Source organism: Bactrocera tryoni, chromosome 5, assembly GCF_016617805.1.
Source record: "Bactrocera tryoni isolate S06 chromosome 5, CSIRO_BtryS06_freeze2, whole genome shotgun sequence".
Lineage (NCBI taxonomy): Eukaryota > Metazoa > Arthropoda > Insecta > Diptera > Tephritidae > Bactrocera > Bactrocera tryoni.
In genome coordinates this window covers 24,675,428-24,747,516 of record NC_052503.1, presented here as the reverse complement: position 1 = coordinate 24,747,516, position 72,089 = coordinate 24,675,428, and the positions used below count along the sequence as shown (strand labels likewise).

The window sequence follows — 72,089 nt, the reverse complement described above, 5'->3', positions numbered from 1 at the left end:
TCAGGATGACGAGTGTGACGTAAGAGGTTCAATTAAGGGTTAGGCCGGTCTAGAGCTCAATGAAAAGGCCTAACTTTGACCATTTGTTCAGGGTGGAAGGCATTACATTTTTTTCTTTCAGGTTTAATTAAATATTAGGTGCGCAACTAAGATTAAGCTGTTTGTAAATAGATGGCTCCAGTAGTTAGCGGTGATCGATTTTGATATATCCGATGGATTGCCGGCCAGCTATTCAAACGCGGTGGCTAAGAACTGGTAAGAAGCATGCGTCAGCTTATTTGTAGAATATGGTTGGACAAAGCATGCCCAATGATTGGAATTTAAGTGTGCTCTGCCCAATTCATAAAAAGGGAGACCCTACAATCTGCTCCAACTACCGTGGGATAAGCCTCCATAACAGCGCATATAACGAATCTTGGAAAAGACCCGTTAAAAGAGAATCGACACGCACCACCTCTTCGTAAATTTCAAAGCTGTTTTTGACAGCACGAAAAGGAGCTGCGTTTATTCCGCGATGCCTGAATTTGATATCCCCGCAAAACTAATACGGCTGTGTAAACTGACGTTGAGCAACACGAAAAGCTCCGTCAAGATCGGGAAAGACCTCTCCGAGCCGTTCCATACCAAACGAGGTTTCAGACAAGGCGACTACCTATCATGCGACTTCTTCAAACTGCTCTTGGAGAAAATAATTCGAATTGCAGAACTAAAAAGGAAAGTACCATCTTCTATAAGAGTGTACAGCTGCGCGTATCTTGGAACCAGAAACAATGTCAGCCTCGCCTATTCTCGCCTTGGGAAGCAGAGTAAGACCTCTACTCCATTGGAAATTTGGAGAAGGACCAGGTTTCGCTTGGAATCTCCAATTGGCGCCAATGATGATTTGTTTACGCCAATCAAGAAAAAGAAAAAAGAGTGTACCTTAAGGCAAAAAGTTTTTTTTTTAGATATAAGACTGACATAACCCCTTAAGTACCCTACAGCAATATATATTTATGTCATCGTTTAGCTTAAATTTTCCTACAAGGTTTATTCATAGATTAATTTTACATTTTTTAGTTTTACAAACTAGTTTCTTTGTTTTCTTTGTCATAGTTCCATAATTTTAATATAATCTTAATAATAACATATGTATATTTCTCTAATTTTACTACAATTTTTTTCTTCATATGTGTAACTTGAAATAATTTTTTTTCTTTTTTGAACTTTTGCAAGTAATTAACTCGCTTATGTGAATGTAAGCACAACAAAATCCCTTCAATTAAAAATTAAGTTTGCCGCTAAAAGGCAAGCAAAATTAATTTGATATTCTCGCAATGCAATTTCAACAGATCAAAGCCGCTTATGCTTACACGAACTTTTCTTCTTTCATTCCCTATTTAGTATAGCGAAATTAATTACCCTTTTATTAAATTGCACAATATAGGGCACGAAGGCAGTTTGACATTAGTAATAACGTAGGCAAATAAATAGATTGGTTTATACTCATTTATATCTGTATGTACTTTTATACAATACATAACCACATACGAGTACATAGCTGCTAGTTATATTTACACAAATTCAAGTAGACAAAAACCAAGGTATTTGTTATTATAAATTCACTTCCTTCGAGCTATACGAAACCCTTAAGTGTCCTAAAAAATAATATTCTGATGCAACAGCTTGCCGTAGAATAAAATAATTTTCCAATTTTAATAACACACATCAAAAGTTTTTCCAATAAAAGATTCATCTTCCATGCAGCCTTAATGAGATTTTCGAATTATAACCTCAATCACCTTTCTAATCGTTTCTCACTTGGGTAATAAGAGCGCAACCCTAATAACCAACCCAAATAGGTTAATAAACTCGACAGCTGCGCAAAGCATAGTTTGTTAAATAGTTATTTCCTCTTATACAAATCTATATATATACTTATGTATGTACTTCAAGGAAATCATATTATAGCGGAAAAGGTGTCTCTGTGAAATGCTTGCAAATAAATAAACGAAAGCTAGCAATTTATTTTTGGCATGTAAAGGGAAATTCGAGAAGGAATGATGTACCAAAGTCGAAGTCAGAGTAAAAAAATCCAGAAACATGCGTTGAATAATGGCAAATTGAAGTAGTTCCATGAAAAGTTTGGGTTCAAATAAAATGACAGCAAAAGTAAATAAGCATGACAGTTAACTGTTCTTTACCGCAATCGTACAATGGGAAATGACCGCTGGCATTGGCCCCCTTATTACGTTTGAAGGTCAAGTAAAAATATCCTAATGAATCATGTACTTATATGGGCATGAGCATAGAATGTAGCTAAATATAAATAGGTTGCAGTCTTACCCATTAGTCTGGATTTGTGTTATGTAAGTCATTGGGGAGATAAATTTGTCGCAAAATTGGGCTGAAGTTGAAATTTAGATGGTGTTTACTTCCATTCTAATTAAATAAATACTCGTCGCATAATGAAAGCAATTATATGCTTTGACGAATTTATGCTCACAACTTAAGTTTACTATTTAATATGAAGTTTTAATGGCAGTGTACTATATGTATTTTAATATTGTACTATATATTTAACAGGAGCGTGACTATTCTGTAAATTATGAAACACAGTTTTGGGGTATCGAGTTGCAATTTACATACATTTTTCTCACTAAAAAGTTTATTACGAAAATTATGGTCAACATAATCGGCCTACAGAGCGTACTATTCGCAACACCATCACCCATCTTGAGTCCCAGCATTCATTGTAGGATAATATTCAACCGAACAGTGAAGAAAACATAGCAGCCATGGCTAAGAGTATACACGAAGGCCATGGGGAGTCGATTCGGCGCCGTTCCCAGCAACTCGGACTGAGGATGGAACGACTTGGCACATTTTATGTCGAGTTCTTAAATTGAAAGCGTACAAAATACAGCTTGTGCAAGAACTGAAGTCGATCGACCTCCCCAAGCGACATCACTCGCTCTATGGGCTCTTAATAAGTTCTAAGAAGATCCGACGTTTTCGAGTCCAATTTTGTTGAGCGATGACTCAATGGGTATGTAAACAAGCAAAATCCAAACGGTACTACTTCCGACACATCGCATCAAATCAATGGATTTATGTGGGGATATAAAAAGTCTAAAGTCTCTCCGGACAATCCCGCTTCGATTGAAGCTTTAGAGCAAAGCATCACACGTCTCATTCGCCAGTTATCAGTAGAAATGCTAGAACGAGTCACGAAAATTGGACTCAACGGATGGACCATCTGAGACACATCCGTGGCCGACAAAGAGATATGTAATCTTCAAAAAATAAATGCCAAAGAATGTTCTTTCGAATGGTAATAAGCATTCCTCATTAAATTTTAAGTTTCTGTGTTTTCCTGTCCCTCCGTTCATTTGTGCAAGCGATAACTTAAAGAAAAAATTGAGTTATCTTAATGAAAGTTGGTATTATTATTACTATTATTATTTAGGCTCTGCACCAGCGAAACCAACCGTTGAAAAGTAGTTTGCTAAGTTTGAACAAATCAAAATGTGCTCCGAGGACGATGAAGGCACCGGACGCCTTAAAAAAGTTGTTATCAACGAAAACATCAAACAAGTCCACAAAATAAATACTTTGAAGATATCAAAGGGATACCAAAGGAATCTATTTGATGTGTTGTGAATAAATATTTAGCTGTGGGAAAGCTATTTGCAAAGTGGGTGCCGATCACACAATCCTTCAAAAATCGATCAGATCGAATTGATAATTCCGAGGAGTATTAGAAGCTGTTCCATTGTAATGAGACCGAATTTTTGCGTCGATATGTGACATTATATGAAACTTGACTGCATAATTTCACACCGAAGTTCAATTAACAGTCAGCCGAGCGGACTGCACGTGATGAACCGTCCGCAAAGCGTGGAAAAGCACAAAAGTCGGCTGACAAAATTATGGCATCAGTATTTGGGTATGCTCATAGTAAAATATACATCGGCGGTCATTAAAGGGAAAGACCATTAACAGCGACTATTACAATTCGTTATTGGAAGGACGAAATCGCCGAAAAACGGATTCTTTTGAAGAAGAAAAAAGAGCTGTTTCATCAACATAACGCACCGTTTCAAAAATGTCAAAAAAAAAAACTGGATTTCCGGCAGAGCTATTTAAAGACAAGAGAAGAGCATGCATTAGTTTCTTTGTAGAATATGATCGGCCGAAAGCATGCCCGACGATTGAAATTTAAGGGTGTTCTGCCAAATCCACAATACGGGAGACCCCACAATCTGCGCCAACTACCGTGGCATAAGCCTACTCAACACCACACATAAGGTTCTATCGAGCGTACTGTGTGAAAAATTAAATCCCACTGCCAACAAACTGATAGGACCTCATCAGATAATCATCATGCGCCAAAACTTGGAAATGACCCGTAAAAAGGTGATCGACACATACCACGCCTTCGTCGATTTCAAAGCTGCTTTTGACAGCACGAAAAAGAGCCGCCGTGACTCTTTACTTCTTTAAGGTACTTTTTCAATTTAATTAAGTTGGCCATTTAGCGATATATTGAAATTAAGCATATATATATGTATGTATGTATGTATATACATATCTCACTTCATATTTATCAATTGACGTTAACAATTACCGTGTCCTCATTTACTAAACATAAATAATAGACTTGGCCTATTTGCAAAAACTCAAACAAACAATTAAAACGGTTAGTTCGTGCCGAAAAGTGTGAAAATTTTAGGCAATGAAGGTCATAAGACGCCAATCTACTATCGTCTAGACAGCAATTTACTTTCATTGCGTTTTTATTTGCGAAAAAAATATGTGTCACCATAAAAATGCAATATACAGACACTCAGAAGCCTTTAGATAGAATTTTTACGATATAAATAATACGAAGGATCATTATACTATACTGACCGCAAGCACTGCCTTGGCTCAAATATTTCATACAGGCTTAGCAACTAATTCCTCTGGTTAGCACAACCAGCTTTAAAACATACAAAGATTAATTTTTGATTACATTGTTAACAAAGAAGAACTATTTATGCCAAGAAAAAACGTTGTTAATTTGTATATTACAGATTAAGCGTATTTTATATGTGACCGAAGCCTAAATTTATGGTAAATTGAGCAAAATTTATACAAAAATAATTCTAAAAGTGCTCTTTTGAGTCTTTAAAAAAACAAATTACCTCCAGTAATTGTATATACACACACATACACCTTTATTCATATGCATATATGCATTAACATATAATGAAACCTGTGCGTATGAGTAACATTATGCTTGATGTGCGGAATTTGAAATTACGCATACGCCATGGGACCCAAAATGTTTCGTGCAGATACGAGTATGTGAATGAAAAATGCGATTTTGGCTGCATAAAAAAATTCAGATTGATTTTGATGTGCTTCCGGAAAACCATTACACGCATACTTATTTGCATACGAATAGCGCCGACTCACTGCGCCTGCGAAACTGACGCACCCATTTCAATGTTTTTAAATAATAAGTACAATAAGTATGTGTACTGTTCATTCCAGAAAATCAACTCTTTACAGTTACAAGTTTAGTGAAGAATTTCGATGTAAGATACCTAGAGGTTGCTTATCACTGCAAACATTATCTGAGACGTTGCCACCCGCTTGAAAATTTGTAAACAAGAAATATGTTAGGATAAATTTGTACTAAAATATAAGTATCAAACTTAACAGCTGAAAGCTGGCAGTTAAAAAAAGTTTCTAATAGGGTTGCCACTTGTTTGCAAGTTTTAGATAAACAAAATTATAAAATAATGTAATACTACTATATGGGTGGAAGAACAAAGAAGATTAATAGTTATTTCCGAAACAAATTTTCTGCCACCAAATTTAGTTAAATAAAGTTTAAAAATAAAGTAACCCCATATTATTATTATAAAAATTCTCAGAGAAAGGTTATAGTAACACTATAATATGGGTGCCAAACTAAAGAGATTTAAGAAATTTTATTGCTAAAATAGTTTTCGAAAGAGGGTTGCTAACTTTTTTGTCAACTTTTGGACAAAGAAAATTATATGTAAGATAAATATAACGATTCCAAACAAAAATGTTTTCTAAGCAGATCTGCCACCTATTAGACATTTTTTGGAATAATAAGATTTTACGTCAAATTTAAGCGTTTTAAGGTGTTACATGGGTTTATGGCTTAAAAATATAAAATTTTTTATTGTCTTATTAAATTCGACAACATTTCTAGAATATGGTCCTAAATTTCTAGTTGATCCGAGTAGAAGAGTTTCGGAGATACAGCCTTGAGAACTTGTGCGCTCGAGGCTAGCTGGCGCTAAGGGCGCCGTTTTTTAACGCGTTTTTCTGGAAACTGTGTTTCTCGAGAACTAATCAACCGATCTTCATGATCATCATCTTACGCAGGTCTTTGAGATACAATTCTTAAAGACGTGGACAAAGAATTTTTTTTAGGTTACAACTACTTGAAAAAAATGTTTCGGAATTTTATTTTTTTTGTAAAAATGTCTGCCAAAAATCCATATTTCATTTTTTGCCTTCTTCCAAGTTAAGATTTTAACTAAAACACGTATTTTTTTCACTTTTAATGATCCGGCAAGGAGTTATCCTGCCAACGCGAGTGTATTTTCCGAGGGCTCACCGGAAATGGCGTTCCAATGGCCGAGTTTAAAATATATTTTTTTTAATTTCATAAATTCTTGGTTAATAGTATATGTTTGTAACAATAAAAAATTGTAATAAAATATTTCATGTTTTATATGAGAAAAAAATGTTGAAAAAAGATGTTTTTGAAGAGGGCTTTTACCTACTTCAAAACTTACACTACAAAACTTGATAAGAAATTCAATTTAATAAAATGGTCAATTTTATGTATAAAAATTAAACGCCTTTTTGTATGTCCGCGGATAACGCCCGAACCACTGCACGGAAAGAAGTGAAAATTTGCACATGTATTCCTTTAGTCCTGCAGAAGATCCTAACGGCGGCAAAATCACGCTCGATTTCGCAATTTATGTCTATATTTATAACTCAAGAACGGATAAACCAATTTAGCTGAAAATTGGCGATGAAGTAGCTTGGAACCTCGGGGCGGCCATAGGCTACTTTCTATCGTTCTATTTTAAAAGTCACAACAATTCATAAATAGAAAAAAATTAATTTAAATTAAAAAGTCTTACTATTTTTGCTCATAGTAGTGTATTACAATGCTGGAATGAAATAAAGTATATTTTCGAAAAATTTTATTTAATTAAATTCATCAATAATCATGTAATTTTTGGTTCAAAATGGGAACGGAAAAAGATGAATTAAACTCTTTTGCTCTAAAATATTTGATGGTACTTAAACACTTGATCCATTGATTGATTGCCACACGCTTCAGCCGCGGTGAGCAATCACGTGAAAAATCTCAAACTAAAAGCCCACCTGGTATTCGACTGAATCTCAGCACTTTTGGGATCATCAAAGTTTGAGATAATATCAAGGTATTTTCCAAAAAAAGTGGAGAAGTAAATAAACGACTGTCTTTTTTCGTCACTTTGTATTTACACTGCATGCATACAAATTAGTAAATGATGCATTGCCTGCTACCTACCGGCCGTCGTGTGATTGCGGAAGCTGAAATTGCATGCCTACTGATAATTGCTTGAAGCGAGTGCATGAAGTACGCGCAAGCGCTCAACGCCTACTCAAAGTTATTCTTTACAAATTCAGCGGTTCCATTCTGCCGCCGCTCAAAAAGATGCCTGCATTTTTTAAATTCATAATAAATACTTTTCCACCGCCTTCAGCCTTCACTTCGTCGGTTTGTGTCTAAAATGGCCAATAATTGCATTTCGCATTCCTTAAATGAATTACTTGCAATAAAAGAAAGCGAAATTACTTTAAAAATTATTATTCACTGCAGAATTCCAATGCATTGATTGCACAATAAATATTATTGTTTGCGTATGCTCACGCGTTTCGCGGCTATTCTTGGGCGGTTCAAGCAAACGCATGCTGCTGAATATTCCCATTTACATAATGCTTCGCATGAAGCAATGCATATCGGGCATTTGCATGCGGACGGCAGCGCATACTCGCAAAAGAAAAGAATATTAAAATCTTCGAAAATTGGATAAGTATGTTTCGTTACAAGCAGATGCAAATGGAATTTGGACTCTATAAATCGCAAACAATGCAACAAATATAAAAGAAATGAACATTAAATGTAGAAAATTCGTCTAGTGAGGTAATAAGTGATTCAAAATCGATTAAAAAATAGTTTTTAATATTTGTGCATTTTAGTTTTGGAAAAGGCATATGATGGGAAACAAGAAAAAACGTAAACTGCGATTGCACCAAATACAAAATATTCCTTAGAAGAATTTTGATCGGTCAATTTTGTATTAATTTGTAAAATTTAAATAAGACATCTCGTCAAATAAGAAACTTTTCTATATATAAACACTTGATTCTGATTCCAGTTTGTATGCCACCTATTGGTTCGTTCAAGTGATATCGTAGTTATTGTAACTTAAACACGATTTTTTATTGTTAAAAACATTTTATATATTCTCCATTTTGGTTCAATACCTTTTGCCATTTTTCGAGCAAGAGAAAGAATCCACTCTCATAAAATTGTCGATCCAATTAGGACAAAAACTAGTCCAAGTGGTTCTTGAAGTTTCGATTTGAGGTTAAAGTTCTTCCATCCAAAAATTTTGCAGATACCAGAACAGGTAATAATCCGAAGGTGCCAAGTCTAAACAATATGATGGGTGTGGTAGAACATTCCATTCACGAAGTAAAAGCTTTTGGCAAGTCACCAAACTTGTATGAGATTTCGGGTTATCCTGGAGGAATACTACACCTTTTCTATTCATCAATTCTGGTCACTTCTGTTTGAGTGCATCACTCAATTTGTCCAGCTGATCACAATTTACTTCATAATTAATAGTATTATGGTCGGACAAAAGCTCAAAATAAACGGTTCCTTTGAAATCCCATCGAACAGGCAACATAACTTTTTTTTTTTTTTAAAAAGTGGTTCAAAGTTTTTCATGGCAGCTATGGTATATTAGTGATTCCATCTGAACCATTTCTTCAGAGATTCCAGTTTGTCTGGTGATGAAAAAATGGAATAAAGGTGTTTGCTTGCAATTTTGTATTTCCAATGGAGTCACTGGCTATGAAATCGTTGAAAATGTGGCAGAAGTGTTTTGAGTAGTCTGGGAAGGTCGTGAAGTCATTGAAAACTTGCTTCATGCTATCGAAAAAGTTAATGAAACAGTGCTTGAAAATCGTCGAGTTGACATCAGTGATATATGAGAGGATCTCAACATCTCTTATGGATCAAATGACGACATTTTTGTTAATGCTTTGGGTATGAAGCGTTACAATGCTACACGGTCTCAAAAAAGATGCTAGACAATATTCATTTATTCATTCATTTAGGGCCAACAAACAGATTCTCGTTCTCTATGATCGCCAACAGCTTATGACTCCTCGTCCCCAATTCATAGATATCGTTACGACGGTTCACGGGAGAGGTCTTCATCGGCTCCGTCTTCATGGAATCTCATCATTCAGACTCTCCATCAAAAACGCTAGTTCAGAGCCCGCCTCATGTTCGACCCGTTCCACCACGCACAGCCGTCCAAGACGTTCATCGGCATATCTGATTAGCTTGGGAAAACCATGGTGCCATCCGACACTCTTACATTTTGGAAGAGGACTGGGACTCCCACCGACTACCTGCGCAAAGACAGCGAAGATGATCTTACATTCTTTTTGGGAGATGGCACGATCCACTCTGCAGCGGTCGAGCTCGTCATGTTCTATTGACTTCAGTGACTTTAGCGATTTCGCTGAAAGTTTGCGCAGCCGTTCACGGTCTTTTACCAAGGCAGGCTTCCCCCTTATGCTATCTGCCCTATAACAAAATTGCTGCAGCTGCAAGCTAGTAGGGAATAAGGAAACCTTTTTATATTTTCTCAGTGAATGCTCAGATCTAACATAAACCAGACACTGAATTCTTGAAACCTTTCGATCAGGTACCAAACGTTGAATGACTGTCTACAAAAAGCATAACGGATATAAGTAGTTTCATTAAGAGCACGAAATGGTTTGAGCGCTAAGAGTGAGACAGCAAATTTATAAAAGTCCTACATGAAAGTAGCGCATTCAGCACTAATTGAGCACAGAGAGGCAGTATTCCTATATACCTACCTCAGCGCTTTTAGTGCATTCAAAAATAAGAGTTTCTTATACACTCGCGTCTAGTCTCGCCCGGTCAATTTCGCATTCATTCAGCAGCTTCTTGGTCCACTCGAGTGTGTCAGTATGCTGTTAAGACACCTGCTCAACTTGCTTGTGTAGAGAAATCATATAAAATTAGGGCTTATATTGCCATTATAATTGATTCAGTTATTGAATTTAGAGCTACACATTCTTCAAATAGATGAAATATATGATCTTTTGAAATACTAGTACTGTTAAATTTAAATTCATTCTAGTAAAAACTCTGTATATTTAATAATAAGTCGACATTCAACTTAACCTTACATTTATTATAATCCTAAATGCTCGCTTTGAGCAATATAATGGCAGTAACCATGAATACTAATGCTCATTCTCAACAACCCGCATAAAATTCAAAAAATGTCTCTCTTTTCAACTGCTTTTGGTTACTCAACAAAGGAAATATTTCCAAGAAATTTTTGAGCTTCTTAGGAAAGCCGTGGAAATCAATTGTCTGTAAACTTTTTGACCAAGAGATAAAAGTTTAAGAATTAAACAATTAATCTTAAATCTCCTTTCTTCACTTCATAGAAATTTAAACTCATCCTTGGGACAATTATGACCTTTACGTTTAATATGTTTATGTATATTTGAAATTTTTATTTGCGCTTCGTCAACAATTTCAATTAATTAGTTTAAATAAATACGCAAACACTCAAATGTCGCAACAACATAAAAGGAACAGCGAAAACATGAAAAGGAAGTGAAATGAAGTGAACTGAAGTAGAGTGGAGTACCTAAACCACAAGCCACCGAATAGCTTGCTTGATATATGTATGTATGTATTTTGCCAAACCCGTCAAATTGCCTATACATATAACGACCAATGTCACATATACAGTTACATATTTATTGAATACAAATAAAATTTGCTGGGACATGCAAATACTCAAATTTCCACTTGCTGTTTTGTATACTAACACGTATGTATGTATATCCTAGTTTATAACACCATATATGTATGTTTGTGTTCGGCTGCTCTTTAACACAAATAAACAATTTCGAATATTTATTTTGGACTCACTCGTTTACTTTCGAACAGCTGTGCATCTATATTCATCGACAGACGCGTTTGCCCATCCGCATGCGCTTTTACTTTACCAAATTTGTTTGCCTATTAATGTAAACGCAGACATTTGCCGGCCGGTCTATCCTTGTTAACGGTTTCACTTTATTCTGTCATTTCAATTTTGGTTGCCTCTTTTATTGTAAAACTGTCCGGTCGTTGTATTTTTATGCCAAAAGCGACAAATTGGACACTCGTAAAATGCTGAAAGCTGTCAGAAGTCATGCACGAAGCAATCAGAACTGGAGATTTATTTGCATTGACATAAACATTTTTGTGCATGCAGACCGCGTGTGAAAAAAATTAGTTGATGAAATTAGTTTCTAAAATTCAAGAATTTATATTTTAAGTCAAAAGTTTTTTAAAACTACTAATGCTCTTTTGTATGGCTATGTTATTCCTGATCCTGGTGGATCAAGAATCTGCTTTTTTGCCTAAAAGAAGTTATCAACTTGTTAAATGATTTTGAAATTGCCCTGAAATCGACCTTAACAGCTGCCAAAAGTGCATAAGTGTTTAACTAGAGCTATTAGAGTCAAAGAAAAGTCACAACCAATTTTTCATCTCAGAAAATTTAGTCGGTATACCATATACGTAGTTAGCCCTTTATATTTCGGAATTCCAGAACAAAAACAAATTATAATCATCGAAAATCGCTTTATTGTTTTTCAAAATATTCTCCATTAAGACCCATACAATTATGCATGAGTTTGAACCGTTTGTCCAAGCACTTTTGCCACTCTGTTTGAGGTTAATCCAAAACATGCGTTCTGACCGTAACAACAGCCTTCAGGTGCCTTGACCTCATAGTTTATTTTTTCCGTATAGGAATGAAAAGAAGTGGTTCGGTGCCATGGCAGGACTATAAAAAGGATGATTCATCAAATGGATGTTTTGAGTACTCAAAAGGCTTTGGAGTAAGTCGATGTGTAAGAGTTTTCATTGTAGTGGTGAAAAGTGATCCGTTTTCGGCGATCTTGAAAGACAACTGCACTGTAGCACTCATAATTTACTGTTCTCCATTGTTCTAGTGGTGTGGCTGTGACATATCTAGTTTCTCCAAAAACCAGGCAACCATTTGTTTGGCAGTGCTTCGTGCGCGAACAACTTTTGTTGGAATCGGCTCATCTTGAAACACTCATACAGTTGACTGCTGTTTACTTTCGGCCACATACGCGTAAATCCACTATTCCTCACCTATCACGATGTCATAGACGCGTTTCGAAGAACGCCTATCGTATTTTGTTACCCTTACTCTCGACCAATCGATACGAGCCTTTTTTTGAGCGATTTACAAATTGTGTGGGATCCAATGTGAACAAATATTTTTTGCAGTCAAATGTTCATGAAAAATTTAATGTATGCTAGTTCCACTAATGCCCAAAACAATTGTCTCGATTGCATGATAGCTCACATGACGATCTTGGAAATATCAGTTTGCCAACAGTACCAATAGTTTCCGGAACAACAACTGATTTTGGACGAAGTTCACGAAATTTGTCTAGGAGTGATCTACGACCTCGATTGAGTTTATCATATCATCGATAAACACTGGTCCTTGATGGAGTTTCATCGACAAAAATTTAATTAAGTTCGTGGATGCACTGTTGCTGAGTTAATCCACGTCGAAAGTTGTAAAAATAATCGCGCGAAACTGTTGGCGTTTTAATTCCATTTTTTGGGCGAGATGAATATTTGAAATTACTGTAAGCAACACAAATAGCGTATATAATAGCCAAGGCACTCATCTAAAAGTGACAAAGAATAAAGCCAGTCTTTAAAATTTAGCAATCGAGATTTAAGTCCAATATAAAATCGGTGCAGAAATGGTCATCGAAAGAACAATTATTTGATAAAGCTATTCTATCAACTATGAATAAAAGACCCGATTTGTATAACTAAGGTTTCCAATTTAGTTACCAAAGCAGAACTTACCGTTTCTTATGCCGTTGCCATAATAGTGAAAATATCGCTTTAGCTGAACTCTTATTTTACTTCCCCATGCCGGCGTTGTCGGTTAACTTTGCTTTCAAGTAATTTAAGATAATTTTTTAAAATTCTCAAAAACAATTGTTCTCCCGTTTTTTAGAAGTTTTAAAGTTTCCTCTTTCGTTAAAGGCTTGAGATACAATCGCCTTCGATATCTTACACATAAAAACTCATAATCAAACATACATACATATGTTTATATAGACTGTTGAAATTCCCAGTAGAAACGATCACTTGCATTTTAACTACGTTTAAGCCCTAAATGAACTCGCTAGCTCTTCATAGAGATTATGGAAACACAACTTTCTTCAAAGCAGCAGAGTTTGAAGAGTTGCGAATCGAACAGACAACTGGTATAAATACAACAGACTGGTATAATCAAATTAGATTAGAGTAAGAAGCGACTATATCACTTGACTGTGTTAGTCACATATTTTCTTGTGTTGATCGATAACTTTTTGACAAAAGGACAGAACTCATAGCGAGTTGGATTTTTCGCGAACCAGCTCAGGCAAACAACTACATATTTTATGTAGACAGTTTTTATAGTTCCCTAAGGAAACAATGGTTACATCTATATTAAACAGGTACTTTATATACTAGCTGAACGAGTTCTTCAAATAAAGAACTCTTAAAATGTTCGGCAAGTATTCGAAGCAATATCAGCTGCTTGTGGCGAAGAACAAAGCAAGTTGTCTTCTGCGCTACAAATATTAAATGAAGAAAGGCTTGTTCAGCACTTTATGTTGCTGTTGTTGTAGCGGCAAAGTTCTGCCGAGTTGACAGTCCTTGGCTGGATAAAAAATCCGGGTCCGTTCCGGTTACGTAGACCCAACTGTCGTGGGAATGGTTCAGCACTTGATTTTTCGTATTGTCTTGAATCGGCAATATCAACTGAAGCATTCTTGTTGACTAATCGAAAAGCTTTCAAAATGTCGCCCCCCAAAGATTGTAGAAAAATTTGTCCTGCGCAAATACCAAATTATATAAGTATATACTCGTATGTAGATATGTATGTTTATGTATTCCTTTGTTGTTCTTTTCTACGGAATTATGGCAGGTAATGAGAAAGTTAATAATAAGTAGACTTTGAGTTTTAACTTGACAAATTAAAGAAGAAAAACTTTTTTGAAGTATGTTTTGAACAAAAATAAGAAAAATTTGTAGTTTTGGTTGCACCGAAGCTATAATACCCTTCACAAATACAAAAAATTCTTACGAGAACTTGATTCCGATTATTTTCCATGTATGGCAGCTATGTGCTATAGTTGCCCGATTTGAATAATTTCTTCAGAGATTGTATTATTGCCTTAGAGAATAACCCTTGCTAAATTTCATGAAGATATCGCGTCAAATAAAAAAGCTGTTCATACAAGCACTTGATTCTGATCGTTCAGTTTGTATGGCAGCTATGTGCTATAGTGACCCGATAACGGCGATTCCGACAAATGAGCAACTTTTTGGAGAAAAAACAACGTATACAAAATTTCAGAGCAATATCTCAAAAACTGAAGGACTAGTTTGGTTATATACAGACAGACAGTTAGTCGGACATACATATGTAGCTAAAACGACTCAGCTTGGCACGCTAATCATTTAGATATAAATTTTATAGGGTCTCTGATATTTCCTTTTGCGTAATATACCTTGTTCAGGGTATAAAAACATAAAAATGTAAATAAGTCCAGAAAGCATTCGCCTCTCCGCTTACAAACCATTCTGCATTAGACAAACAATTCAACATCACACAAGACACAAGTTCAGGGAATACCTCACAACGCTACCGTCAAAAGCAGAGACAAAGGTAATGAATCAAATCAATACACACACACACTTCAGGAGTGCAAATGACACCGTGACGCAAGGCAAGCTTCCGCAGTTACTTCATTTCTTACAAAGCTGCCGCGCAACGTTGTTGCTCTTCTGCTTATATTATCAGCATTTATAAACATCGCCGCGGCATCAAGTGGCTCTGTAGATGCCATTGCTGTTGGCGTCGCTGCCGCAGCCTTGCGGTTAACGCTGACTTTAGCGCCAGCAGCACCGGCGCTGCCACCGGCAAATTGAAATATTCCAGTGGCACACGCTGCGATAGTACGCCACGAGCCGCGTAAACGATTGGTTGTAAACAGTTTCAAGTGCGCATAACACCGCACAGTACGGCATAGCAGAGCACGGCCAGCGAGCGAACGGCGTTTGTGTTTTGAATGTGTTTGTGCAAACTTTAAGTTTTCAACTGAAATTTAATTGGAAAGCTGGAAAGTTGCATTGACGAACTATATGGACTATACACATATGTACATAAATACATATACATATGCAGTGTGTGTCTACAGAATTTCCGTTTGAAAAATCAGCCGGTAAAGCGTAATTTGAAACTTGTTTCCTCAAGTTTGTTCAATGATGCTGCACAAATGCAGTAACGGTATATTTTTAAATGGAATAAATTTAGAAAACATTTTTTCTAAACAACAACAAAAATTTGTGTGAAATTCCTGCAAAAAAGAAATGTGAAAAACGCTACCAAAAATAACAGTAAAATCAAATTGTTTTGCCTTTGTGTTAAGGCTGCGAATTCTCGCTACTTCCGCTGAAAAGTTCAGCGATTTATAAGCATAAATAAATTTAATATATAATCATGGCAAATATCAGCGTTTCAACTTTGATCTCCTTCGATTCGGCGGAAACCACAACAAGTGATTTCATTGCGAATCTCAGCTCAACCACAGCACCAAGCATCATCGAGCAGTCCTTGGCGTTGTATCATAATCGGCGGCGCTTCTTATTCAGCGGCATTGTGCTGCTGCTCGGCGTTATTGGCAACTCCTTGGCGCTGGCGATTTTGGCGCGTAAAAAGGCGACGAAGAACAGCAAATATACCTTGTTGTTGCGGTAAGTTTCAAGGATTAAGGAAATGAAAGTGAAGAATCGTTGGAAATAGTTACTCTTAAATATATTATCACACTTATTCACACTTCATCACACTTATTGCAATTTATTGCAATTTTTTTGAAATTTAGTTCTAGAATACAGCATAGCTATACCTCTGAATCAGCATTTTTTCCATAAAAATGTAAATCACATTGTTACTGACAATGTATCGTGCACTAGGCAGCTTTGTATCAGTTTTTAACTGGTATAAGCCTAGTACATTTTTACCCAAAACCTGACAATTGATATTTCTTAGGATAAATACGCACAAAAGATTTCACTTGGTACGGCAGGGAGACAGTTGCTTAATTCGTTTTAGTTGGATACCAGTTGATTTCGCTATCTTTACATATAAAAAGTACGTGTCCCGTTGTTTGTCCGCGATGGACTCCTAAACTACTGAACCGATTTTAGTAAAATTTAGCATACTGTGTTCAGTTCAAACCAACTTAGAAGATACGATATTTAAAATAATTGATAAATAAAGATTACAGTGAAAACTCTCTTAATTGGATGCCCTATTAAGCGGGCATCTCCATTAACAATGGACATTGTTGATGTTTATTAAGTACAATCTATTAAGCGGACAACTCTATTAACTGCACAGAAAGGTTGGTAACCAGACATTGAGAAAGCAGCCTTAAACCTCCTCCAATGTCTTGCCAATGCAGGACAGTGCATAAGACATTCTCCATTGTTTCCCTGATGCCCTGCTCTATACATTTTCTGCAGTCTTCTCGATCTGTCAGCCCCATTCTGCGGGACCCAAGACACTTCTGGCCGATTTGCGGTACGAGGTTACTGCCTTTATTGCTGCTTGGCTGTCAACTGCTACGGAATTGCCTGCAGGCCAGCTGCGCTGCTTTCGCAATAGCAAAGACTTCAGCTTGATATATACTGCAGTAGTCCAGCAACTTAAAACTGTGCCTTATGCCTAACTCTGGACTGTATATTCCCGCACCAACTCCATCATCTATTTCAGAGTCATCAGTATAGATGTTTATAGTGTTACGCGTAGCTAACATACCTTTACGCCAGCCATTTTTTTTTGTTTACTTTAAACCTTCTTCCAAAGTTGAAAAGTGGGGCCATATAGTCAATATGTAGGCAGTCAATGAGACTTATAGAAAAAGAAAAGAAAAAAGTTAATAAACAAAAATTAAAGAAAAAGTAATTTACGTGAGATCTGAAAAAGGGAAAAAAGGCGTGGAAGAGTGATGGTTGTCTAAATTTTTTTAATTTGAAAAATTTACTTTTTTTCCTTATATTAACCTAACAACGGAAAAAAATCCAATTTTTAATCAAAAAATCTCTGGTCAAAATTTCAGATTTCTTTAAAATTAGAGTAGGTCTTAAATTTACTAAAATCTCTTCTTTCTGATGGCATTAAACATATAAACATTATTATTATAAATTTGCTCAGAAACCGCAAAAAAATATATACGCTCCTCTAACACGGCGTATGAGTAATATTTCAAAGTAATAATTTTACGTTGATTTCGCGGCTTGATTTTTTAAAATATGAATAATGAAGTATGTATGTCAGTACATTTAATTTTAGAAATACTTCTTTAAAAATATTTGTTATCAATATTAACACTTTTTGCTCAGAAAAAAACATTACTCAGCGAGATGCAGGTCGTATGAGTAATATTATTTGAGAAAAAAATTTTATCTTAAATCAAAACACAAACAAAATGTGTTTTTCTTACATGATGTAGAACATAAAATTCATGCTGAAAAGGAAAAATGATAATGCCAATTAATTTCTTAAAAATATAGATTTTTTTAATGTCTTATAGAGAAAGTATATAGACACTTATACGAGGAGAAAGGGCGACCAATCAAATTCACATTGATACCACCTGTTACACTATCAATATGTTTTCCCTTCTCTTTACCTCTTAAGCTACCACATGTAAAAACAGAAATATATCTATGTTCCATATCATAAAATCAACATTACTTTAGTATTAAGTATGTGTGATATTTATGCTGCAAGCATATTATATGAGGGCTTATGCGCGATACTTGCTTCGACAGTTTAATTATCTTTGCTAATTCCTTACACAAAAATATTACCTCACCTGCACTTCAGCTCGCAAAATAGCATTATGCTCAGCGTATGAAGCACATACTTTGCACTGTTCTCTCCTCTTATGTACTATATATGTATGTATGTATGTCTTTTTGTTTGCCTTTTTTGCTCTTTTTCAGCATAAATGAATCCGAAAGTATGTGTAGTGCTTGTAAATAATACAAGCTTATTTTCATTGTCCACTGCTGGTTATTGCTTCATTCTTTCCACAAATATGTCTACTTCGCTTCCCTTGACCTGTGTCCTTCTGAATTTTATATTAGTAATTTGTTAACCATTCTACCGGTGAACGACACTCAGAGAAGAAACCTTTCTCAAATTTAATAGCCTTCGGGAAAATAAAGCACAGACAATATTTTTTACATTTTTAAATTCAACAAAAGAAATGTGTGTGTGTAAATAAGGGTATCATAAATAAACTAACTTTCTATTTCTTAGATATAAATGACGAGGCGAGAATGTTTTTCAAATTTAAGATATGCTCTGACCATTAATTTGAGTAGGAGACGAATGACGCTGTTGAAATCTATCATATTCGCTTTTTATGCTTTAAAAAATATTTCTTGGCATATTTCATGATATACTTAGGTTCATAGGCTTATTAGTAAATACCAACAAAGTAGTCTAATGGTGTTAAATCACAACTTCTTGGAGGCTATTCAATGTCATAATTTCTTGAAGTAATCGAATCTCCAAACTTTTTTCAATATAATTCGATTGTTGGACGTGCTGTGTGGGAAGTAGCTCCGCTTGTTGGAACCAGATTTTGTCAAGATCAACTTCTTCCAATTACGGCTATAAAAAGTTGGTTTTTATTGATCTATACCGCTCTCCATTAACAGTAACGATGTCACCAGCTTCATATTGAAAGATGTACGGACCGATATTTCCATCAGATCAAAAACCATACCAAACTATGAATTTAGGTTAATGTAATGGTTGCTCACGAATAGTTTGTGGATTTTCTTTACATCAAGAACGACAGTTTTGTGTAATTAACGCACCATTCAGATGAAAGTGAGCCTCATCGCAGAAGATGATTTTCTTAAAAACTCTTTATCGTTTTCAAGTTGTTCCAACGAAAAAACAGCAAATTCACGACGTTTACGGGGGTCCATTGGCATTAGTTCTTGAGTGAGAAATATATTATATGGATGCAAGCCAAAATTCCGCCAGGTTATAGTTTGAGAACGCCTTGGAATAAACAAATTGCGGTCTTCAGCAACACTAAACGGCAGCAATATTTTCATAACTTCGAGCGGTTCTTTGTCTAATTGACACTTGAGCATTGTGTAAAGAAAATGTACGCTGGAAATTTTTAACAATTCGACGAACAGTCAGCGGAGGTGCACGATTATTTCGGCCATAAAATGGGAAAATCGCATGAAAAGTTGTAAGTGGAGAACGATTTGAGAGACCATAAAATGGGAAAATCGCATGAAAAGTTGTAATTGGAGAACGATTTGAGAGGGAGTAAAACTAAAACTACTAGTACGGTATACAGTCTGACTTCTATTTTTAGCGAGAGTTTGTAAAGCTCCGTAAAACTCCGAAAAATGTATTTATAAATACTATATATATGTTTTATTAGAAGTCCCTTTTCCTTAAGTATGGTCCAAAATATTTGCTTAAAAGGACTGTATTTAAAAATCACTGAATGTATAGCATAACAAGTGTACCATATTACAAAGGCTTGGCAATCTTAAGCTTTTTCAGCGAAGCATTTCATCGCTTTTATCATTAGTCTTATCATATTCCAGACAGATTATACCATACGTTTATGTACATATTTACTCGATGTCTTATATTTTCGTTCCATTTTGTAAAATAATCAAAAATTTTACAAATAAAATTAAAATTTCGGTTGAAAAGTGTGCTGATGGGCCCTTAGCTGCTAGTCGCTCTATTTAATTTAATAGCTTGTCAGAAAAAGGTCACGTTTTTAACGTTTACTACTTGCATGCGATTGCACTTGAGCATGAGATTGCGTACTAAAATTCTAACGGAAGCGAGCGAACCATTGTTGTGCTACACGAACTGATACAGTATCTGGTGGCTTGTGTGGCATTCTTCCCTTTTTTATACAAAAATTTCAAAATATTCACTAATTTTTGAATAGCTGTAACTTTTTTTCAACTTTTCCAAATTTATTAATTTGTTTTGCTTAAATAAAACTTAAAATCTCACCTTTCCAATACTATATGGGATGACATAATGTGATTGGTAGCAGTGGAGATAAACGACTGCAACGACATCCACTGACGAAAAGTCTTTTTCGACTACCAATATTATAAGAATTTTAAAAGAGTTTTCCAATTGTGAATTTTTCAGAATATTTAAGAACTTTTAAAGAGCTTTCCAAATATGGTCTGTGCTCTTGAATCATATATTTTTTTTCCATAAATACATATGTGATCTGATTACATTTAACTTCTAAAAAAACAACATTGTCCATTGTCATGTATTTTAATACAAATACTTATTATTCCCTTCAAAATAAGCTACTTTTGAGCTGATAAAAAAATGAAAATGTTTAATTCTTCCATACTCTTCTTATGAATTGTAATAAACCTCAGCTGGGCTTTACTGGTCTTCAGCGCCTTCAGATAATTTGGTGTATTTCGGTTTCAATTAATTATTGCATCGCCATTCACTGGATTGTTAGACAGTTTCACAAATTCACTTTTCGTCATTTTGTAATCTTGTGTTTCATGAATGTAGGGTCCTCAGCCACATTGTCAAGCATCTCTTTTGCGATCTCTACTCGCGTCGTTTTTAGAATTATTCAGGTCTTTTGGTACGAGTCTATCACTGACATACAAAAATATAGCGAAAAACATTAACCAAATTGTGTTGAGTCAATCCATATGATATATTGGAAGCCTCTGCGATCTTTCTTTCCATTCACTTTTTCCATGTTATGATAGCTACATGGACGACTCGCATTGGGCAAGTTTTCATGACTTCACGGCCTTCACTGCTTTGTGCAGCTTAAATACTTATTTGTGTTAGTGATAAAGTAGACTCCCAAAAACACTTCAGTTTTAAAGACTCCGTAACTGTTGAATAAGCAAAATTTCAAGCAAATTCGTCTTTCAATTTTTTTCATAGAAAAAATCGCCAGACAAATCGTTTGCGTCGTAAACAAAGAGCCATCAAACTACTTGACATATGTAGATCAAAACTCAAAAGAAACTTTACAATTGAACCAATCCATATCAAAAATATGCTTATAAAAATGTGTTTGGGCACGCAGTGTAAATGGACTGATCCAGCCAAATTTTATGTGGATTGTATATTGAAATTTTGCTGTATGGAAAACCCGCATAACGTGAACTTAAAGTTATAATTTATCTCTTTAATAAAGTTCTTTTAGGTGCTGATATAACTAAAAATAACCAATAACGCCTACATGTACATCATTCAACTACGAGTTTAATGGGCCGTTTATCTTCGCTTTGCAATGCTCGTCATGTATCGATGAGGGTTTTGTTAGTAAATTTTTAACATTTCAGCAGCAGATTCATTGTACGGTTGTGTAATTCCTCAAAAAGGCCTCCATGGGTTGCCATTATGAACGTTTTCCTCCGTCAAAATACTGTATATTACATAGTCGTACATACGCACCTACATACCATATACATAGTAAGTACTATAAGTGAGCACAAATCGTATTAAATGCTGCCAGAAGTTAAATTTTCTATTTACTTTCGATTGAAAGCTCAGTGGGAAACAAGTGAAAGCAGAAGAAAAATCAAAAGAAGAATAGTACACAAATAAAAACATTTTTCATCTTTTACGCAGTTAAAAAAATAGTATTTACTTTATTGCGCAGTTTTCAACTTACTTCTGATTTATTTTAATTTAATTGCTACCTGTTTCGTAAGTATTTACTTCAAATTTGTAAAAATTCTCTCTGCATTTCAATTGTATATAACACACATTGACCGATATTTTCGGTAGAAAGTCAACTATAGAAACTGAGTCCACATATTCGGTACCAAGGGCCCTGAACAATTTTTGTTCATAAGATGGCATATTCTATAGACATTATTCGTGCAAAGTTGTATCCCGTTATATTAATTGCTTCTTAATTCGAATACTGGAAAGTGAAAGAATCAAATTGAATTTAAAATTGTGTTATAGTATATAGGAAGTAGGCGGGGTTATAGTCCGATGCCCATTTTTGGACTGTGACATAAGAATGTGAGCAGAAAGCCACTGACTAAATTTAGTCTAAATCGGTTTGGCGAGTCCCGAGTTATGTGATTTCACCTAAAAGTGAGCGGGCCACGCCCATCGTCTAATTTTCACAGTGGATCTCATAAATCCTCCCATATCATCTAGGAGATAAAATTTAATATCTCAAGCGTATTTAGTTACTGATTTATTGCGCTTTTAATAGTTTTTAACAGTACCGTTATATGGGGAGTGAGCGGGTTTATCTTCCGACTTCATCCATTTTCGCACAATCGGTAGCAGTTTTTATAATATTTGTGCTGGGCGAATTTAGTTATTTACATAAAAATTTTTAGAAGTCGGGGCCACGGCCACTTTTTCAAAAAATTTCGCCCACAAATGCCTTTTGCTACTACAAACTCATGTGCCAAATGAGTTTTATGTCTTAATTTAGTGCTTAGTTATGGCACTTTATATTTTTTCGGTTATTTGAGATTTGTTGTCCGATTACCCCATCTACGAACTCGTAGTTTTTTTTCCAAGAAACCCACATACCAAATTTCATCAAGAAATCTAAATTTTTTCTCTAGTTACAGCTTGCACGGAAAGACAAACAGACAGTCATACAGATTCCACTCGTCTCATCATCTTGGTAATTTATATGCACATAACCCTATCACTCTTTCCATTCGTTTAAGGTGATATGTTCAACCGTTAAGTTAACATAACTATTATTATCTAATGACTCTACTCAACATATCAGAAGAAAAAATTTGCAACTGAAGTGCCAACAGGTCTGTTGGGTATTTGAGATGTCCAGATTACAAATTTGAGTTCAAAACTCATCACAAACATCTGTTTTTATCATTTTAGTAAATGGTGGTGGTTTCACCGTTCTACTCCTTGACCACAGCACAAAAATTTCTACGTTTTAAGAAAATTTTTGCTATAATTTTCGGTTTCAAAAGACTGTCTACAACATTACAGAGCAAACTGAAAACTATTGTAATCGGTGCAAACAAAACAAAAAAGAAAACTTGAAATTGTGTTTAAAATGGTCAAGCTCTGTCCTACCGAAACGCCAGACAAGCAGGCGAGTGGAATGAAATATTTCATTAATATCAATAACAAGGTCGCCATGGTCTACTGGCTTCAGTCGGTAACAAGTATTCAATTATCCAATTCTTTATTGACCCCATGTGTAGGAAAATTTGAAATTATGGTCACAAAGTAACATTTAATTCCCATATACTTAAGCAAACTAACTAATACTTGTGGGCTCGATGCGACCCTCATGTGATGACCCTCAGAAAGCACATTGAAAACATTACAATGAAAACATTTTAGTGCAGAAACTCTTACATTCATATCTATTGCAATGTCTCATATTGTAAGTTGTCTATTATGTACGGAAATAACTTCTCCTGCTCTCCTCACTTTAAAGTCCCATTTAAATTGGCGATTTGTTATTACTTTCTAAATAAAATAAATAAAAGATTCCTAACGAACTTGGTGACTTGTGAGCGTATCACAGCCGTTGGTGTCTAGTTTGCCACTTGGGTACAATAAATCTATTCAGCTAGGTTGCTTATTTGCATATATATCCTTATAACCTCCACCAATATACATACTATAAAACTTGCTTAGGTGTTTCTATGCATATAATCTTCCGTTTTTTGACAAGCTTTTGCCAAAAGCGTTACGTTTTGCGGCTGACAGCATAGTATTTTTTGCTTCGTCTTACATTTTTCCACTTTTTTCTTGCATATTTATGTCGAAGCCATCAATTTCAATTTCGTTTTTCCTCATTTATGTCGCATATTCATCATGATATGCTGTCTAACAGTGCTTCCTGCATAAAGTTCATCATACGCAGTGGCCAACAAAAAGTGCTTAGTGCTTCTATGCAAACATATAAGCATATATTATGAACATAAGTACAGATATATTGCTAAAAGCGAAATGATTTTCATGTATTTGCTTTCTTCACCTACAACTCACTAATCTCTGAAGTGTGAATTGCTCTGATTGGCACGTGTAAATCGTGATTGAATTAACCTAAACTACTATATTCGGTATTCACTCATCCATTTAAGTAATAAGTCAATAGTCGAAGAAGTCATCGCTTTTCGTGTAGCGAATTGTTGCTTGTGTACTTGGTTTAGGCGTATCGAATTGTGTTTACGCAATAAAATGTGACTAGCATATTCCCCATAGTGTGGCCAGCGCTAGACCACAATAAAATATTCATTGCTCGGGGTTCGATGACGCTCCGGTAAGAGTTTAATGTAATATTTGAAACTTAAAGGTGATAAAGATGTGTAAGGTAATATTTAAAGCAGGTAAAGATGGCTTTTCAGATGTAGAGTAATAAAAGTAGTAGTAAAAATAAAAAAGATCTAAGGATACTATTTTTCAAGGACAAATATTTTTTCCTTCTTTTGCTTATTACTATTATAGGAGAGCAAATTATTGCAAATCCAGCAGTCCTTGACTAAATAAAAAATATTACCTGAATAATTCAATCACGATGCCTGATGTTGTCGAGTATAAATAAACAGTGCGTGTTACATATGTATTTGTAGTTTGTAGCTGTAATGTTAGTTTGTTGTTTACAGTTTGTAGTTTGCCACTGCATCATTTGCTAATCGATTCTAGCATTCTCAGTAATTAAAAGCGTAAAGGTCGCAAAAGTTCATAGGTGATCATGAGAAAACCATTTAATTTTTAGGATCTCACTTGGACAGCTTAGAATAGCGGTCCGTTATTGTACCTATAAACTCTTAAAAACTGCATCATAAAATTCTTACAGATCGACAAAGCGCTTTGTCTCTGCGGCTCTGAACTATCTGCGTGTGAAAATTTTTTCTGAAAACACTTTAAGCTCTTGAGCAATATACTTGTTAATCAATGTTAAACAGTTCTGATACGGTTCGTACTTCAGTTAAACCTCCATCTGGATTTTTGCGCATGTCCTTGAACCGAAAATGAACAGCTGAGAATTTATAAGAGATACATAAAGTTTACTTTTAGGGAAAACCAATTTTTCACTGTTTATAGAAAGCTGCCTGATCGTTATCGCTATCTGCGAAGTCAGGTTATACTGGCCGCCTATCACGTTATACATAGACCTATTGATCCTTAGTAATGCCAGATGGAGGTTCAGTTTAGTTTGAAGTGAAGTATTTGTCACACTGGACGTTAACATTTTTCGTATATACATAAATACTTCAAGCTCTTAAGGGATCATATCAGTGCGAAATGTTCGAAAAATCGATTTTTTTGTTGCATTATCGGAGAGTATACACTGTAATAAAAATGTTCGCTAATTTTGAAATCGAAATTCAAATTATTCCGGTCGCTATAGCGTTTATTGCAGAAAGGGAACAGATTGGGGAACGTAGCGACTCCAAACTTTAAAGCTTTTTTCTCAGAATAGTGTTTTTCAAAAGAGCTTTCACTCTCAAAGGAAGAGTTTTGAAGATATCTTGTTTCAATTTTTTAAATCTTTATTTCAACAAATTTATTTAACTGCGAGAGGGCCCGTCCACGCTTTACTGTGGCTGATTCATAGGTAGTATTACTAAAACCATCTATATGCTTCCTATTAGTTAGATTTTAACTATTAGTTAATTAGAAGGTGAAGCAACTTGTGTTAATTTACAAAAACAATTAATCAAAAAGCATTTCGTGTAAATAAAGCATTGCTTTTTGGAAGAAAAATACTGTTGACTTTGGGCTGTGCACCAGGGAAATCAACCGAGTCTAATCGACAGTCAGCCTAGTAGATTATGAAACGGTTCTAAAGCGTGGAAAGATCAGTCTTTTTTATACTCTCGCAACAATGTTGCTAAGGAGAGTATTATAGTTTTGTTCACATAAAGGTTGTTTGTAAGTCCTAAAACTAAAAGAGTCAGGGGAAATATACCAAAGTGATCAGGGTGACGAGTAGAGTCGAAATGTTGTCTGTCCGTCCGTCTGGTCCGTCCGTGCAAGCTGTAACTTGAGTAAAAATTGAGATATCATCATGAAACTTGGTACACGTATTTCTTGGCTCCATAAGAAGGTTAAGTTCGAAGATGGGCAAAATCGGCCCACTGCCACGCCCACAAAATGCCGAAAACCGTAAGTGTCATAACTAAGCCATAAACAAAGATAGACTAAGTTTTTGTACATATCTCGGAAACTTATGATGTCAACCGGTTCTAGAGTCGTTTTCTTCAGCATTTCCATATGTTCAAAAATGGAAGAAATAACCACGCCCAGTCAAAGGTTATGTTGAAAATCACTAAAAGGTATTACCGACTAACAAAAAATCGAATGATTACTGAAAGCTGCACCCAGGCTTTTTTTAAAAATTATGATCTATTGACCAATAAAACCACTGCGATTTCAATGAAATTCGGTATATTTGATTGCAGTTCTATTCTAAGAATACGGTGGTTTGAAAATATATAAACGACGTATAATGAAATCTCGATTATCACTTCATTTCATGCGAGAGTATAAACCGTTCGGTGACACCCGAACTTAGCCCTTCCTTACTTGTTTGGTATTATATTCATCGAATGATTACTGAACCAGTTATGATCTATTGCACTGCGTATTTGGTTGCTGTTCTATTCTAAGAATTCCCAATATTTAGCAATTGTATAATTTTTTCGGAAGATTCAGTTTGAAATTGTACGTGTATATTTCATCGTTTCCGTTTAAATGTTTCACTGCTCTGTGCAATGCTTCGAAAAGATTTCTGTATATCTCAAATATTTTTATCAACAGTCCAGTTATTCCCGGCCTTTGGTTTGTTATGAATGCATTTACGTCCTTCGCCCATAATCTAGCAAGAAGCCGTAATGCCTTGACGACGAAAATGTCAAAGCCATTTTTTGTTGTGATATTAAATATATCTGACGGGTTCGTCCTAAAAAAACTGTACGGTTCGAAGCAACAATCAATATAACCCATATATCATGAATTTTGAATAAATGCTTATGATTTGAAATATAGTTTTTGTATTAATTAATTGTATTGAATTTTAACATAAAGAGATAAAAACGTATCCTATGTCCTTGGGCTATAAATGGAGTAACTAACACGACTTTCTTTTATATAAGTATATAGATTATTCATCGAATAAATAAGCATAAACAAATCATTTTGTATTCGTCATGAATGTATTTATTTATTAAAAAAAAGACGGAACCGATTAGTTAATTTCAACATCCCGATAACCTAATTATTATAATACATAGTTTGTAAGGATCATCTCATTTAAAGTAGTGAATCCATCTATCTGATATTTTTAGGAGGAGAAAAGCAATGTAAATTTTTCCACGATTAACTTTGCTGCTGCGTTCTGTATCACTTTAAGGCGAAATAAATATACGGTTTTATGGCCTAATAATAATAAGAATAAATGTATTACATTACAAAACAACGGATACATCAAAGAGAAATATTCGGTTAATATGTGCTAAATTTTTCATAAAAAACATTTTGGAATTTCATCCATTGGTAGCTGATTTCCGGAGGTACTGTCAAAAAACGTCTGCTCGCGGTGGTTAGCATGACAGACAAAGGATTCATATATATTAAAAAAATAAATTTTCATCGGTTAGTAAATAAATATAAGTCGCCATTAATCTAAGGATTTGGAAAAAAAATTAATTTTTGCCAAACAGTATGATATAATGGAAGGTTTTTGTTATTAGTTAAAGTTAAATTTAATTACAAATATTAACAAATTAAATAACTATATGATATCTAAGAATTTCTACATACACAAATTCCTCATATCCAATGAGAACTTGCTATAAACACTAGAACTTATCTAAATATAACCATGACACCCGGTTGGTTGAAAAATCATATGCTCACTCATCGTTTTGTAAATGATGTTTCAAAGATTATATGTATTTTTGTGTCTCAAGTGACCATGCTTAACAGCTCGCAATGTAAAAATTCCTGCTTATACATATTCAACAAATTCCCTTAATAATTAAGAAGGTTAATACAAACTTTACACATTGTGGAGTGCAATCAAGTCTCCTCTTGCGATTAAGTAACGACATGCGAACACTTATTGAATTGCGTTTTAGCCGCCACTCAAGAATTAGAAGTATTTTATGCGATTATTTGTTGAGCTTATATGTAAGTGTTACTTTCTCACGTGTATTAATATTATGTTTTTTTATTCTTAACGAATTGCACAAGAGATAATTCACTTAACGTGACAAGGTGTAGAGAATAGATTTCAAGATGTCTGGCATCGTTAAATTGCATATCAGACTTTTCCAAAATCTGGATTGGACACAGGATTCATCATAACAGCTATAAATATAGTTCAAGTCTGATAGCGTATTGAAGCCAAGAGAGAGTATGTCTCGACTAAGCAATATGATAAATATAAAATAACACGAGAATGGGAATAAAATTGATTAAAGTACGTATAGTATTTTCTAGAAATCCAAGCATTTCAAAGAATGTTTTAAAGATTTCTGTCGTCGTCATGATCGTAAATGTTTGTAAAGAGGTTTTAAAATAATCAAAATCTATTTTTAACTTTTTCAACATTTAACATTTTTCCGAATTTTCGGTTCAAAAGCTTTTTTTTTAACGCAAATCCGAAAAAAAATTGAGTCGAAAGAGTAAGCCATTATCTATTACTGGAACCCTCAACAAGCTCTCAGATGATCGGAAAAATCAAAAAAAAAAAAACAAATTGTGTTAAATTTATATTATTAAATTATAGGTTTCTTTCATAAGTGGCTTATGATAAATTCAATGTACCTACACAAATTTGCAATGCTGGATAAAATCAAAAGCTCACTCTCATTACCTGTGAAACATGCACTGTACATTATAAGTATATACAGGGGTTTCCAATAAGAGTGATATGATTTAAAAAAAAACACTAATTGTTAAGGAAATTCAAATATTTTTTTAATTAATGCGAAATGCAATCGATACAATAAAATTCTGAATGTAACATCAGTCAAGTGACCTCCAGGACTTGTTTTGCAGGAACGCGTTCGATGAACCGAATTTTACTTTTTCCACTAAATCAAGTCGTACGTCATGAATAGCACTTTCAATATTGACTTATAATGCTTGAAGAGGTAAAGACCAATGCCTTTAAATAACCCCGCAAGAAGTGGTGCAATCGTGTTAAATCACAACTTCTTGGAGACAATACAATTCCACAATTTCTTGAAACAATCGAATCTACAAGCTTTTCTTGCAATAATTCTGTTGTTGCACGTGATGTGTGGTTCTTGTTGAAACCAGATGTTGTCCAGATCAAATTCTTCCGATTCCGGCCATAAAAAGTTGGTTTTTATCGATCTATACCGCTCTCCATTGACAGTAACGGTGTCACCAGCTTCATATGGAAAGAAAAACTACACCAAACTGTCAATTCAGGCCAATGTAATGGTTGTTCATGAACAATTTGTGGATTTTCTTTGCATCAGAATCGGTTTGTTTGTTTATTAACCGCACCACTCAGATGAAAGCGAGCTTCATCGGAGAATATGACTTTCTTCAAAAAAATGTTATCGTTTTCAAGTTGTTCCAAGGCTTAAGACTTGAATATTATTAAAGAAAATATACGCTTGAAATTTTCAAACAATTCGCCCAATAGTTATTACGACCGTAAAATGGTAAAATCGCAAGAAAAGCGTCAATTGAAGAACGATTACATTGATAATAAAATTTAATAAAATGTTAACGTTTTTCCTGCGCATAACTTTCCATCATGAAATTGTAAACATTATTGAATACAATGAAAAAAATTACAGATCATGAAATATTAAAAATGATTGAAACGACACTCATAAATGATATCATCCCGATTGGAAAACCCGGTATTTATGACTACAAACAAATATGGTAGCGTCACACGTTTGTAGACACAAAATTAACAAAGTTGCCGCTCATTAATGAGACCGTATAATTCATATAAAATGAGGAGAATTAGCGAAGTCATTAATTGAGGCTCTGCATGCGGGATTTTATACGAGTTATGGCTCACTTAAAGCAATCTCCACAAGCATGTGGTACATTCATTAAAACTATTTTATAGTCAATATTATAATATGTATATATAGTATGTATAATTTAATGTCTGCGAACCGCTATACGATTATATCAATATTGGCGAAGAAATCAACTATGCGAAAGTCAATCCATTTTTTGAGTAAAAATACAATTAATCAGACCAATCAATGGAGATATTGTTAGATACCATATTGCTTCTGATTTAAGAAAAAGTATCGAAAAGTAAAATGGTCTATTATTTTGAAAATGTTTCAAATACTACTACTTTTTCAAGTATACATACAGTATTTTTTGAAAAAATTTTTGTAAAGATATTTTTGATTGAATTGTACTTCAAGATAGATAGATCACTTTACAGAATGCTCTAGAAATAATACTCGCTTGATTCTATTGTGATATCCGAACTATCGACTATTATATTTGTTATAATATTGCGCAAAATGAGGTTATGGTGAAGATATGTGGATAAGAGTTCCCACAAGTACTTGTTCTGTTATCGTTTTGTGTCGTGACTGTAATTTATTTTAGAGTTATAGCTTGTATATAAAATATACATACTAATGTTGCACAATCTATGCCGTGTACAAAACTGGTTGAAAATGATGGATTGGTTCGTGGTAGAGATCGCTCTTAGTTACTCGTTTGACTATCAAGTTTTTCAATAGTTTTGAAACTAACAGGATTTTCAATAGGGAGCTTCAAAAGTCCATCGATGGTTACAGCAAAGGACGCCATATTTCCCGTTTTTTTAGCATTTCTTTTTAGTAAGATTTGCCATTTCATCATGGAAAGATATACGATTCTACAACGAATCAAAATTATTAAAAATTACTACCGAAATTCCGAGTCAGTGGCTTTAACTTTAACTTTAAGAACGCTACGTCCAATTTATGGTCGTCTAGTAGAAAATTTTGAATCCACAGACACAGTACAAAATGTTCCCGTGCCAATGAGACAAAGTGCTCGTGGTGTCGCTAGCGCATCAATTGAGGAAGACCGCCTTGACCGCCTCGGTCGTGCGATTTGATGCCGTTAGACTATGTCCTGTGAAGCTATGTCAAGTCCGTATGCCAACAAAACAGCGACGACTGATGAACTTCGGACGAATATCGACCATGAAATTGTAGCAGTATCGGCCGATTTATGCTTGAAAACCGTCGAAAGTTGGGCGCAGCGGCTGGACTTCTGCAAGCATGTTCGTGGTGACCGTGCAAAAGAAATCGCGTTCCTTACATATAAGCATCGAATGTGCTTTCACAGAAATAAAGAGAGGAATGTAGAGCTCAATAAGAGCCAAAATTCTTTACTATATAGCACTATGGTATAAAATATTCATCCAACAAAACGTTCACGATTTCGTGTAAGTGATAGGGAATGTATGGTACTCAGCTACGCTGTCAACGTTGTTCGCTTTTGTGAACATTTTCGCATTCGTTTTTAACAAGATTCAGGTCTCTTAGTACGAGTTTACCATTGCCACGCTTCATACCCAAAACATTAACCAAAGTGTGTTGATTTGAATCATACGAGATGTTGAGATTCTCTGCCATCTCACGTAATTTAAATGGACCAGTATGAGTCAAATGTAATCAGATAGTATAAGTGTATTTAAAGAACACTACATTGGTCCAATTCTGATTCCAATTGTGCACTGAAGAGGCCTTCTTATTTCACTATAACAAATGTACTTAAGTCAAATTTCAACCCTTTTTTAAAGTTACAGCAAGATCGTGATTAGTTTAGGCCTGCTGCGAGAGTATAAAAAGTGTAATGAATTCATGGATCAGTTTTAAGTGGACTCTCGAAGTTTTTTTCCAGGTTAAAATATCAAAAATTATGTCTACCGTAGTCAGTAGTTAAATATTTTTTAGTCAAATAAAAGACAGCAAATTTTTTAAGTTTTCACTACTCCATTCCTCCTTATAGTAGTTACAAGTAAAAAGGAAGTCGAAATTGTCCTTAAAGTTTAATTCAAAGAATAAATGAGTTAAGCAATTATATTTGCAAGAAAGAGGTCAGGATTGTGAAGCAATTCATTTATAATTAAACAGCCACTTCTTGGTTTATTTTGGGTAGATATTAAAATTATAAGAAAGTTGCCAGAAAAGTACTCATTAACCACGTAACAAAAACAAACTTTCTAGGTAAAGATTAGCCAAGCAAACAACCTCAAATGAGCCTTGAAAACACGAATAAATGTATTGGCAACATTTTAGTGCTTACAAATCACATATTACCATTAATGTAAGGTAGTAAAGAAAATAATAAATTTCCAGGAAGAAAGGTTTGAAGTGTTCCGCTAATTGCTTCTTATTCCTATTTTTTTAAATAGGCACGTGTATGTAATCAATATCATTTGATTACTCATTACAAAAGAGATTTTGGTTTATGCTTCGCAAACTTCATGGAAAATTAAAAAAATATATATTTGAATTACAGATTTATTTCAATATTTTGCTGACTCTTTAAATATTCCCAGCGGGATAATGGTTCACCGCTTACATTTTTCTTTGAAGAATGCTTCGAAGATAATTCGATGTAGAATTCTTCGATATCAGGTAATGCATAAAAGTAAGCTATGCGGAACCTCGCTTACATTTTTCTTGAAGAATACTTCGAAGAAAATTCTATGTAGAATTCTTCGATACCAGGTAATGCATAAAAGTAAGCTATACGGCTAGATTCTACTGTGTTCATATTTACAAGTCAAGTAAGTACATGAAAAACGACAAATACAAATTGATGGAATAAAATTTATAAGTAAATTTTTTTCATTATTTCGTCAAATCATCAAGCAAAAAGTTGGTCGTGTTTTTGTTTATTTTTTTGTGTTTAAACTTAGAATAAAAAATAAAAGAGTGTTCTTGAAAAGACAAAGGCCGTTCCTTCAAGTCTCGTTACTTGGATGAAAAACGAAAAGAGACTCAGCCACAAAATTAAAAGCAGCATACCAATTCGAACAAAAAGGAACGAGAAAGGAGTTCGCGCACCTTTCTGCGTTACGACGTCGTTCGACCAACATCTCCGCTTTCGCAGCATCCCGGTTCTTTCCGCTAGTTACCCTCGTGTATATACATATATTCAACGTTCTTTAAAACCTGCTGTTTTCAACCTTTGATCATTTTATATACATACATATACTATATATAATATGTATTTAACGTTTTTAAACTATTTTAATTTGTAATGTTCAGTTAAACACATTTTGTTATAAGAATTTTTAAGTGCATTTCGCAAGAAATATAACATTTATAACGTTTGTATTGAATCGAGTGCGTTTTTCTTTTAAACAAAAGGTGTGAGTGGCCTATAAGGTGAGTTTTTGTACGTTAACTGTGGCATCAAAGAATTCTTCGTTAACTATGACATCAAAGAATTCTCCGTTACCTATGGCATCGAAGAATTCTCCGTTATCTTTGGCATCGAAGAATTCATCGTCCCTATGGTAAGCGAAAGAGGTGATCTGTTACTTTTCGTAGGACATCGCCGTGTTAATTTTCATCGGTCGGAGTAAGCGATACAATCATGCTGCATCGTTTACCTTGCTCGCTTACCATTGTCTACCATATCCCGCTGGGTTATTATTAGCTTACTTGCGGCATTTTAGGAACTCCACTCTCTTGCTTTGTCTCTCTCTTACACTCTTTCTCGTTGAATCTCCCTTTGTTGATTTCATTAACCGAATGCTATCAAGCGAATTTTCTACCCACCGCACAAATGCGTATTCAATCAATTCATTTACATGTAAATACGCGTTAATGCAATGAAATTTTATGCATCACCAGCACACGCACTTGCCAATAATGATGAATTACCCGACAATAAAACAATCGAAAACGGTTTTATACATATTGGCCCGATAACAATCTCTTATAAATATGCCGCATATCAGGGTTGTAGCTTAATTTGCCAATAATATAAAATCTGCTCTTTCTAAATTTTTAGAAACTATAAAAATGTTTACAAGTTCTTTATCTTTCAATATTTTATACATTTTTTCGACTTTTTTACCAGAACCGCAAATGAGTACATTCATTATGAGAGCTATTCCGATAACAAGAAGAGCTAATGAGCACTCCTGTTGCTAACTAATTCCCTGATTATCAAAGTACATTGAACATGCCACATTAAAATATATTTACGCACTTGTGTATATATGTATGTATGTACTATATATTTGTGTTCATATTTCTATACTTTTGTGAATATTTCCCTGTTGTACCAGCAAACGTATTTGTATACAGGATGAGGCATAAGTTGTAGGTATAAAGTTTAGTATTTGTAATAAAAGAGCAAAATATATATGTATAGGCGTGTTTGTACGCATACGATATACATATATGTGTATGTATGTTTATATAAATGCGTGTTTTATGATACAAAAACATTTATACGGAGCTGTATGGAATACATATACACACACTCTTAATGCTGAGAAGTCACAATTGTCGGCTTTCGGCAATTAAACATCAAAAGCATACAGGTGTAAACATATACTATACATAAATACATATGTACATATTTTCTAAAATTTGTATGTACATGTTAGCATAGAAAGCTTTGACAGACATATGTATATAGTTAATTCTTGAATCTGTTTAATGAATAAGTTGAAAGCTAAGTTTAAAATTTAGATTTCTCATGAAATTTTATGTAGAAAAGACGGCAAAATGGACAGGAATGGTATATGATAGTCTGCATAACAGTGACTGTAAGAGATGTAGGTATGACTTTTAACTATATCTCTTCATTGTAGGGGTTGTTTCTAACGTTCATCAAATAATTAACTACTTGGCTAAGTTGTGACCTCTCTTCTAAATAAGTGTTAGGATACTACGCACTTAGGATTTTCTTCACAACCTCTTAAGGCACACGCCTAGAGTGACAGCACAGTAAAAAACAATTTTTGTGAATTTAAAAACAAACTACTATTCAATTTATTCAAAAATTTTAAGGATATATTTATTCATACTATTATACTATATGTACTAGTTAAGAATACAGAAAATTTGATACCAAAATTTTAAAGAATAAATTAAATATTTCGAGATCCATGTGATCACCGATGGCCCTAAAAAGAGATCCTCTACTACTGTAATTAATTTGGCCTTCTCTATGGGGAAACAATCAAAAATTGATCTAATATCGGCGTTTTAAAAAAAAATTAATTTTACCCAAAATTTTGGTTGTTTTTGGCTTGCTAAAATTCGTTATATGACCAGCTAAAAAGATTTGTGGGTCATTGTATGGAGAACTGTATACAGAACATGAAAAACGCATGTAAGCCACCCGGAAAGAAATTACGAAATAAAAAACATTCAATCTGCACAAACTTTGGGAATAGTTGCTACCTGCATACGTAAGTAGGTAAGTAGATTGGCTGCCTCACGACTCACCTTGGCCTTTAGGAGGCTCATTGTTATACCACCACTATCACTATATTGACTCCTCTCTGAATCACTCCTATTTGCTGATGAAGTTCACTAGCGCGAAAGTTTTATCTGAGCAACCTCCGAGACATTGTCAAGAAATTCTTCATCGATAATTGCGATTCGTATCCAATATAGAGCTTTTCAAGATGTTTGATGGTCTTTTCTCTTCCACCTCCTGACAGCTTCTACAACAGTCGTTATAAGGCGTTCCCAGTCTACTGCCTTGTTTTTCTATTAGACAGAAACCCATTAGTATGCCTACTAGAGTTCTTATATCATTCCATTTAAATTTTATTAGTCGGCATGTGCGGGCAAAATACCATTCACGTCACTTTTGCCTGCCTTTTGAGTAAGTCAAAGATTGATTCCACCGAGAATCAGCTAAATTTATAATATAATTGTCATTTAGATATCTGCAAACAGCTACAGGCATAAAAATTTCCATTTCCCGAAGTCTAATTGTAGACCCTGTTCTGATATCACTATGTCCTAGATCACATTTCAGATTTATTGTAAAATTGGACGATAGATCCACTAAGAGATCAAGACATTATTGACTTAAATGAAACCTTAAGACACTTAAGAGATCTCAAGCCCGTCTGTATATATAGATATATTCCTTGCTATGAGCACACTTCTTGTCAGAATAAAAAGGCTTTCTTTAATTGCTGCGATCTCCGCTTGGAGGACACTACAGTGGTCTACTAGACGGAAGGCGATTTATGTTTTTGGTTTTGCATGAAAGTTACCACCTCCCACTCGGTTATCTAGCCATCCGTGTAGATGCTTAACCCAACGCTCTTGTCTACTTTTGTCTAAGTTTCCAAACTTCAAAAAAAAAAATATTTTGATCGTTCTGTTTGTATGCCAGCACTATATGGTCCGATATTGGACAAATGAGCAGTTTCTTGAAACACTGAGGGGCTAGTTCGCGTCTTTACAGGCATATATATATTTTATAGGGTCTTTGACATTCTCTTTTGGGAGCGAAATCGTGGCAAACTTAATATACCCTATTCAGGGTATAAAAAATTACACCGGTCGACATGACTTTTGGGTCTGGTCATGTTAAATTTTAGTTGCTCCAACGCCAAAAATCAGGCTCACTCGTATCAGGCAAATGCAAATGCAAGAGCTAAAGATAAAAAATCCAGTGTTTTTCAGTGTCTAGAATCAAAATTTGAGCATGAAAACAGAAAATATATAATTTTTGTTTGTTATATTTATTTTCAATTATAAGTTTGTTATATTTATACCGGAAGAACATATACCCAAAGTCGTCAAACATGAAAGTAAAAAAACAGCTAAAGGCAGGTTAAATGTCAATGTCAAAAGCAACCAGGAAAATTATATCATCTTTGTATTGATATTTTCGGATTGAATTTGTAGCTTAACTCCATTGCATTTACGCCACTCATATTTTATTCAAATGAATCATAAGCGGCTTTCCTTTTCATTTTGTGCATTGAAAATCGGTCTGAACTTTTGTATTTACATATTTGGCCCGTTAGCGCTTTTGATGGTATGAAGCCAGCAAAAGAAACATTAATGTATTTAAGCTGTTAAGGCGCTATTTTATAGCCACGTGTATACTATATGCATGTATGTACATAAGTAAATGCACAGTCATAGCTGAATTGTAATAAAAATTGACTGGAAATATTGAGCTATTTGCATATGTACATATCTATATTTATCAGCGTGCGTGTCTAAACGAGACATAAGTCAAGTAACATTCTGAATTTATATGTTTTCCAACCACACGCTTGCAAATATGTTTAGACATTAAACCAGCGTGAGAGTAGTAAAATTGTATCAGACGGCGAACATTGAATGAAATAGGAAGAGATGTCTGGCAAAAAGTTATAAAGCAAAAGCCTGGCAGTATAAGGATTAAAAATCTTTAAGGCGTTACATGCGTTTCCATAAACTACTAACACAAAAATTCTGATATTTTTGGAAAAATATATTTTAAAATTGGTCATTGGGATGACATTTACGGTGGCTCCTCGGAAAGAAAAAGCACCCGTGTTGGATCTTACAAGATCATCTGAAGTGAGATACGTGTTTTAGTTAAAACCTTAACTTAGAGCTTATACGAAGGAAAAAAAAACTAAAAACTGGATTTTTCGCAAACATTTTTACGAAAAAAAAGAAGTAACATTTTAGTGAAAATTTCGCGACATTTTTTTTCAAATAGTTGTAATCGAAAAATATGGTAATCCTTCGTCCAAGTTTTTAGAATTGTATCCCAAAGATCTGTGTAAAATTTCATGAAGATCGGTTGAGTAGTTCTCGAGAAATCTTGCCAACCGACATCAAAAACACAGTTTCGAGAAGAACGCGTTTAAAGGCGGCGCACTTAGCCCAGCTAGCCTCGAGCATACAAGCTCTCAAGACTGTATCTCCGAAACTATTACTCGGATCAACTTGAAAATTTAAATCAATATTCTAGAGGTGTTGTAGAATTTAATAAGATAATAAAAAAAATTCGATTTTTCGAACCTCGTAAGCACATGTAATCCCTTAAGCAGCAATATCTAACTTTACACTCTTTCTTATTGCAGTTGCTTGGTGTCGAATAACCTTATCGGCCTGCTCGGCATATTAACAACGTTAATGCTTAAAATATATGTTCCCGAGGATGAGTTCAAGGCCTACGTGCGTTGGGATTGCACGCTCAAAGTTTTGTGTCGCTTCTTTGGACTCAGTTCCGGTTGTATTGCGGCAGTGATGGCGATTGAACGCTTTATGGCGCTAGCCAAACCATTCATTTATCATAAGGTTCGTATGTCATCATATCGTCATATCACAACATTCTTAAAGCGATTTGAAGCCCAAAAAAATTATACCTCATTAAAGCTTCAGTATTTCTAAAGTTCAAACATTCAGTAAGATGTTTGTGTGTCGAATGTGTACAAAAATTATGACCCAATAATGTTTATAATCGAAACTTAATTCTTCTTAATGTCTAAGTTTGTTTGCTCTTTCTGTTCTCCTATAACTGTACATTGCAGCACATCACGTACGCGCTTGTTCGTAAAACCATCAATTTATTGGTGTTTATTGCGGTGGTCGTCACGTTTTTGCCCTTCACCGGTTTTGGCGCCTACATCGATGAGAGTAATCCAGCAAATCCGAAATGCTTGCGTTACCGCGATGCTGACGGATTTTGGAATAAAACATACTCCGTGCTGTTTATGTCTTTTGGTGAGTTTCCTTACTTGGCTTATTAATAACACATAATTTTAAGTTTTCCTTAAACTTTGTGTTGATTTTTGGTATGTAAAAATACTTGTAATACTACATTTCGGATTAGGAGCCGTCGTCTATACAAGGTGCGTTCAAAAGTAAAAAGGCCTTTTAATAAAAAACAGAATAAATGGGGTTTTCGGCAAAATCAATTTATTTTATTCAAGCCAAAAAGGAGCAATCGGAGTCCGAGGAAGACGACGACATGGGTTTCGGTCTCTTCGACTAAACAACTCAACACTAAAGTTGAGTCTCCTCCTTTAGTCTCCTTCTGCTACAAAAAGCTGTATTTGCACGATCCGAAAGCATGTCGAACGAGTGTTTTAGCTCGTTGCCATGGATTTTGATTGGACCACACGTTGATCGTCATTTATGTCCTTGCGACCACTTTGCAAACGTTGAAACCACTCGTGTATTCTGCTACGGGATAGGCAATCATTGCCATAAACTTGTTTCATCAATTGAAACGTTTCGGTAAAGTTTTACCAGTTTTTAACCAAAATTTAATGTTGGCTCTTTGCTCGAAGCTCATTTTCGCACCGATAACACAAACATACTGACACTTAAAACGCAATAACTTCACTTCCAATCAATGAAATGTCATGAAATTCACACTGAACAATCGATAAAGAAAGCAGATTCGAACGCTCCTGTCGACATATACAGAGATGGCGCCACCAGGGGGCGCTAGATTCAAAAAGTCCTCTTTACTTTGTAGCCCTACTTGTAAGAACAACAGTTAAATAAAATTGGCATAGGGACTTAATTCATGAAATATCATGGATAAGGAAACAATACAGACAAAACTCACTTATTTAGGAGTAAGAACCACGTTTCTCATCCATGAATTTATTGCCTGGAAACATCTATACTGTTAGTCAAAATATGGGTTTATCTTTCATACAAATTCTGCAGGAGAAACTTATAACAGAAATCGTTACGAGAAATGAAGAATGTTGAATATGTATGTAGGGAACTATTCTTTATAGAAACCAAAATATTCCCTTTTTGTAGTGACACAGTTGGTAACGGGCACCTGTGGTGCAAAAATTTTGGAAAAGTGGGCGTGAACCTGGCATCTAATAGGTTCAATGGACATATCTCCCATAACACTAAATTTACTACATATAGCCAAATTCCCTTAGAACAAATATTATAAGAACTCCTATCGATAGTGTTAAAATGGATGAAATCGGCTCACCATTAGTACCATTTAATGGTACTGTTAAAAACTGCTAAAAGCGCGATAAATCAATAACTAAATACAAAAGCGGCATTAATTTTTACTACCCAAATGGTATGAGAAGGCTTTATACAAATCGGTGTCAAAATCGGACGATGAGCCCACTTTTAGGTAAAATAACATATTTCATGACCTGCTCTGTCAATTTCAACCAAATTCGGTAAGTAACATTCCTCTAATATTCTTATGTGCGAAAATGGACTAAATCGGTCTACAACCACGGTTTCATCCCATATCACACTATTTGAAATACCATATGATTCCTTCACTTTTTTGTATGTAAATCAATAAGCAGTTAATTAAACGAGATACGATTTTGCACGAATAGTGCCTTTAAAGATATTTCCAGCAATTATACAAATCGGGCCAAAACTATTCAAGCCGTTGGGTACCGAATATGTTAACCCCAGTACTTTTAGTTGTTTTTTGGCCGAAAACATTGTTCAATGTGTTAAAATATATCGAAATGCAGAAAGGATGCTTTCCTGATAATACCATGTCTGCGTGTCAAAAATGGGTTGAATCGGATCAATAATTTCCTTAGCTGCTATATACCTAATACAACGATTTTCGAACTTACGACAGAGCCTAGTTTACTCATAACAATGTGTATAAAATTGATAAAACTGGGAAAAAACTTGACCCCCCATATAACTAATATCAGGATTTTCGAACATCCGATTTACTTTACTCCATATTGACCATTGCATGCATCCCATATGCTACTTATAATGATTTTCATTATTCCACCAATTTTTATGCTGAATATATCGGACAGTTAGTAATATTTATATACAAAATGTCGAATACACCAACACACGAATGATCTCAAAAGTAATACAATCAGTCAGTCGCTTTTTTGGCCCCAATACAGCCGTTATGACCATTCAAGTTGATCAAAAAGTGTGAAATTTTAGTGAAACTAGATGGTATAGTTTTCCTAAAAATTATGTGATTTATATACCTGTATGCTAAATTTAACCTCTATATCCGTATAAATAATAAATTCTCTTCTGCTCTTCAATTTTGAATCAAAACATTTTGGTTAATGTTTTGGGTATAAAGTGTGTTCTCGCATAACCAAAATTTATTCTAGGTTTGTATGCCTGTCAGTGACATCTGTGCCAACGCTTGTCTTTTTGAAATATATAAAGTGCATTCGGCGATTTATACGATGAGCGAAATTATTCAACAAAAAAGTTCCATTAAATTTTGTGAGCAGAATCAATTTTCTGGTGCCGAGACGTTCAGAAGAATGTAAAAGGCCTTCGGTGATAATTGTTTGTCGCAAGAAAAATGTCTTTATTGGTACAAATTATTCAAAGAGGGTCGATAACGCGTTGACATTCAGGACGGCCATCAACATCAACTAATGATCAACACGTCAATAAAATACAAAAATTGGTGTTTGAGAATCGACGATTAACAGTCAGAGATCTCAATGGCATCGTTGGAATATCGGAAGGTTCAGTGAAAACCATTTTGAAATAACATTAGGGCCTATGAAAATTGAAAGAACGATTGTTTTGAAAATCATTACAACGCTTTCCGACTATTAGAATGTCATGAAACACATTATTACTGGCGATTAGGCTTGGAGCTATGCATACGACCCAGAAACAGACGATTAATCGGGCGAATATTTTGGCAAAAGTGAGCCGAAGCTGAAAAAATCACGTCGAACCAGGTCCAAAATCAAAAATATGTAGACAGTTTTATTCGATTATCGAGGTGTAGTGCACTCCGAATCCCTTCGACCGGTCAAGCTGTCAACATGAAATACTAATTGAGTCTTTTGCGTGGTTTGCGCGAAGCTATTCGTAAACAGAGGCCGGAATTATGGGCCAAAAACTCTTGGCTTTTTTGCAACACGATAATGCCCCGTCCCATATTACATTGAAATTTTCAACCAATATCAGCCGAGTGACTTCTGTTCATTCAGCAAACTCAAACGACCGCACCGGAGAATAATTTGAGTTAATTGAAAACATTAAACCTGAATTTCGGCATTGAAGTCTATTCCGGAAATTTGCGTTGATAACTGTTTCGAGCATAGCAAAAAACGTTGGCGTATGTCTATTGGGGCCAAGGGGGATTACTTTGAGGGGGACGGCATAGAAAATAAAAATTTGAATAAATTAAGAATTTTAAAATTATGAACAACGTCTTACTATTTTTTGCTCACATTATTTTGCTTATAATCGCGAACGAAATAAATGAGAAAGTGTAATGCCAGCTATCTAAACACAATAAATCTTTTTTGAGAACATTTATCCAATATCATGGCAATACATTGTATTTAAATTGTTAATTGCAGCAGTTACCAATAACCTTTGATAAATTCGCATTCAATTGCTCCACCCACACAATAAATATCAATAATTAGAAATCAATACGAATTGCCACTTTATTTGATAAGCGATCGACCTCGCGCTTGCTCCCCAACTAATCCGCCAATTGTCTGTTGGTTTTTTCTATTTCTTTTCACATTGCAGGCACCCTTTTGTGCGTCGTAATTGTTGCTTGTAATTTGTTCGTGATGCGTGCCCTGTGTGTAATTAGCCGCAAGCGTGCCAGCAAACGTCACATCCACTACGACACGCTGCAACGTGATAAGGGCAGCATACAGTGGATCGAAGGCAAATCGAGCAGCAGCGGCTCGTCACTGTATCACCGCAGCAATAGTGGCACCATGACAGCCAATACGTCCCCCGATGAGATTAAATTCGCCAAACTGATGGCGTTCCTCAGCATCTCCTTCGTGATCTGTTGGATGCCGCAAATGGTAAGCGTACACCGTGCGCATGGGGCGCGCTCAATTGAATAAACAACCATTGACCTCAATGTAGCAATTAAATGTGTCTTACATATGTACTTGTCATACATTTTTTATTTTTTCTTATGCTTCGCAGATTGCCATACCCATGGCTATTTTACCGAACCGTGTGCCCAAGGCGCATCCTTTCTTCATTTTGGCCGACGTGCTGATGGCATTGAATTTCACCTTCGACCCGTACATCTACGTGCTAAGCCGCACCAAACAGTCCCACCTAATGGGTTGCATTAAGGACTGTCGCTGCTAGCTGTAATGGTCACAAACTGAAGGACTGAGGGGCTGAACAGTTTGATAGCGGTTTGTCTACTCGAAAACTTGCACTTTAAGTAGAACTGATTGAGATTTTACATTGTACATAATACTCAGCTACTGAAGCCTATAAGGATCTGCTACAAGGTTTTATATACACAATTTAGATACATACATATGTACATATATTGTACATATAATTTTATATATGAATACTACGAAAGAATTCGATGAACAAACCGAAAAAGCAGCTTCAAGCTTTTAAAATATGTAAAGATTTGTTGTTACTGTTAGGAAAGCATGCACCGCTGGCGGTGTAACTCGCACTTTCTACCATATTTTGAGTTGCTTTGAGCATAAATGCCTTTTTTATTGAAATTGTACTTACAATTTTTTTTTTATAAAATTTTATTTAGAAAGTCATGGCTGGCAATTTTTATTACTGTTGCTTAATTTTCTATAAGAAAATTTAACAAACATTTTTAAGTATTAAATAATATTTGATTAGAGTATATTTGTATAGCATACGAAACTTGATTTTCGCTAATTTGTAAAATTTGAATGTATTTGAAATAAAAATGTAATTATGTACCTAAATATGCGCTTTCGGGGTGTATGCAAATAAAATTTTTTTTGAGGAAATAATTGTTTTATTTCAAATTAAGCTCAAAAATTAAACGGTGGTCGGTACTTAATGTTGAACTGAAAAAGTAAGTATACTCAGTTTTGAAAACTTGACAATTTTTTTTTTAAATAAATAAAAAAAAATCGGCCCACTCCGGGATTAGCAGGGATGGTTGTCAAATTAATTGAAGTTTTTTTGAGGAAAAAAAAATGACAACTTCCAAAAAATGGCGATTTTACTTAAAAACCCGATTATTTTATATAATTGATCGTGCTAAGTTTTTTTCGTGCACTTTTTTGAAACATTCATTTAAAAAACAACAATTTAAAAAAGGTCCCCAAAAGACAATTTCTACAAAAGTTATGGCTATTTGAAAATAAAAAAAATTTGAAAATAAAAAAGCCATTTTTTTTGAAAAATTTCTATTATTTCTATAAGGACTTTTCAAATTATAGATAATATTACATAAAAGTCTTATGAAATCTTTTGACTTCATAGAAGCTTCCAAGAGCAATGAAAGCAATAAATTAGGTGAAAAAAATATCAGGCAACAACAAAGAGGTAGTTCTTTCCATTTTTAGCGCATTTAGCTGCCTTTTATTATTGTATATTTTCAGACTATCAGAAAAAGCATACGTACATATACATATATGTATAATGTACATATTAACATGCCCATGTACAAATATGAGCCTCCGATGTGATACGAACTGGCATTGCAAATTCTTATTTCATTTATTATAAATTTTCTTGAAAGCACTCACCTGAAAATGTAGCGAATTCGATAAACTGGTCTCTGAAGTATATATTTATGTATAAACACAAGTGATCTTCATAGATTTCTTATACTTTTTAACACAAATACATTTTTGCATATGCACTTTTCTACCAACGAATTTTTCACTGAACAATACGATTTTCTTTAACAAATAATAAGGCCCGCTTACAATTTTAACTTGATTACAATAGAAATTACTATTATTATCGATGCAATTAAAAAATTACCGCACTCATAGCCAAATTTTAAAGAAATTTGTTAATTTTTATAAACCACTGCAATTTTAGCAAAAACTTTCTCACTCGCGCCAACGGAAACTGACAGAAGCGGTTGGAAGGAACTGGAATAGTTATTACGCAGGGTTTCATTCTCGCTTAAATAACTTTTATGTGAAAATAAATATTTTTATTTTTGTAAAAATAATCATTTTTAAAAAGTGTAGTTATATTTAAATAAATAAATTTGACAGAAAAACAATTTATTAAATTTCATACCAAAGAACAATAATGTTATTTGTATTCATCATATGAATTATACTTGCAAACTATCAGATTTGTCATTAAATATATAATTTATTTTTATAATATAATTACATTAGTAAGTTTGTAAATGTATATATTGTTTTAAAAATCTAAACTAAATAATGTACGTCTTAAATTAATTACAATAAAGGAAAATTAATTAATGTCCGCTTTACACAGTAGGGCAACTCCCTTCTTCTGTCAAACTTCCGCCGCCATTTGAAAAGTTCCAATTAAATTAGCGCGTCGCGTGTGAAAAATTTGCTGAAAAGTGTAATTTAACTAATTAATTTTTTGCGAAATATAGTAATTCATCTAGAATATAATTGCTGACTATGTTTTAGTTCTTTTATAAAGTGAATATGTTATAACAATAATTGGATTTCTGTACAGTGTATGAGCAGGTGCAGTCTGCTCCCAAAGATGCGAAAATTATTAGATATTTAGGACCGCGCATGTGTTACGAGTTTCGTTACAATAGATGCGTTTTTCGAGGTCAGCTCTTTTAAAACCAAATTGCACAAAAAATAATAAATCTCAATATTGTAAATATCTGCATAAGCTGACATGGGCGGCCTTAAGCCTCTATGAGCACCAATTTTAGTTTTGTTGTTGTACGAAATGCAATTACGACGGCGACATCTGTCCGTCAATCTAATCAAACTAACCAGCGTTACCAAATATTCATTGAATGTCAACTGAGATCTTTTATAATAAGTAAGTATAAGTGCTTTAGACAGATGGCGCACAAATTAATTTTATTTCTTTATATTTTTAGGGTAACCTACGATATTATATAATAATCATGAATCATTTATATCATTTAACTAATGAAGCGAAAGCAGTGCTCGCTTGGGTCAAGGAATTAATTTAACCAATTACTTAATATTCGTTTTTTTACGAAAGAATTCTGGAATGTATCGGAAATTTTGATAAGGTACTTTATGAACTAAGTCAATTTCAAGAAAAAAGATAAACATATGTATGTAGGTAGCAATGGTATAATTCTAATGAAATGATATTAGAAACAGAGCTAGTTGTAGTACCACAGCAAGTCGATTTATGGAGTTATATTCACTTTTGAATTCCAAAACAATTTTGTTTAGTATATATAGCAAGTAAATATACTTGTATTTGAGAATATTTTCTAATTTAAAGTTGTTTCAGCAAAATTGTCTCAGAGATGTCAACGTATTGTAAAAATCTTTAAACTAAAATATATCGGCTACCAAAGCTTTTAAACGTATCACGAAACGATGATATAAGAATCGATGAGGAATTCTTTTCCGAAGCGGCTGGACCGATCGGCGTAAAATTTTTTTACGACATTTTTACATATCGTCACCTAAAATGCAAAATAACGTACATTTTTTTCAAAAGTTAACAAGTAAAGGAAAAACGATATAATAGAAATCACTCATATTGAAGCAAAATGTGAGTTTTGGTTATAAAATGGTTATATATTGGATATATTGGACAATGAAAAGCTCAAAAGTTTATATGATGTTGTGAATCGTACGCAGTTAAAAACTCAATTTTGAATTTTTTGCTGATACGTTGTTTTGCAATTTAGGTGACGATTTATTTCTTAGGAAGGAATAAAATTTTTTGGAAACACTTTCGAATTTTTAAGCCAGTGAAGCATAAAATTGTTTTTCGGGAAGCCGCCATTTTGTCAAAAATCTAAGTTTTCACTACTCCTTCAATCAGTACCTTTCGTGAACTATTGTTATACTATTTTTTTTGGATTGGAAATAATTTTGAGCCAGAAAAATCTTCCTCACAAACAGACACTTTTTTTGGAAGTTCTCTCGGAGACCGGCTTCGAGATTAAAGGAATCGAAAACTTTTGAAAATGAATCGCCAATTATTAAAGCATATTAAATAAAAATGTAAAGGCACATTGTTTATATTTATTTATTAAAAATAAATCAGAAAAACCCCGTTTTCCCCTTATAAGTCTCCTTTAAACATTTTTCCGTTTTTAAAATTGCAAATCGTAGATATTAAAACTTTGCCAAAAATCTTAGCAACAGAATAAAAATAGGCAATAAATTAATTCCGTTAAAAATTAGGATGAGTTAATGTTCAAAACGTGTTAAATATTGTTTAACAATTTCCAAATTATGGCTGCGACATTTTTAGTATAACAATAACGACTCCTCCAACACTTAATATTTATGTGAGTGCTCAAGCACATAGTTAAAATCATTTTCATTTATATTTTTGTTAATAATATATTTGTAATTTATATGCTAACTATAGATGCGACTATTATTGAAAACAGTTATTAGCATTTGCACAGATTAATTCCTCGATTTCGACGTCAAAACCAATTATGCACATATATAATGTATGACAATTAAGCATTTCTCAAAAATGCTTAACTTATTATTTATTTAAACAATTTTTGCATTCTACGTTCGGTGACTGTTAAAACAAAGGGGCGCCAGGAATGCGCGCAGCTCATTGCGCATGCATAACGACGCCACGCTCTCGGGCGTGAGTACGTGTTCGCAATGCGAATGCACATCTCAACTGTGATAGTATTTTATTTTCGTGCAACAGTTGCAATTTTATCTGCCATTATCTTCTGCGGAGATTTATTTATTATATAAAATATTTCACAAATAATTTATTTTCCTCAAAGATATGCGCGGCAACAGCAAAAAAAGTATTAAAAAGAAAATGAAAATAATATAGCAACAAATAAATAAATTGCACAAAATAAAAATAAATACAACTCAAAAGTAAATAAAATATAACTTAAACACAACGCCAAAACTGCTGCAACAACAATATATTTTTTATGTTTCCCTTAAAAGTGTAAAATCACCCTCGCACACAGTACCGATTCGAAACTATGTATAGATTCAGAATAATACAGCGGATATATATAAAATAATTGCTCGTAGACAACAGGCAAGTTAGCTGAATTTTAATCACCAACGGCCGCACAGCTTGCTGAAAAAAATTATTTTGCGTTCTACACAAAAAAAACGCAGAAATTTTGCCTATTGTGCGTGTGGCGACAGAAATTGGTAAATATAAATATCAATTAACTATTTAATAGTACGTGTGCTGCCGCATTTGGCTCGCTGCTAAATTTAGCAAACAATGTTGTTTAAAATCATTTCTTAACATTTTCGTTTAATTTTCTTTGATATTTTTTACATATTCGCGCTGTGTTCTACAAAATCACAACAAAAAAATATATGTATATTCTTTTATAATACAATTTTATAAATACATATTTACAGTCGGTCAAATAAGCGTTTACAAATTAGGGACGTTAAGAGAGCTTTCACGACTTAAGGGCTTACTTGGGTTTACGGGTTTCGAAAAATCGATTTTTATTGTCTTATAATATTCTAGAATATTGGTCTAAATTTTCAAGTTGATACGAGTAAAAGTTTCGAAAATACAGCCTTGAAAACTTGTGCGCTCGACGATAGCTGGGCTAAATTCGCCATCTTAAAACGCATTTTTCTCGAAACTGTGTGTTTTGAAGTCGGTTGGCAAGATTTCTCGAGAACTACTCCACCGATCTTCATGAAATTGCACACAAATCTTTGAGAAACAATTCTTAAGGACTTGGACGAAAGATTTTTTTTCGTTAAAACCAATTGGAAAAAAAACTGTCGCGAAATTTTCACTGAACTTTCTTTTTTTTTTAAATGTCAGTCAAGAATCCATCTTTCAGTTTTTTCCTCCTTTGTCCAAGTTGTAAGTTAAGGTTTTAACTAAAACACATATTTTTTCGCGTTAGATGATCCTGTCAGGAGTCAAACAAATGTTCACAGAATTTAAAGAAAGAACTCTACTGTGCGCAAAAAATATTTTGACTGTGTTCTAAATTTTAAAAATTATTAATTTATTTTTCAGAATCTATGTAGTTACCCTCAAAGTCCTATTTGGCACCAATACATTTGGGCCCACATTTTTTCCAATCCTCGAAACAGTTGTTAAAGTCAATTTCAGGAAAAGGATGGTTGGTTGAAAATATGGCGAAAAACTCACGAAAAATGACTACAGTTGGCAACAGTGCATAATCGTGGTGCAAAAACCAACAGTTGTCGGCCTTTTTTTACGAAGAGCTTCGCTCAAATGACGCTTAACAGCCAAATAGTACTCCTTGTTGACAGTTTGGTCGGTCGGAAGGAATTCGGAATGCATCCCACCTCGATGATCGAAGAAAATGGTCAACATAACTTTGATTTTTTACCTGCTTTGACATGGTTTTTTCTGCTTCGTCTCATCTTTGCCACGATATTCGGCCGTTGGATCGTCTGTTTTCGGGTCATAAGCATAGATCCAAGACTCATCGCCAGTAATAAAACGTTTCATGACATACTGGTAGTCACAGAGCATTGTTTCACTGAAGTAAACGCGGCGTTGGTTTTTGAAAAAAACTCAGTGATTTTGGAAACATTCTTAGTTTCACTTTTCGTAGGGCCAAATGATTTTTTAAAATGGTTTTCACTGATGCTTTCAATATTCTAACGATGCCAGTAAAAGCTCTGACTATTAAAAGTCGATTTTCAAGCAACAATTCCTTTATTTTATTCACGTGTTGACCATCAGTTGATGTTGATGGCCGTCCTGGACGTGGTTGTCGCCAACGCGTTCTTGACCCTCTTTGATTAATTTGTACCAATCAAAGCCACGACACGACAAACAATTATCACCGAAGGCCTTTTTCAACATTCTGAATGTTTCGGCACCAGAAATCTGATTCCGCACAGTCATACTAATCTTGAAAAAATATTTGGCGCGAAATTAAATTAAAAAGTCTTACCCACAGTAATAAAATAGCTTTCGTCGACATTTAAAGATAAAAGAGCTTAATACTAACGGTTTTGTTCTTATGATTTCACATTTTTTGAACATACAAAATTATATTTTTTCGATGACATTCGGTAAATCCCTACACAAGTCTGAAGTCAACCGTAGCCGCGTTCGATCAACTTGAAATTACTTAGCCTTCGTTTCTGAATTTAAGACTTTTCCGAAGAAAACTTTTTAAAAAATTGCTTCGACAGTCCTGGAGCGACTTTGCAGACTTCCGAGTTACATTTGAGCCATACCAGTAGTGCTTGAACAAAGTTTATGTTACGATCATAGGTTACAAAACCTGTTAAATCTGGCGTAAAAAGGGGGGAAATTTTCGGTTAAAGCTCCGTAAAGGAAATAAATGTTAAAAACAAAATAAAATTTGATAATGCAATCATTTTGTCATTATTTATCATACATTGGTTTTGAGTTTATTTCATTTGACGTTATTTTTAGTATTTTTTATACGTGCAGAGCTCGGACAACACTTCTTAAGCTACTTCTTGGCATCAGCAGCAATACCATAAACTCGCCTTGCCTCGCTTAAAAAGCTATATCTCATGTCCAACTCCATGCCACGCGCATGCGTAACCACAAAGTCCTCATTTGCAATTCCTTTTACATTCTTAACATGCTCACAATCTGTGCTACTTCACATCTAGAAAGAAAACAGTAACAACAATAAAATCTGATTTCAAATTCATCACCACCGCTGGCTGCTCTGTTCCCCTGGTTGTGCGAAAATTAGCATACGAATCTTGTTAAACGATCAAATGTCAACACGCTTCTGACAGCTGTGATGTACTATGTTCTTCTTCTTCTTTATTGGCGTAGACACCGCTTACGTAGTAATGTGCAGCATATTAAAATGAAGCCACAAGCGAAATCACGCAAAACTATCTTCTGTACATTGGAGAAAAATTATAAAGATATTGAAGGCACTTAGTAAGCAATATGGGTAGCTTTTCGAATGGACAACAACTATGATTGCGCAAATCAAAAAGTCGTGGCTAGAGCTGATAATAAGAATATTGTGTTGATGCCTTTATTTGTAAATAGTGCGCAATTTAGAGAAAGACTTTATCTCATTCTTCAATAATAAATAAATAAACGGTGATCTATTTCGAGGTTCCCTAGTTTTTAAGAAAAACAGATAAACTTCAAATTTAATGGAAAATGTTTATTATCATTCTAAAGAACATTCTTAGTAATTTATTTTTTAAAGAATATCTCTTTCAAATGTTGAACGCGTTACATCTCAGATGGTGCATCCATTGAGTCAAACTTTCGATGACTAGTTCGAGCATTTCAACTGGTAACTGGCGAATGACACGCACGGTGTTTTGCTGCAAGTGCAGAATTGTAGCGGAATTGTCCTCATAGACTTAAGACTTCATACGATCTTGGTGACCAATCGAGCGGACCAACAGTTCAAATTATCTGTTCACCGAAGTGTTGTCTCAATAAATCCATTGATTGAAGCGATGTGTGAGAAGTGGCGTGGTCTTATTGAAACCAAATGTCGCCGAGATCACGAGCTTCAATTTTAGGCATCAAATAGTCGGTTATCGTGGCGCGAATACGGTCGCCTTTGACGGTTACGTTTTCACCGGCATCATTTTTGAAGAAATATGGACCGATGATTCTACAAACCACACCATGTCGTTGTTTTTTCCTGGATCAAATGGCAGCTCTTTAATCTCTTCCGGTTGCTTTTCATCCTAAATGCGGCAATTTTGCTTGTTTACATACCCATTGAGCCAGAAATGGGTCTCGTCGCTGAACAAAAATTAGTGGAAAGCGTTGGAATGAATGCTGGGTCTCAAGATTGTGATGGTGATGGACGAAAAGTCGGTTCAGTAGGCCGATTCTTTAAAGAACCTGAATTTTCGTAATAAAGTTGAGCGGTTTGTTAACGCTATTCAAGCGTAAGTTTTTCCATGATGAAATGCCAAACAATACTGAAAAGAATAACATGACAGCTTGAAACAACTCATGCGTGATCTGTCAAAAAATGCTATTCTCGGTGAACAATTAGTCATGGTTTGACAAAAATGTTAGTGATTTTCAATCAGTTCACACTTTATCTGCGTCAGAAAATAGCAAATTGTTCAAAATAATACTGATTACTAACCAAGTGTAGCTGCCATGTGTTGTAATATTCGCTCTGATTCAGACTTTAGAAAATGTAATTCTATTTTTTTGTTACATATGTAGCTAAGATAGTTATTACTATTGTTATACAATCATTACTCAGTAGATGAGAAAGCAGTATTTTTCAGAAAACCCCTGCATTATTGATATTTCATCATATTCAAGATTGCTTGCAGGTTTCCCTCTAGTTGCGCTAGAACAATACTTCAGACTGCTCTTTTGCGCTCAGAAGCAGAGTAAATCTAAAGCTCGTCGTAAGATTTCCATACAAAACAAATTCAAAAGTGTTATTTATTTATATTTTCTCATGCAACTAAAAATCTCTAATTTCTATTTGGCTTTTCAAAGCTTAAGCTTTAATTAAAATGAATTTATGACGCGGTAAGGGTAAGAAAATACCCTCAAAACCAAAAAGTAATAAATTTATGCCACCAAAAGACACGCGTAGTGCACTGTAGACACATATTTTCCCTCGACGCAATTTCCATACACCAAAGACATTGATGCTTACGCAGCAAACTCCCGCTCTTTCGCTCGGCTTGCGCGAAAGTTAATTACCCTTTTATTGAATTGCAAAATAGGCGGTACAAAAAGCAGCGTCACCCATCAGACATCAGCGGGAAATTAGGCAAATTAATACTGGCTTGTGTCTGTCTTGTGCATATTAAATATATGTTTGTGTATGGTAAATATGTGTCGATATAGCCTTACGTCACTAATACTCATAAAGCGATTACAAGCATTTTCGCAAGAAAAGGTAAACATAAACAAAGATAAAAAGGATATTAAATTCACATTTTATTTGTATACACATTGACACTAATTGCCTGAAAAATAATCGATAATTGAAAAATATGTAATTTGTTTGTTTCTTTATGATTTTCTATATGTTTGGTGTGTTGAAAGTCTTTCCAAATAAATCGTTTTAATTTTTTTTTTCAATTTTATATTTATTTCGTGGCATAAAAAGTGATCAAATTGAAGGTGAATTTTTAATTTATACTTCGCGTGTTTTTCGAATCGAGTTTTTCTGTAAGTTGGTGGTACTGTTAGTGACATCTATGCTAAATTTCGCGTCAAAATATTCGTTAGTATTTGAGATACGCGTCGTTTAGAGAGGTTCTAAAAGTGAATTCTGTCTGAATTTTTTAAACATAGAAGCACCATCTCATACTGCATTGGTTATTCGTGATCATTTCGCCACAGTTTCAATTAATATCGTGTAACTTCGTGTAACTTCTGGCTATTCAGCTAGTTCACATGACCACTTCGAGGACACCGTTTTGACTCAATTGAGGATATAAAAGCTGAATCGAAGAAGGCGTGATGGTCATCTCGACGGAGGAAAACCAAGTGCTATGATGACTGGAAATTTCGTTGGCATAAATATATTGCAGCAGGAGGGGATTACCTTGAAGGAAATGAAATGAACACAATTCACCTTTCAATTAGATCACAGTAGTACAGTTTCAAATTTAAGTTCATATCTAATTTTGTTATTTGAGTTAGGGCAACTTTCTCAGAAAGTCTAATGGATTTGTAAGAAGATTTGTTTTCAAGTTAGAAATACCTTCAAAGTACTGAAAGTGTTTCGAAAATATCCACCATTAAAATATAGGTTACGTTAGACTGGTAGGGCAATGAGTCAGACAATAACCATTTTTGTTTCTTTGCGATACCAGATGGAGTTCAGTGCCTAGGTCCATGAAGAGTAGTCATCATTTACGATGCCTGCGCTTGACGTCAATTTTAACAGACTCTGTGGCCTCACTGTCGATACCTCTTCCAGTGTATCAAACCGTGGTGACCCCAGGTTCTTACAGCGTAGACCTGCCAATGCAGTACCAGTGCACAAGAGATGCTCCATTGTTTTTTTGGTGACTTGCCTTTGGAGGATTTGATGAATGGCCTTTTGTGGACGTGGCAGTGGTCCGATTACGTCAATCTACGAACGTATCCTTACTTGTATGACAAGGAATATGTGTACCGAGTAGTTTCATCAAGATATCTAAGTTTTTAGTTAAGTTACATTATGCACAGACAGGCGGACGGACAGACGGTTTTATACAGAAAATACTTGTAGATAGTTTTATTGTAACATTTCCATACAATCAAATTTAATAGTCGCTTAAACAAAGGAGTTTATCCCTTGTACAACAGTATGGTCCCAGTCTATAGTATATTAAATAAAAGAATATATGCGCTGCAACTTTCAAATCCATAATAGCCTAACCATAATAGTTTAAACTTCAGTTAATGACTGAGCGCGTAATTACCTTTGCAAAGAAGGACTGGCAAATTACAGTCATTTTAAGTTTACTAATTAATAACGAGCATATCTGGGTTAGTGTGTATGTATGTGTCACACTGGAAAAGTGAATGAACCCAAACACTACAGCAGCCAGATATCTTGCTGCATGTAATATAATGTATAACGGAAGCGATTTCTGCGACGATGCGTGTTATTTATGGTTACGCATTTCTGGCTTAAACTTTAAAATTTAATTTATTTTAAGTTTTCATTGCATTACGGCTTTGTTGTCGTTACTAAATTACTCACAAAGCAACTTTGAGAAATCGCAAAATTTTGCAGTGATAATTATTAATTGAATACCGATAAGTTCGCTTCGTAAAATAGTATGATAAATTGTTGTATTTTTAGAAACTATTATCCGTATAATAATATGTGACCTGGTCTACGGAAAGGGGGCTTAGGTGTCAAAAAATCAATTTTCACTTTTAAGTTGATTATTTTTGTTGTTTATTTTTAGCTCACTTTTCGTAGACCAGGTCACATATATCGGGTGATTTTTTAAGAGCTTGATAACTTTTTTTTAAAAAAAAACGCATAAAATTTGCAAAATCTCATCGGTTCTTTATTTGAAACGTTAGATTGGTTCATGACATTTACTTTTTGAAGATAATTTCATTTAAATGTTGACCGCGGCTGCGTCTTAGGTGGTCCATTCGGAAAGTCCAATTTTGGGCAACTTTTTCGAGCATTTCGGCCGGAATAGCCCGAATTTCTTCGGAAATGTTGTCTTCCAAAGCTGGAATAGTTGCTGGCTTATTTCTGTAGACTTTAGACTTGACGTAGTCTAAAGGCGTTAAATCGCATGATCTTGGTGGCCAACTTACGGGTCCATTTCTTGAGATGAATTGTTCTCCGAAGTTTTCCCTCAAAATGGCCATAGAATCGCGAGCTGTGTGGCATGTAGCGCCATCTTGTTGAAACCACATGTCAACCAAGTTCAGTTCTTCCATTTTTGGCGCAACAAAAGTTTGTTAGCATCGAACGATAGCGATCGCCATTCACCGTAACGTTGCGTCCAACAGCATCTTTGAAAAAATACGGTCCAATGATTCCACCAGCGTACAAACCACACCAAACAGTGCATTTTTCGGGATGCATGGAAAAGTTCTTGAACGGCTTCTGGTTGCTCTTCACCCCAAATGCGGCAATTTTGTTTATTTACGTAGCCATTCAACCAGAAATGAGCTCATCGCTGAACAAAATTTGTCGATAAAAGCGGATTTTCTGCCATCCTTTTCTAGGGCCCATTCACTGAAAATTCGACGTTGTGGCAGATCGTTCGGCTTCCAGTTCTTGCACGAGCTGTAGTGGTTTCATACGGTTTTACACCAAGATCTTTGCGTAAAATCTTCCATGTGGTCGAATAACACAAACCCAATTGCTGCGAACGGCGACGAATCGACATTTCACGGTCTTCAGCCACACTCTCAGAAACAGACGCAATATTCTCTTCTGTACGCACTGTACGCATTCGTGTGGTTGGTTTAATGTCCAATAAAGTAAACTGAGTGCGAAACTTGGTCACAATCGCATTAATTGTTTGCTCACTTGGTCGATTATGTAGACCATAAATCGGACGTAAAGCGCGAAACACATTTCGAACCGAACACAGATTTTGGTAATAAAATTCAATGATTTGCAAGCGTTGCTCGTTAGTAAGTCTATTCATGATGAAATGTCAAAGCATACTGAGCATCTTTCTCTTTGACACCATGTCTGAAATCCCACGTGATCTGTCAAATACTAATGCATGAAAATCCTAACCTCAAAAAAATCACCCGATATTTTAGAATACATTTTTATACCCGGAACAAGGTATATTAAGTTTGTCACGAAGTTTGTAACACCCAGAAGGAAGCGTCGAAGACCCTATAAAGTATATATCTAAATGATCAGTATGTTGAGCTGAGTCGATTTAGCCATGACCGTCTGTCTGTCTGTCTGTATATATACGAACTAGTTCCTCAGTTTATAAGATATCGTTTTGAAATTTTGCAAAAGTCATTTTCTCTTCAAGAAGCTGTTCATTTGTCGGAACCACCGATATCGGACCACTATAACATATAGCTGCCATACAAACTGAACAATCGGAATCAAGTTCTTGTATGGAAAACTTTCACATTTGACAATGTATCTTCGTAAAAGTTGACACAGGTTATTTTCTAACATAATAATGTAATATACGAAAAAAATGTTCAGATCGGCTTACTATAGCATATAGCTGCCATACAAACTGAACCATCGGAATCTAGTGCTGGTATGGAAAACTTTTGCATTTGACGATATACCTTCACGAAATTTAGTATGAGTTATTGTTCATAGAAATAATGTAATATCGGAAGAAAATATTCAGATTGGCTTACTGTAGCATATAGTTGCCATACAAACCGATTGATCTAAATCAAGGCTTATATGGAAAACTTTCGCATTTGACGTGGTATCTTCACGAAATTTTACATGGATTACTGCTTAAGGTAGTAATATAATCTCCGAAAAAATTGTTCAGATCAGATTGCTATAGCATATAGCTTCCATATAGACTGAATACATAGTTACTAAAGGAAATGCGGCTGTGAAGGGTATATAAGCTTCGGTGTAGCCGAAGTTAACGATTTTTCTTGTTTTATTATAATATTATTTTTGACAAAATAATTTATAAATATTTGTTAATATTTTTTTCGAATATTTTTTTTAATATTTTTTCTTTTTTTAGAAAATCGTGTACCTTATTTTAAAAATATTAAAAACAGTTGTGTACTTTATTTTCTAAAACAAAAAAATGTATTAAAAAAATATTTTATAAAATTTAATTAAAAATATATTAATAATAAAATGTGTTTTATAAATAAATCCAAAAACCAATCTGCAGTATTTTTTTCATCTCAAGTTCATATTAATAAGATTCCGTAAATATTAAATGTATTAAATTGCGTAAATTAATACATATGCACACTGTATTGCATATTTATATATTTATACGTCTAATCTTGTCACACACATACGCATACAAGTACATTAATTTATATGTAATTATACAAGTACTGTATATAGAACATGAAATCGAGACGTTATTAAGCTTATTATGCGCTGGTCAATAGCGTTTATCTTTTCCAAGAAAATTATTTCTATAAACACATTTTCGTACACATACCTAAACAGACATCCTTGACTTACTTAGAAGCTTTCGAATCCGGCTACCAAATTCTATCATCAAGAATAACATTTTATGCAATGACACCAATTTTGATATTAATTGATGGCTTAGGTAGACAAAGCGTGTAATGTGCAAAAATATATACAAACACACTTACATAAATATAAGCATTTGGCGAAAAGTGCAAAATTAATTGGCAAACTTCATAAATCTATTAGTACAGCTTTTAATTCAATCCACTTAAGTGACCGCCGGTATCTGACTTGAAAAATTGCCACCAAAGCTTAATTGGTGCAAATTTATTCAATTAGTTCAAATTTTTGCGTATTATTTTCTTCAAAAATTTTCACTTTTTTATCCTTATATGTATGTAATCTTGTTATCTTGACAGCTAAAATCGATTTGGAAAAATTTCAAATTTCATTGTACTGTCATGAAAAGGCATACACACCCAATAAAAATTATATGCGCCAATGTGCTTAGTAATGTCGATATGCTGCCGGGGCGTATGAGTAATATGCATAATAACTGGGCACATTTAATATTACGTATACGCTATGGGTTCTACATACATAAACAGACACTAGAGCAAATCGATTTACAGGGAGCAAAAAAACGGTAAAATCGCACATGCGGAGACTGTTCTTTCAATCATTCCGAACAACTTTGCATAAGAGAATATGGTTCTAAAACCGGTTTCGAGCCAGCGATTTTTTAGAATTATACAAATTTGTTCGTTAATTTTTGAGATACAAGAAAGAAATTTAAATCATAGGTGCATTACAATATTGTATTGATCATTTGTCGGAATTGATCAGATCACATATATCCCATACAACCGTTTATTCAGATTTTGTAAACCTTTGCCTTAAAAATCGTTGCTTCGAGTCCTTTAGGCAAAGTTACGCGATACGCGAGTTTATAGAAAAAAACGAGCCGCCCTAACGTACACATATACTACATAAATAATATTAACGCAGTTGCTTAATCAAACAATGGCTACAAAAATGTATTTTTGATACTTGTACACAGCAAGCCAAAAGTATTTTGTTGCAACAGGTTCACCAGTGTACTATTAATTTTATCAAATTTTGATTTTAGATCAAAAATTATTTCAATATTAAAATTTTGCAGAAAATGTATGGCTTAGACGAATTGAAATCTGCTGGAATGACTTTTCTATTGACTGTTTTTAATGGGAAAGGAAATAAAACAAGAAAACACGTTAACTTCGACTTCTTCGGAGATCACATTGTTGCCTTAGAAAATAACAAATTTCGTGAATATATCTTGTAAAATGTGAAAGTTTTCCATACAAGCATTTGATTACGATCGTTCAGTTTGTATGGCAGCTATATGCTATAGTGGTCCGATATCGGCCTTTCCGACAAATGAGCAGCTTCTTGAAGAGAAAATGATGTTTGCAAAATTTCAAAACAATATCTTAAAAACTGAAGGACTAGTTCGTATATATACAGACAGACGGACGGACAGACGGACAGACGGAAATGGCTAAATCGACTCAGCTCAACATACTGATCATTTATATATATACTTTATGGGGTCTCTGACGATTCCTTCTGGGTGTTACAAACTTCGTGACAAACTTAATATACCCTGTTCAGGGTATAAAAATGGGTTCTAGAATTAGGTGATAATACTAGCGAATATTTGCATACAGTCTCAAACCTCCTGGACCTGTTGCATTTAGTTAAAATGGCACGAAATTTCTTCCAGATATTTGCAATAGGGAGGCTAACAACTTTTAAGTTCTGCGTTTTTTTACTGGTTTTAGATTTTGTTGTTGCACTTTATACTAAAATGGCTATGGACGTAAAATTTACCTCTAATGTGAAAAATAAACTATGCCCTTTGAAATTAACACTTTTAAGTGTTGACAGAACCAAATTATTTAAATTATTTTCTTGACAAGTTTTTATATATTTATAAAGAGTTTTCGTGATCTAATTTCGAATTTTACTCAACACTTTGGTTTTGAGTTTAAAAAATTGTGCATACATTTTTTAACCTTTTTCGTTCAAGTCTTCAGGTATAAGGTGTTTTATTCGAGGAACTTTTATTACAAAACGAAAACAGAATTTTGATAAAGTGACGGAAATTTTGTCCACTTCCTTCCGAAAATTTTATATTATTTTGTATTTCAGTAGGATTTCGGGCCTATGGTCGTATGAACTGCGTCTTATGAAAATCATCTTATTTGCCTTATCTTACCTCACTTCGAGCATAGCTAACTTTATATTGCCAACAATACGCAGAGTTTTATTTTATTTTATTAAAAGTTTCCAGGTGCAATCTTTCACCATATTCAAACTATACCTCATACAAATTCCAAGTTAAAAAAACTCCAAAACAATAATAAAATATTCCCTAAATGATGGCAACCTTGTGCTACTTCAATATACCCAAAGCAAATTTTCTCCCCATTCGTCGCTGATTATAATGTCAAAAAATTATTCTCAAACATCTTTTGTTTTCAGCGTTGCACTCTTCTGCTATTAGCAACATTTCAAGGTCATCTAACTCTCTTACTGCAGTTGCATTATGCTTTACGCATTTATGGCGAATATTTTTCCATTAAAATCAATTTGCTTGAAATTCACTTGTTCCACGTATCCTTTGCTTTCAAAATGATCAGCATATTTCCACTGAGGCAATGCGTGCAGCATGCAAATTCCATGACTACTCACACCTACTTACATACATACCGATGTTTTGTGGACTTCTACCGAAATGCGTATGCACATTTTAATTGCTGCCGTCGAACAATAATATTGTTTGTTCAATCATATTGTTCACTCAATCACTGCAATTAAGCAAGAGCAAGTAAGGCAGAGCTAAGTGCGCTGGGAAGTCAGAAATTATAAATAAAATTTATGGATGCAAGAGGTAGGTTAGAGCATATAGCATTAACCATCATCGTTTTGACACGATTGAGGTAATAAAAGCCGAATCGCAGACGGTCTTGCAGTCTATACCGGATAAAGATTATTTCGACTGCCTCGAAGTTTGGAAAAAGCTTTGCTAAAGGTGCGTTTCAACAGACGAGTATTGTGTTAAAGGGAATTAAATTGATTTGGAAGAACAGATAAAGAATTTAGATTTTATAAACAAATTCATCTCACTTTTTGAACACGTTTTAATTTAATATTGACTATTAAAGACCACCTTTAGGTCTACTAAACACTTATGCTTCATAGCAACATGTTGCGGGAGTTAAAAAATAAATTACATTTATTGCTGTTGAAATGAAAATATTTTCTTATTTCATTTAAGGAATGCAATTCAATATATTTCGATTGCGATCATTAGTCATTGCATTTTGTAAGCGCGGAAAGTAATCAAGAAAATACAAAATAAAAAATTGAGCAATCGATTCTAGTTGTATATGCGTGGGGCCCCACAGCTGCTTAAAATATTTGTTGGTTTTGGGTAGAACATGAAGTCGCAGCGCAGTGCTAACGACTTCCGGTTGAAAATTACAGCTACAAATGCCTTTATGGGGTCGCTAGATAGTATTGAGTGGTACTCATTCGAGTGATCGATTTGCATGCAACAAGAGTAAATTGTCATCGTGGGTACTGCTGCGAAGTGGACTTTTGTGTTATATTGATCAACGTTGTATAGAAAATGAATGAAAAAATCCTTTAAAATTCATTCAACCTCCTATGGAAGTTTTTTCATTGGATTGATGAAGAAATAAATTTAATTGTAGTCAATAAACTATGTAATTAAGTACACATTAGTAGCAATATTCCACAATATCACACAAAAATTATTCAAAAAATAATAATTATTTTAGCTGCAACCGAAGCCACGACCTACCTTCACTAATAAGATGGTTGACATAAGTTGTGAAAGTTGACTTTTATAGCAATAAATTTAATGCACTAAACTATATTATACAGTAAATATATTATACATTAAATAACGACTCATTTTATCAACTATTTCTTAGAAGTGTTAACCTCGTAATCACAGCCTAAGATATTTTTGAATATTACAATGTATATATAACATAAAATATATTTATAAAACAAAGTAATAAAATTTATAAAATATACTTACTCTAATTCCAAAAGCGATCTTCACATAAAAAAATAGAAAAAGTCGCAAAGTATTCGCCTTACATTTGGTAACTACAACAGTGTGTGTAGTCTTTTTCTTTACTGGCGTAGACAGCACGATTTTGATATCGTGGCAAGGGCAGCTCTCATAGGTGCGCTCCAAGCGCTCAAAGAGGGCATCTTTAGTCACATCGTCCTTCTTTTCCGTCGGGTCGGTGGGCGCAAATCAGCGGTATGTTGAAGAACTTCGCTTTGATGCGGCTTGTGGCCAGGCGTTCATCCACCGGGATGAATGACAAGGCTCGGCGAAGGGAGTCTCTCTCCCACCATGAATCCCACACTGAACCTGCGCTCATTTATATGGCCACTGTAGTAAATGCCACAAGGACCTACTCGTCTCAATCCTTGTTCCGTCCATTGCACTTCTTGGATGGCAGTGATGTCAGCCTTTATTTTTACGAGCACATCAATCAGCCGGGCAGCGGCACCTTCCCAATTAAGAGAGCGGAAGAGAAAAGAAAGACTTTATTTGCAATTTTGCTTTTTTCAGTAAAATCGCGCATACTAAATCATGGAAGTTGTTACAGCAGCTTTTTTGAGTGACACAACGCATTCAGTGAGTGCCGTCGAAAACTTGCTTCATGCGAGTCGTCTACATGGGTTAATGAATATGACATCTTACTTAGTGTCTGAGTAGTGTTATTGACTCAACAAATCTGAAAGTAAATTTGCGACTGATGTGCTAAGAGATATGTGGAGTATTTGAGGTGTTCTGATTATTTTAGTTCAAAAATTTTCCATCACGTATAGCTATTTTGGTAAACGTTGGTTCTGTGAGCGCAACGAGTTAGGAAAATTTACTGATACATATTTTTCAAATTTGGCAGCCCAAAATTATAAAGACAGCCTCTAACAACAAAGTCTCAGAATGACGGAAAAGTAGTATAAGCTAGCGAATGGCGTTATAAAAATGAGCCGAAGCTAGAAAAACTGAAAATTCCCTGGAGACACTTAAAGCGCTCCCAGCCGAGTTTAACAAGTATATGGAAAATTGGAATGAAAAAAAATTAATCCGTAATACTTGTGTTGGCCCAGTGGACAGTTTTTATAGGAGCTATATGCTTTAGTGGCCCGATATCGGCGGTTAAGACACATGAACAGTTACTTGGGGAGAGAACGGGCGCAAAATTTAACTGATATGTCAAAAATTGAGGACTAGTTCGTTTATACATAGAAGAGCCGACGGACGGACAGACTTACTTCTCACCAAGATCATTTATATATATACTTTATAGGGTCTACGACTTTTCCTTTCCGGTACCTAATATACCCTGATGATGATGATGATATGATGGCAAAGTTATTCAGCCATGTAATGGTTATTTTACTGGCTATTTAGCTTAAAAATTCATGAATCTTTTGGTTTTAGTTCTGCCGAATAAATCTGGGTTTGATCCGGCTACATAGACGCGACTGTCGCAGACACTATATTGCTTTACTACCAATATTCTAATATAATACCGGATTGTTTAATTTGAATATATAATGTTATGAGTGGAATTTGGTTGAAAGTTGAAATTTGGTTAACCTAACAGCCTATTCCTTCCTTAAAGGCTTTCTACCTTCTAAATTCCAATCTCAATAAAGAAGTTTTCAGCGAGATTTTGTTTTTTCTCTGCCCGCAGCCTTCTGAAGATAGCAGAAATGTTATTTCGCCGATAAATTAAAATACCGTTATTTACGAATTTAAGCGCATTAATCATTGCTTTTGAGTTTCATTTTAAAAATCCCTGTTCACGATGAATCTACTTTATCATAATTTAACCTACACCCCCTTAGGTGTATATATGGTCTTTATAAGCATAAGACTGTTTATTTACACTTCTAGAACAATTTCAATTAATTAGCTTCTATAGCAAACAATCAACTGCAGCAGTGACAGCAAAACGTCGAGAGGAAACAAAAACGGACCACTAAACCCTAACCACATATTAACTAGAGTTAACGGGGTCAACGTTGACAAGGGTTCGAAATTGGTTACACGCAGCCGTGGCACACGCTGTGAGTACAAAAACGGGCTCAAATATCAAATGAAATTTAGACAAACGTTTATACTTACATACAGGCATAAACAAATTGCCAGAAATATTTAAATAAATCTACATATACATACATATAATCGTATATTCGTGGATGTTTCTGGGCTTTCATATGAATGAAAGCTGCCGCACTTTTATTGCAAGTACATACTGACGCATATCAATGATTGCACACGCTTCTATATACTCGTATATATGTATGTATATGTACCACTGCTTTTAACGGTGACTGTGCGCCTGCTCATGCATCCACCTCTCTATAAATACATTTGTAGTTGTAGTACAAATGAATAAGCCCACAAATTTGCCGGCCGGCCTTTTCTTTGCATATTTTTTCTGTCGATTTTTGCTCTTTTGTCTGACGCTTGTTTGGCAAAACTATCCTTTCACTGTGTGCTTGTATAAGGAGCGACAAATTGGACACTCATAAAAAGCTGAAGGCTGTCAAAATTTATGCACGAAGCAATGAGAACTAGTGATTTATACAAATAACTCTGCAAATATAAACATACATATGTATCTCTGTGGTCCCCACTAGGAAAGTGTGGACCAAAAAGAGTTTTTAACAACAGCGCGCCAGTCATTTCTTTTTGGCGCCAATTACCATACCATATACCAAGTACAGCCAGGTCCTTCTCCATCAGAACTCTCCAACGGAGCGGAGGTTTTCCTCTTCCTCTGCTTCCACCGGCGGGTACTAAATCGAAAACCTTCAAAGTTGGAGTGTTCTTTTCCTTCCGGACAACATGAACTGGTCAGCGCAGCCATTGTCTCTTGATTCGCTGAACTATGTCAATGTCGCCGCATATCTCATCGTTCCATCTCCTGCGGGACTCGTCGTTGCCAATGCGCAAAGGCACATATGTAAATCTTCCGCAAAATATTACTATGGCCGACTTATTGATGTCATTGTCCATGACTCTGAACCATATAGCAGGGGGTAATGATGAGGTGCCGAGCCGTTCCCACGACACTCGGGTCTACGTCAAGGACTGTGAACTCGGCAGACTTCTGCCGCTACAACAACAGCAACAACAACGGGAATAATGAGTGACTTGTTAAATTTGGTCTCCGTTCATCGAGAGAGGACTTTACTTTTTAATTCCTTACTCAGTCCACCTGAGTGATTCTGCGTTGGATTTCAAAGCTGATATTATTATTGGTGTTGATGCAGGATATTTCGTCTTGCCCTCGTTCACTGCCCGACCCATTTGCTTTGCTTCCTTATCCTGTCTTGAGAGAGCAGAACGGTGGTGTTGAGAAGGCCAGTGATATTAAATGCATCGGGTTAGATATTTGGGGTCTGGGTCCTTTAAAAGTTATACATGTAGTCCGATTTCGACAAGTTTTTCGCATAAAATAAAATATCTTAGGGATATTATTAGCGCAAAGTATCCAGATGCATTGATTGGTGTTTCATTTGCATAATAGAAGTGGAAGAAACAGATAGAATTTGAGTCTTTTATGGAAAGTTAACGTGATTGTGGTCCGGTTTCGCCATTTTCACAATGTTTAATCTCACATACCAAACTTAGTTGAAATACGTCAAGTAGTTTCAGAAAAACAGAGTTTCACCTCATGGTGGGTGCTACGCTTTTGTCTAATTTTTACCTCTGCTCTTATAAAACTCTTCTTTTTAGGTGTGAAATTTCGCCCGTTTTCTCAGCCTATGAAATAGAGCTAAAAATATTTCATATGTCGAGAAAACTCGTATTTCAATTTTTTTAATAGTAAAAATCGCCAGACGAACTTTTCGCGATGTAAACAAACAGATACCAAACGCAAACATAGCACGAAAATAAAAGAGTTTATTAATCCAGGAAAAAATGTACCGACCTTCATCAATTTATCAGCTCTTGACAAGATCATGTCTTTCGTATGCAATAGATCAATTGCAATAGTTTTGACAGATCACGGTGAGTCGTGTAGAACTTTCATGTTATTTTTTTCAGTATTGTCTGGAAAAACAGCTTGTGCAAAAACTGAAGCCGCTCGACCTTCCCAAGCGACATCGCTTCGCTCTGGAACGAAAAAGCAACCCGGAGAGATAAAGAGCTGCCGTTTGGTATGGTTTGTGAGGAGGTGGAATCATCGCCAGATCTAGGCGACATTTGGTTTCAACAAGACGACGACACTTCTCACACATCGTATAAATCAATGGATTATCGATCGAGCCGGCCAACAAGATCGTGTTATATCATACCGTTAGACTTTTTCCAGTCGAGATATGCAAAGTCTATGCGCACGTTCCGATTCAGGCCTTAGAGCAAAACATCACGCGTATCATCCAGTCATCGAAAATTGGACTCATTGTATGAACCATCTAAGACGTAGCCGCGGCCAACATTTAAAAGAAATAATCTTCAAAAAAGAAATGCCAAAGAATGTTCTTTAGAATGATAATAAAAATTTCGCATTAAATTTGAAGTTTCTGTGTTTTTTTTTTGTTCTTTAAACAAGTGGAGAACCTCGAAATGGATCACCGATTACTACGGAAAGACCGATTTACCGACACTACTTTAAATCTAACCTTACTTCTTACTTGGCTTCATAAAATTCTTTATCTAAAAACTGAAAATAAACTTTATAATTTTACTGACAATTAATTGTAGTTCAGGGAATACCACATTACACTGCCGGCAAAAGTCTAATAATTCTTGCTATTATTGTGCATTGTGTCTTAATTGAAATACAAAAATACATAAACACTACTATGGAAGTCGACGTCGACGTCAAATTCACCACACGAGCTGTCAAGCTGCGCAGCAACTTCGCTACGCAAACACGCGCTTGTAAGCGTTATCACAGCTGGCTGAGCTTCGTCTGAACGCTTCGGCAGCAAGTGACTGCGCTGCATTGGCGTTGCGTTCGCGTTCAGCGTCGCTGTTATCGCTGTTATCGCTGTTGCTGTCGGCCGGTGTCGGTGTCGGAGTCGTCATGCAATCGCATTAGCTCCAGCAGCTTTTATGCTTAGCGCTACCGGCAGTTAAGGCATTCCAGTGGCACACGCTCGAACAGTACGCCACGAGCCGCGCTAACGATTGGATGTAAAAAATTTCAAGTGCGCAGAAAACAGCTGTTCAAGTGAATTGTTTACAACGAGCATATGAATCGCGTTTGTGCAAAGTTGGAGATATTTGTTGCGAAAAAATATATATTTTTTGAAAACTTGTAAATTTTTATTGAAAGAAATAGTTATTACTGAAAATTGTTTATCGGTGAAAACTAAAAAAAAACTATTGGCGAAAATTGGAAAACATTTTTTTTTTGCGTAAGTAGAAAAAAAAAAAAATATTTGCGAAAATTGGAAAAAAATAATTTTGGTGAAAATCTAAAAAAAAGTTTATTGGCGAAAATTTACATTTTTTTTTCGCAATCGAAAAGTTAAATTGTACTGCTTATATAAGCAAAGCACAAATCAGTTTCAAAAATAATTTAGTGCAATTGGCTCAAAATGTTTTTATTTTTGATTAAAAACAACTCAAACGCAGCAGAAAAGTAATTCGAAACTTGTTTACTTTTGCTTGCATTAATGCTGCACCGGCAGCTTCCACCAGTGCAACGCCACACGAGCAAGTGCTTCGATAAAGCAGTCAATAAATTATTTTTAAGCTATTTGGCATTTAAGTGGATTTGAATGTTTTATGCGCAATAGCAATAACAACGACTAATGTATTTAGAAAAAAAAAAAAACAAAAACAAGTAAATCAAAATTTATAAAAACTTGAAAAAAATTAAAAAAAAATCAAATTTTAAATGTAAAAAAATTAAATTTTAAATGTAAAAATAATAAACTCAAGTTGCAGAAAAATACAGAAAAACGCGAAAAATATATTTAACAACAACAATTAAGTTGTTGTGAATTACAGTTTTCACCGGCAGCGCAAAGGTGATCGTTCATCGCAGTTGAATGTTTTGTGTTTTGCTTCGCTATACTTTGTTGTTGTCGTCATACAAAAACAAAAATAACGCCAACCACGATTTATATACATACGTACATATTTTATGAGCCATTTAAGTGAGCATAAACTATATATTAAGTATACGCCCGGCTGAGAACAGACACATCTGCTTTCGCGGCGCATTTTTGTCAAACAAGCAACAACAAAAACCAGTTATAAAAAATACAACAATTATAAAAAGAAAACAAAAACAATACAAATATAAAACAATACAAAATCGCAAACAAAAACAATAACAACACATAATACTAATAATAATAGATAAAATCTAATACAAATAACTGTTATGGCGAACACCAGCGTTCTATCTTTGATCTCACTCGATAACGAGGCGGCGACGACGGCCGACGATTTCGCCTGGAATGTCAGCACGACTGCAGCACCGAGCATTGTGGCTCAACCGTTGGCGCTCTATCACAATCGGCGCCGCTTCTTGTTCAGCGGCATTGTGCTGTTGCTCGGCGTTATTGGCAATTTATTGGCGCTGATCATTTTGGCGCGCAAAAAAGCGACAAAAAATAGCAAATACACGCTTATGCTGCGGTAAGTGCAACTACTGTTATACATATGTATATTAGTGTGTGTGTTGGTGTTTGATTCGCTGTCAGCGCAGTGAGCCTACTGTGGTCTATACTCGAATAATCATTAAAGTGGCACTTAATTGGTTCAGCGACCGTTTGGCTTTGTGTGAGGTTCAAGGTGTCGCCGCCAGTGGCCACTGGTGTCTGCCGAGCTGTCAACACGTAGTTTATACAAGTATGTGCAGCATGTGGAAACTTAGGAAATTTGTGCGCAAAACCAGAGCGTTAAGAAGTGAAGAGTGGTGGGCACATAAATTGGCTAGATTTAGTGCATTTTCAGATTTTGGTTTACAAATGTGTAACTTAAATGAGTTTGAATTCACAATTTGGCTTTGTTATTCATTGACTTTTTGTTAATGGTATGGGAAAAACAAGAAAATACATGAACTTCGACTGCACTGAAGCTATAATACCCTTCACAGTTGCATTGCGTATAGCATAAAAGTGTATAAAAATATTTTTGTCTTAATTTCGATCGGTAAGTTTGTTTGGCAGCTATATTTCGTAAAAATATCTTGTCAAATAAATAAGTTTTTCATATAAGAACTTGATTTTGATCGATAAGTTTGTTTGGCAGCTATATGTTATAGTGTTCCGATCTGAACAATTTGTTCAGAGACTATACCCTTGTCTCTGAAAACAGTTCATGCTAATTTTCGTGAAGATAGCTTGTCAAACAAAAAAGTTTTCCACACAAGAACTTGATTTTGATCGATCAGTTTGTATGGCAACTATATGTTATAGTAGTATGATCTGAACAATTTTTTCGGAGATTGTGCTGCTACTTTAATTAATAATCTGTAGCCAATTTCGTAAAGTTAACTGATCAAATAATAAAGTTTTCTCTAAAAGAATTTGTTTTGATCAACTAGATTGTATAACAGTTATACGCTATAGTGGTCCGATCTAAACAATTTGTTCGGAGATCATAGTGTTCCTTCGAGTAATAGCATATGTCAAATTTCATTAAAATATCAATGTTCCTTCGAGTAATAGCATATGTCAAATTTCATTAAAATATCTTGTCAAATAAAAAAGTTTACCTTATAAGGACTTCATGATCGGTCAGTTTATACGGCAGCTATATGCTACAGTGATCAAATATCGGCGATCGCAACAAATGAGGTGCTGCTAAGGGAGAAAAGAATGTGTGCAAATTTTCAGATCAATATCTTAAAAACTGTGGGACTACTGACTACTTAATATATCCTGCTCAGGGTTTAATATAGTATGCTGGTCTCGAAAGTTTGTTCGAAAGTTTGCTCACAAGCTTAATATTATATTTTAAAAGTCTATCTAAATACTAGAAATTTCATTCCGCATGGTGTTTTCATTCTAGCAGAATAAAGCAGCTTACAGGTTATGTGTCTTTACATTTTCGGAAATAGTACAAATCAAAACTCCTCAAAATTTATTTTAGGATTTACTGTCAGTTTTCAGTCTACAGTTTTCAGTTTTTACGCCAAAAGTAAAACACGTCACATAAAAAAGAAAATACCTTAGAATAACTAGGCACTAAGCGTTTTGTATTTTAAATATCGAAAAAAATTTTAAAAAAATATATATTGAACTTTTTAAATTTTTATTAGAATGCTCTTTTTTTATCTACACTCGACAAAAGCAAATTTTAACCCTTCAATGTGATATTATTGCAATATTTAATTATATAATACGAGCTCTCTAATTCGAATGGAAACATGGCGCACGGCTACGGAATCGTTGAAAATGTTGCATAGGTGTCTTTGGAAGTGGCACAAAGCATTAGGTGTAGGTGGAGAAGTCAGTCCGGTGAAATTTGATCAGCTGTATAACCAATATTTCTACTTGTTTCCACTTCACAACTGAGCATTAGAGATTTTTCAAAGTATTTCGAAAGTAAGTCATTTTTTGGACTTTTTAAAACACTAATCCTCTCAACTTTTTTGAATACACCTTAAATTTCGTGAATTTCAACATGTACCATATCGTGATAGTTTTGAATGAATAGTTTTTTTTACTAATATCCGACGATGTCTCATTCTCATTCAGTTACATTCTAACACACAATTCTCACACCACACCAAAATTGACTGACGAAACAGCTGATTCACAATTTTATTATTTCTCGTTATTATCAGTCATCCGCTTTAGAACTAGCACGTTTTAACCCTTAGGGGGCAACACGCTATCACAGGAGGTAAATATGTATATACATATACTTGAACATGTTTATATAAGTATATGTAGAGATTCCTGAAGTTTTATTCGCTTAGCAATTAGTTCGAACGTGGCGTATTCGCTACTAAAGCAAATAAAAGCGCTGCGTTTTGTCGTCTGTCTGTCTGAGGTTCAAAATGTCAGCGGTGCGCATAAATAAATTAGCTTATCACATTTAAATTCGGTGTCAAAGAAATTTCGAGTGAAAATATGTAATGACAAGGTAATTTAAACGCTATTATGCATATTTATAATTACTTATTTTTAGATTGGCATTTTTTGGGCACAAGTGCAAAATTACGTCTCATGGATTGGTTAAAATTGTTTATAGTTCGAAGCCGTGCAGAAAAACGTGGTCTGTTGCTGCTAGAAAATACTTGCCGTGTTACTCAGTGGTTCTCTGATTCAAGTATATTTCTTTGTACCTTCAAAAACTCGAATATTTACACAGTTGAACTTCCCAAACTCGAATCACCATATTCCACAAAAAAACTTCAAGTTAGAGACTCTTCGAGTTGTGGAAGGAAATTTGTATGAAATTTGACTTCTATTGCGAATTTAAGAGTGTCAGTTATGGAAAACTTCGAGTTATAGAAGTTCGAGTCATGGAAATTCAACTATTTCTAAAAATTACATGATAGACATAGATTTCGTCGACACTTTCCTTGGTGAAAAACTGTGTGGAGCCGATCTCCATCAGGACCTCGCAAAAAAATTTTTAGCGGTGAGGAAGATTTAGTTCCAAAAACCACAAAATTGTATGATTACTGTGGATAAACACAGGTAATAAACGGAGGACTGCATTTTTGACAAAATGGGGGCTTTCCGAAAAAAGGTGATTTTGTGAAGGGAACTACACTTCGAAGAGGCTTAAAATCAACAAGTAGGGCTAAGTGCCGGTGCAACCGAAATTTGTTTACTCTTGCAACATGCAGAAATCAAAGACAGTGAAATTAACCAGAGGATTTCTACTCAGTGTATGAGACATATTCGGCATAAGGTGTTTTCGAAGTAAATACGAAAACCATTATGTGTAGTATATGGGAGTTGGGGCAGTATCCACCCGATTTTATCTATTTTTCCCAATACCTTATACTATTAACATGCCACATACTAAAAATCTAATCATATAGAGTTAAATCAGCCGAATCTTCGAAAATCCTGATATTAGTTATATGGGAGATAGAT

At 34.7% G+C, this 72,089-nt stretch overlaps 2 protein-coding genes across 2 annotated transcripts in view; both read left to right on the top strand.

The window, feature by feature from the left end:
• Nucleotides 1–15,816: 15,816 nt before the first annotated feature.
• On the top strand, nt 15,817–43,826 carry LOC120777664 (prostaglandin E2 receptor EP2 subtype-like). Its single transcript, XM_040109119.1, has 5 exons — nt 15,817–16,213; nt 38,587–38,803; nt 39,037–39,229; nt 43,010–43,299; nt 43,427–43,826. Exons 1-5 carry the CDS (start codon nt 15,960–15,962, stop codon nt 43,595–43,597), a joined length of 1,125 nt encoding a protein of 374 aa, XP_039965053.1. The 5' UTR covers nt 15,817–15,959; the 3' UTR covers nt 43,598–43,826.
• A 24,501-nt stretch (nt 43,827–68,327) lies between these two features.
• Nucleotides 68,328–72,089, top strand: part of LOC120778208 (prostaglandin D2 receptor) — a 36,722-nt gene continuing 32,960 nt past the window's right edge. Inside the window, exon 1 of the mRNA XM_040109964.1 lies at nt 68,328–68,667. Within this exon, the coding sequence (XP_039965898.1) occupies nt 68,411–68,667 (257 nt within the window). The 5' untranslated portion in view covers nt 68,328–68,410. The remainder of the gene's footprint in view (nt 68,668–72,089) is intronic.

Coding starts and splice junctions, on each gene's coding strand:
- LOC120777664 (XM_040109119.1), top strand. CDS start 15,960: ATGGCAAATATCAGCGTTTCAACTTTGATCTCCTTCGATTCGGCGGAA. Junction 38,804..39,036: donor AACCATTCATTTATCATAAG/GTTCGTATGTCA, acceptor TGTACATTGCAG/CACATCACGTACGCGCTTGT. Junction 43,300..43,426: donor TCTGTTGGATGCCGCAAATG/GTAAGCGTACAC, acceptor TATGCTTCGCAG/ATTGCCATACCCATGGCTAT.